Source organism: Arachis ipaensis, chromosome B8, assembly GCF_059453495.1.
Source record: "Arachis ipaensis isolate K30076 ecotype BB chromosome B8, ASM5945349v1, whole genome shotgun sequence".
Classification (NCBI taxonomy): domain Eukaryota; kingdom Viridiplantae; phylum Streptophyta; class Magnoliopsida; order Fabales; family Fabaceae; genus Arachis; species Arachis ipaensis.
Window position 1 is genome coordinate 11,049,378 of NC_142443.1, and position 72,089 is coordinate 11,121,466.

At 32.8% G+C, this 72,089-nt stretch overlaps 5 protein-coding genes and 1 pseudogene across 11 annotated transcripts; 2 read left to right on the plus strand and 4 right to left on the minus strand.

Moving 5' to 3' along the window:
• Positions 1-11,218: 11,218 nt before the first annotated feature.
• On the plus strand, positions 11,219-12,589 carry LOC148547203 (uncharacterized; annotated as a pseudogene).
• Positions 12,590-18,214: 5,625 nt separating this feature from the next.
• On the minus strand, positions 18,215-18,952 carry LOC107610476 (uncharacterized). Its single transcript, XM_016312526.1, has one exon. It carries the CDS (start codon positions 18,950-18,952, stop codon positions 18,215-18,217), a length of 738 nt encoding a protein of 245 aa, XP_016168012.1.
• A 4,262-nt stretch (positions 18,953-23,214) lies between these two features.
• On the plus strand, positions 23,215-27,053 carry LOC107614301 (uncharacterized). Its single transcript, XM_016316520.2, has 6 exons — positions 23,215-24,214; positions 24,291-24,499; positions 24,574-24,808; positions 25,327-25,412; positions 25,674-25,765; positions 26,244-27,053. The coding sequence occupies exons 1-6, from the start codon at positions 24,116-24,118 to the stop codon at positions 26,480-26,482; spliced, it is 960 nt and encodes a 319-aa protein (XP_016172006.2). The 5' UTR covers positions 23,215-24,115; the 3' UTR covers positions 26,483-27,053.
• An 8,600-nt stretch (positions 27,054-35,653) lies between these two features.
• Positions 35,654-44,474, minus strand: LOC107613017 (Tetratricopeptide repeat (TPR)-like superfamily protein). 6 transcript variants are annotated; one of them, XR_015896266.1, is made up of 24 exons: positions 44,266-44,474; positions 43,701-43,800; positions 43,526-43,600; positions 43,225-43,437; positions 42,991-43,113; positions 41,791-41,874; positions 41,661-41,711; positions 41,487-41,579; positions 41,212-41,352; positions 41,029-41,109; positions 40,633-40,880; positions 40,385-40,556; positions 40,154-40,269; positions 40,005-40,062; positions 39,692-39,757; positions 39,384-39,596; positions 39,253-39,304; positions 38,584-38,957; positions 38,386-38,480; positions 37,937-38,179; positions 37,055-37,698; positions 36,593-36,796; positions 35,854-36,137; positions 35,654-35,779 (listed from the first exon to the last, which is right to left on the minus strand). XR_015896266.1 is itself a non-coding variant. In XM_016314835.3 (23 exons), the coding sequence occupies exons 2-23, from the start codon at positions 43,719-43,721 to the stop codon at positions 35,956-35,958; spliced, it is 3,549 nt and encodes a 1,182-aa protein (XP_016170321.1). In that variant the 5' UTR covers positions 43,722-43,800; positions 44,266-44,474; the 3' UTR covers positions 35,654-35,955. The 6 variants fall into 6 exon arrangements, 4 of the variants coding, with proteins under 4 accessions (XP_016170321.1, XP_016170319.1, XP_088352701.1 ...); XR_001613903.3 differs by having other exon boundaries at positions 40,385-40,559; XM_016314835.3 differs by having other exon boundaries at positions 35,654-36,137.
• A 10,139-nt stretch (positions 44,475-54,613) lies between these two features.
• LOC110265976 (uncharacterized) lies at positions 54,614-56,124 on the minus strand. Its single transcript, XM_088496301.1, has 10 exons — positions 56,060-56,124; positions 55,908-55,973; positions 55,762-55,830; positions 55,612-55,680; positions 55,485-55,538; positions 55,317-55,402; positions 55,181-55,245; positions 55,008-55,078; positions 54,805-54,924; positions 54,614-54,683 (listed from the first exon to the last, which is right to left on the minus strand). The coding sequence occupies exons 1-10, from the start codon at positions 56,122-56,124 to the stop codon at positions 54,614-54,616; spliced, it is 735 nt and encodes a 244-aa protein (XP_088352427.1).
• A 4,910-nt stretch (positions 56,125-61,034) lies between these two features.
• On the minus strand, positions 61,035-71,674 carry LOC107612635 ((R,S)-reticuline 7-O-methyltransferase). 2 transcript variants are annotated; one of them, XM_016314329.3, is made up of 7 exons: positions 71,292-71,674; positions 71,040-71,135; positions 69,844-69,983; positions 65,559-65,888; positions 62,251-62,687; positions 61,701-62,031; positions 61,035-61,623 (listed from the first exon to the last, which is right to left on the minus strand). In XM_016314329.3, the coding sequence occupies exons 4-7, from the start codon at positions 65,601-65,603 to the stop codon at positions 61,327-61,329; spliced, it is 1,110 nt and encodes a 369-aa protein (XP_016169815.1). In that variant the 5' UTR covers positions 65,604-65,888; positions 69,844-69,983; positions 71,040-71,135; positions 71,292-71,674; the 3' UTR covers positions 61,035-61,326. The 2 variants fall into 2 exon arrangements, with proteins under 2 accessions (XP_016169815.1, XP_088352702.1); XM_088496576.1 differs by having other exon boundaries at positions 69,844-69,986; positions 71,292-71,602.
• Between the last annotated feature and the right edge of the window lie 415 nt (positions 71,675-72,089).

Here is a 72,089-nt window from a genome sequence, read left to right on the forward strand (position 1 = left end):
TATGAAAAGTGCTGGTTGACTTTCTTCCCCTTTGACCAATAGGATTGATCAAAGATTTGCACGTGTAACCTAATGGTACGGTGCCTCACTTCCATAATTAAATTGTTGCAAGGAAATTAAATGTAAGTAGTTTATTCATAGAGTGCTATTCATTGGATTTAAACTTTGGTGGATTCTATGGTGTCTTTTATTGTGGTGTTTAAATTATCTAACTTATTTTTATAAGTAAAAAATAAAATATATAAAATAAAAATAAAATATTTAAAGTTTACTAAATATTATTTCTTTATCTTTTTTAGGAAGTTAGACACCATGTCTTAGGCACCATAGCATTCATCTTAAATTTTATTCTGAATTCTGCTAGGAAGCAATGAAAAATCTTGACAATGTGTATAATAGATTAGTTATTTATTTTAATAAATAAATAATAAATTTTTTTTATAGATTATTCTAAATTCAAAAACTCTCATTCAGTTATTTCACATCAAATTTCAAATTTTAAATTTCAAATCTTCCAATGTTAAATTTCAAATTTTTAAAAAATTTAATTAATTATTTCAAAAAAATAATCATCCAAAATTCTAATTTACCAAAATATTTCACTCCAATACCCTCTTTTTTTTTAACCGGCGGCCACCCCACCTTTATCAATAATCATCCCACTTCACCTTTGCTGCTTGACTTGTCACACGCCACTCACCCTTAATAAAAATAACCATCCACTTAAGAATAAAAATAGTCATTTACATACTTAATGAATTGAACATCTAGAATATTTTAATTGTATATAACTAAACCCAATCCAGTCAAAATAATCATCTACATAAAAATTAAAATAATCATCCGCATACCTACTAAAATGGTCATCATAAATTGACCATTAAATACATTAAAATATCTCATTTACATAAAAAATAAACATCTACATGCATCTCGTCGCCAATAATATTGCAGCGGCAACAATGGCGCTCCTTCTTCTCATCACCACCATTTCCTCATCATCACAAGACCCACGTTATAATCAGATACCACTTGGCTCAGCTCTTTACCCAACTACTCAGCCCACTGCATGGCTTTCCCCTTCTGGCATCTTTGTATTTGGCTTTTACCAGTAGCAGCAGGCCAATGATAATGGCGGAAGGTGCAGCAGCAACATTACCACATGCATCTCGTCGTCGCCATCATGCCTGTCGTCGTTTCGTGCCGACGATGCATCCAGCTGAAGGTGCAGAAAATTCTACTGTCGGACATTGTTCAGCCATGTCGAAGCTGGTCCTCCATCGCCGTCGATAGAGAGAGTTAGCATCTCGGTGCCATCGCCATCCTCGGACTTGGCGTCTCCATCCTCACTAAAATCCTTCCATTTGCTGCGGCGTTTTCAGGCTTTGGTGACCCGATCCCGTGGCTCGTCTGCCTCGCCTTCTTCTTCACCAAGGGATTCATCAAGCTCGGCCTCGCGAACCGCGTCGCGTACCAGTTCATCTCACTCTTCGGAAGCTCCTCGCTGGGGTTAGGGTACAACTTGGTCTTCAGCGAAGCGCTTCTCGCGCCGGCGATTCTATCGGTTTCAGCTAGGGATGGCAAAAAGGGTTGAACCTGTCGGGTTAACCCGCTAAAAAAGGCGGGTCGGATTAGAATTTGGAGCCCAATAATCCGCCAAATTCGCACCTCCGAATTGCGCGGGTTTTGGCGGAGCGGGTGGGCCAGTCCACCGAGTCGAAGATTTTTATTTTTTATTTTTTTATTAAATAAAAGAGTGATTACTATTATAAAATTAATAATTATAGAATTTTCAAACACCTTTTTTTTATTTTTTGTTTTTATTCTTCTTTTAGTTATTAACTTTATTTATTTTATTTTACAATTTTATATATATGCTCAAATTATGTGACTTATTTTTTAAAATAAAGATGATTCTTTTGACGACTATCATTTTGAACAATTTTATTGAAGTTAAAAATTAAAAAAAAGATAGTAAAAAAATTATATTATAATTTAACTATTTTTTATTTGTATTTGATTTTAATTATTTTTTGGTCAATTTTAATGAATTTTATTTTTCAAAAAAAAAAAGAGTCAAGCGGACTAGCCCGCTGACCCACCAATCCGCCATAAAGAGGGGCGGGCTAGAATTTTGAGTCCATCTTAATTGGCGGGGCGGGCTGACCTGCCCCATTTATGGTACAGACCTAGAGACGTTAAAAATATATGAGTGCTTGATGTGGGAAAAGCTTTTCCCACGAATGAATTATTTATTTTTGTTATGAGTCCTAATTATTAGCTATTCTCCATTACGGGGTGGGGCGGGACGGGTTGGGACAGGCCGACCCGCTTTACCACCCCTAAGTTCAATGACATCGATGAGAGAGGATGGAGAAGGAGAGAGAGAGGAAGAAGGAGACCGATTCGAGGTGTTAGTAACTTGTTGAAATTTTTATTTGCTTTGTATTTAAAATTAAAAATAATTTTGTAATTAATTAATTTAATTATCATTTAATATTAATTTCAAAAATATTCTCATTATATACATTATACACTAATTACATTAGTTCCTCATACTTTCTCAAACTGTAAAGACTACTACACTAGTGTATGTGTATGTAACAATAAGTCAATAACAAATAATAAAAATAAATTCATATGGTTTCCTACACCATGATGAAATTAAAGTCTAAATTGTAGACAAATATGTAGTGGCCAAGAAGAGGAATAGTATATATATTAGTGGTGGCAAATAATGATGATCAACAACATTATTCTTTAATAAAATATTAACACTCCTCGGTCATTCCTTACTACTCTATGATTGAATTTGTCGGTGTTTTGAACCCATTATATAGTGGCCAAAGTAAGCTACCCTTTTCTTTTCTTTTCTTTCCCCCCTACACCAACTAGCTAGTACTTCCATTATTTATTTGGCACCACTAACAATATGATTATATTGTGTTATTAGCGAAATTTATAGAACAAAATTCATACGCTATCCGTATTAGGTGTCAGAAATAATCCAAGGTATAAAGATTGTAAGCAATAAAGCAGAGATTGGAAAACATAGAAAGCTTGTAGAATACTAGTAATGATTGATTAATCTGAATGAATATGTAAATACAATAGAAATTAAATATGCTTAGCTATATATACATGAGTATACTATAACTAACAGAAACAGTTACACATCAGTTACTAAGTTAGAGCAGAATTATTTTGGTTAGATATATAATCAATGAAAATAATTAATTTCATAATAATTTGTTAGATATAATTTTTTCTTCTGTCACTGCAAGGTTAATTATTTTGGTCAACATACTTTTTTTTCTCTTGGAATTTGACGCACATGTTTTATAAGATAGAATGACATATCAGTGTCATAAATGATAAATCTCATTTTTTCAATGTGTGCCAGAGAAACCAAATAATTGAAGAGACTGTCAGAGATAGGTTTATTAGTTTTTTTTTTCTTTCCACAGTATCTCTTAAAATAGGTTAAAGATTAAATCCTTATAAATTAAAATTTTATTTAAAAATTTATTATTAATCAATAAATTATTATATGTATAAAATAAAATTTAAATCTCTTAATATTTATTTAAAATGTTAATAAATTAGTGAGTTAATTATTAGATCAATTCAAAATGATTAGATAAACTTATTGTTATTGGTTACCGCCAACAGTGAGTTAATGAAAATGAAATTGATGGATCCATGGGAGTCAAGTCAACCACACACGGATTTAGATTGAATGTTGTATCTTGATTGGTCATGCGTATATTGATATATATGTACATAACATTAATATCCACGTCAATTTCTACTAACTAATAACCAATTAAGGATATGATTATTGAGCTTGTTAATTTTTTAAGCTAAAGTTCAACCCGAACTAATTCTAGCAATTCAATGTTTTTTTTTTAGGAATGATAGAGAGTCAGCAACTTTTGTAATTTGTAGCCATCAAATAGTCATTAATAATAGTTTTAATGGTGTAAGATTGGTGTAAAATTTTATCGAATGACTCACTTTTTTTTGCTAGTTATATGGTAGCTAGAATTTAACAAAATTGCTAGCCCCTAGACTTTTTCTTATTGAAGTAATACCTGAATCATATATATTATATGTAAGAACTTAATCAATACTTCAATATTAGTGATATATACAAACAATTTATTTTATACACGTTCGGATAATTAGGTATGATAAAATCATGAACATGCCACAAAATGGTCAAAATATTTCTCACTATTTTTAAACCTTCAACGCTTAAAAACGTCTTCAATATTTGATGATGATTGTGACTTTAGCAAATGTATTGGATTGTACAAATAATACAATAATGAAAAGGAATATTGTGTCTCGTTTCAAAATTTTCACGTATTTAGGGTAACTTAGGGTCAGATTTCTTATAACTATATGTTTATTCATGACCCCTAGAGGTTAAACAATATTTCAAAATAGTATAGTTATTTTAAAATAATAAAATACAAAAAATATTAAAATTAAAAATTTATATTTTATATATAAATAATTATTTTATTATATCTAGTTCAATTTTGATTAAACTTTGATTAATTTTTAAATTTTTGAACCTTGCAAAATAGAGAGGCTACTTGAATTTGTAATAATCTGCATATATAAACTAACTAATCTTTTTAATAATGTTGATGAAGCTAAGGTCTATGGAATATTGTGACCATGCAATGCAAGTCACGGCGTTTATATGTTCCAATTATAATATGGATCAGACCACTAGAAGCATCATGTGAAAAAATAGATACTAAGCAACTAAAATAATTAATAATAAATGAGTAAAATATATTTTTTTATTTTTAAAAATTTTAAAAATATCTTTAATTTTTTTTGTTTTAATTTTGTCTTTTCAAAAAAATTTTATTTATATCAAATATATTTTTAATAGTTAAATTTTTAAAAATGTTATTACTAATTTAGTAATAAGTAATAACACAGACAACTATCTTTGATTTACTTGTATTGGTATTTGTTTTTATAATATTATCGTTGAATTAGTCTTAAATTTTTTAAAAAATTAATCATTAGAGTATATTTAATGTAAGTTAAAATTTTTTAAGACAAAATTAAAATAAAATAAAATTTAAAAATATTTTTAAAATTTGTAATAAATTTTGAAAACAAAAATTATATTTTACCCGTAATAAAATTAAGATCGACTCTTTGAGGTTCTCTCTGATGTAATTTATTTTTAATAATTCCACTAATTATCATTATGAATCAACGAAGAAGTGACTATCTATATATCCGTCTGTTTCATACTTTGACGTGACAAGGTTAAAAGAGTTACTTATTCTTTTTGTTTTTTTCTTTAAAATTTTACACTATACTAATATTCTAATAAAATTTCTATAATTATCTTTGAAGTAATGTTGTATTACCAATAAATATTATTATTTTTTATTAATAATAATTTATACTCATATTTATATATTATTTTATACACAAATAATATATAATTTATATCTATATTTATTAAAATTTTATACACATAAATTAAATTAATATAATTTATATTTATATTTTTTAAAATTTATACACATAAATTAATAAAATTTATTTATTAAAAAATATTTGTATTTGTATTGACTAAATAATAACAAAAAATACTAAAAATTATTAATCTCTAAAAATCTTTCTTATTTTCATATGAGAATATATTTTTTTAACTATTAGACAATAAATTATAGAATTTAATTTTGGTATGTTATAAAACTATTATTTTTATTTAAAATATAGTTAAACAAATAAGTCATATTTTTAAATAAATATCTTTATAAAAAAATTTGACATGTTTATTAGAATAGATGCTTTACCCTATTTACATGTAGAGAAGTAGTAGAGTGCTAATCTTTCCTATCTTTTTCAAACCATTTTGGGTTATTTGACTTAAGTAATTATATTTTTTTTTTAAAAAAATGTTAGTGAGAAGCTACATATTTCTTTTATATATATATATTGAGAAGCTACGTATTTTGACTTCTCATAAAGAACAAAAACTGGTTTTTTGAAAAGTATAGAGATTACGTCCCTAAATAAGACAAAAATCTCAATAATAAACGGCGTACACAACGTATTAATAGGTTGTTCAGTTTAGAATTAATTAAACACAAAAATGTAAAAAAAAAAAAAAAAAAAAAAAAAAAAAACAAAAAACAAAAAACAAAAAACAAAAAACAAAAACTTTCCTATCCTTGAAGAGGTAGGTAAATATTAAGGAGACTTTTCAGGTGTTCAATGGCATAACATAACTAAATCTATTCACAAAAATTAATTTGATAAAAATATTACATAATCCACAACCATAGCAACAAGGAAATAAAGCAGCAAAAACTAGTTGTGTTTAATTAAGCATGATGAATTATAAATCTCATATATATATTCAATCCAATCTAACCAATAATTAAATAAATTAGATGTCATATTTCATTGAATTGTGTGATATGTAGAATTTCTTTTATAAGGTAAGATTTTTATTATATGAAATAATTTTGCAAATTACTACACACCATCCACCTAACATAATAGATAAATGGATGGGTAACTGTTTATTTTATGTTTTGGTGAAAACTCAGCTGAAGTTGACTTCACGTGAAATTGATATCTGAGAGCCGTTGGATGAAAATTTAGTCAAATCAATCAAATCATCTAACAACTCTTACGTATCAACTTTACGTGAAGTTGACTTCACCTGAGTTTCCACCTTATTTTTTTTCATATTTACATTAACATTATTAGCCAATTCTCTCTTTTTTTTTTACACTAAAATATTGGATCCTAACATTTTCCTAAATTTGATATGTATCAATATTTAAACTTAAATTTTTACGTAAGAACAACTTTAAATATCTTTACCGAGTTTATTTCCAACTTTTGTTGAACGAGTTACATGCCGTACTTGCTAGGTAATTCAGGTGTTGAATCATTATTATATCTTTCAATTATTCCAATTTTTGTTTTCTGCCATACAATAATAATGAACTTAATTTTACTTTTCTTTCCCCTAATCTCACTCTAAGCTACCTTTTCGTCTTGGTTAGTTTAACGCTTATTAGTTTTATGGCTACGTAACGAAATAATAGTAATATTAATATACTCTTGAATTAGTATTTGTATTCTTGCACCAATGCTAGAAGAAAAAAAGGTACACTACAAATTAGAGGTAACATAATCATTATTATTAATTATGTATAATATATAATTGTACTACACTAACCATTTTTATATGCTAATTGCTAACCAACAAATTTCAAAGGCAAATGAATTTAGTTGTTAATGGATGAGATATTAGTTGCATGTTTGTTTGCGGACATTGATAAATTTCGCTTTCAATTTTTATATTATTAACGCCTCCTCTCTATTTTCTATTTTTCGTAACACTATACTACTAGCTAATTAAAGAGATTAAGATCGTTGTTGAAACTTTGCCCAACACGACGAATAATTACTTATAATTTTTCCTATCCTACTATATATACCTATCAGAAGTGAAGTAGAGGCCAATTTTATTACACTTATATTAATCACTCACAGCTAATAATAATTAGAATTGTAAAAATGATTCTTGATTTAAATGTAAACTTTGAAGTTTTTTATTTATTAGAACTTGCCTTGGAGTTAGGATTCCCATAATAATATTTTCAAATAGTCTAAAATTATTTTATTTAATATTTATTAATTATCATCGTCTCATGTAAGAGAAAGGGGACAATGATCTTTCTAAATCTCAGTTTTTCTTCATAAATTATATAAAAATTTTAATTCAATCCTCCTAAAATATTTAATTTAGTTTTTTTCATATTATAAATTTAATTTTGTCTCTTTTTTAAATTTAGTCTAACTCCATCTTTATTTATCACTAAAATAATTATATAATTTTAGATGTAATAAATATATAATTATAAATGTTATATATATTATATATAAAATAACTTTAGATAAATATTATCTCCTTAGTGTTACTGTAATACTTTATATGATAATATAAGATTTCTTATGACTACGTTTGACAAAGGCCGATTCTAAAATAGAAATTCATAAATCATAATTACAAAAAAAAAAAAGGTTTTACAGGGTGTAAATTTATGTATTTTATATTTTCTAAAATTAAATATAAAAAAAATATTTATTTTCTATTTTTTGTATTTTATTTCAAAAACGGATGAAATAACAGTAGTGTTGCTTTTTATTAAATCAAAACCTGCAATTATATTCAATCATTTTACAGTTGAAAAATATTAAGAAAAATCCAGAAGAAGTTGAATGATTTTTTATTCATCTGTGCAAACGAAAAATAATAATTAATCGATCACTTTTAGATTTTAATTTCATGTATGGCATATATGTAAAAAGCTAAAATTTAGTAAAAGTGTAAAACAAATATTATTAGTCCATCATATATTTTGTTAATCGTATAACAATATGCAAAATTAAAAACAGAAGGTATTCTGTTTTTTAAATGATGAAAAAGAAAACACCCCCGCTTTTGTTTCATTAACCAATCAAGAGTGTAGCCTTAAATTTAAATCCACGATCCAATCCAACGAAAGATTCAAAGATGCTGTGGAATAGTAAGTTAGTAACACAAAATTAACAAACCTCGTTCTATATGTACCAGTAAATACAAAAAAGGAACTAATTATATATTGCATAATTAAAGTAAGGTCACAACTTGTTAATTAATAAAATTAAAAAATGTAAGATAACAACCTTGGCCGTATTTGAATTCAGTCTTACTATTTTTAATTTTGGTTGTAAATTCCGCAAAACGTTTTTATATTTCTACAACATTTCGAATTTTAGAATAATGAATGCATTATTGTTTATGCATCATATAGTCGGTTCCTTTTCTTGCAAAAAAGCCAAAAATACATTATATTCTCAAAATTTCATGCAACTGAAAATTTGATGTGTACATTAAATAACTATTATACTCATTCTTGGAAAGCTATTTCCATAGATTGTTTTCACACACACACATTGAATAACTATTATACTCATGTGTGCGTCAGACTAATGATTAAATTAATTTTTAAAAAATGGACTATTTTTTAAATTTATTTTAAAAATATTTTATCAATTAAATTAGTCTTTTAAAAATTATAAATTAATTATTTTTATTTTTTATCACGTAATTAATAATTTTTTGTCAATATTTAATAATATAAAATATTAACTAACAATATATATGATATTTAATTAGACTATATATTTAATTAGACTTTGAATAAATATATTTATAAAAATTTATCAATTTAATTTATTTTTTTAATTTTATAAATCTTAATCCTAATATAATCTAATAACACTAAATTAATTATTTTTTATAAATATATTTATTTAGCGTCTAATTAGATATGTTAGGTTTTATATGTGATGTGAGTTAATATTTTGTATCATTAATTGTTGATAAAAATTGACAATTAAATAACGGAAGAACAAAAATAATTAATTTATAATCTTTGAATCGAAGAACTAATTTAATTGATAAAACTTTTTAAAGATAAAGTTAAAAATTAGATAATTTTTTAAAGACTAATTTAATTATTAATTCTTTATATATTATCTGCTAATTACATACTAATAATTTCTATATAACGGAGGGAGTGTTAAAACTTTTATGTAAAACTAATATTTTAATTCTATTTATTAAAAAAATTTTATATTCTCTACCATTATTTATTATAGTAGAATTTTAAAGTAAAATATATTATGTTCGGTTGCCGGGTATCAAACAGGTTGAGTAAATGAAGTGGGTAAGAAAGACGAGGGGAATCTGGACTTGGTTTTTTGGCGAACAGGTGGATCTCCCAAGTTGTGGTATTGAAGAGTGGAAGGCTGGGATTACGCGACCTCTCGAGCAGTAGTGGTGTAAGGGGGGAACCACCTGTAAAAAGGACTCCGACGCTCAAGTCAGAAATCCGTACAAATGGCAGAAAAAGTGAAGAGATAGTGACATACATTGGAGAGGGGTAGGGCCCTCCCCCTATATACCTCGTGCCTAGGGCGGGTCCACAAGAACGGACCCTCCTTCCAGGACGTTTCTTTTTCCCCCAGCTGTCAGGTGTTGCGCTGGAGGGGTAGAGATATCGGGTTAATCCCCAGTTCGGGTCTCCCGTTCTCGCCGGGTCGGCCGTTCGAATCAGGGCAACGCACTAGCTAGGTTGGGCCGGAACAGTGCCCCCAATGCGCCAGCTAGGGCCGCGAGCGCCGTAGTTGGCACATTCTGTCGCCTTTGGTCGCATCGTCACTTGGCCGGCTTGACGCCACTCGTGGTAGAGACGTGCCCCCCACGCGCGAGTGGGTCTTGTCGCTTCGAGGGAACGCCTTTTGTTGCCTCGTTCTTCGCGTCAAGCATTTAATGCTCTTAATGGGTGATTTGAACCCTGCGCGAAATGTCCATCTTGACCCTGTCTTTCGCGCTTCTAGGCGTCAGTTATTACTCAGTTCCTCATCTTTACGTTTCAGTTTTCCCAAATCATAACCACTCATTTCTCATTTTCCTTCCACACTTTCTGAGGTTCTTTGCTGTGAATCGCTCGTTTCGTCCAAATCCCTTTGAGGTTTTCCAGCTCCTTTCGATCATCATCATCATCATTCTGGTAAGTTACTTCTTCCTTCTCTATTCTTTTAGTTTGATTTCACGTTTATGTTGTTTTCCTGAGTTCTGCTTCGAGCCTGTATTGTGTATTTGGGTTGCTTGTTTGTATTGTGCCAATGTTAGGTAGGCATTAGGGGGGTAACCATTTCAGGTTTTTGGTTTTTAGTCTTTTAGCCTTCGCTTGACTGTAGATTTAGCCTCTGTGTAACTGTAGATAGGCAAGCTGTAGCGTCTGGTATTAGTTCCAATTTCCCGATCTCCCGTCCTCATAGTCTGACTCTGAGTGGTGCCTCTACTGTAGATTTGGCCCAACGTCCCGTCGCGAGGGTTCCTGCGGACCGGTACGCCTGTGTGACTTCGGATGTGAAGGACACCCTCTCCCAGATAACCTTGGAAGAACTTACAGAGTTCTAACAAGCCGAATACCTATGCGGGGGAGGTCCCAAGGAAGAGAATTATGAGGTGTTCGTTCTTGCTGACCGGGAGCGAATATGCTATTTAAATTTGCATACCCCCCGAGTTGCTGATTGGATTTGGATGTACAAGGCGATGTTCACCAACTTGGGGATTCGCATTCCTTTTTCTCCCTTCCAAATGGCGCTGCTTAACCGATGTGATGTAGCGCCGTCTCAACTACATCCGAATAGCTGGGCTTCTATCCACTGTTTTGAAATGGTTTGCGAGTTTTTAGAGCTACCGGCCTCAGTGGAGGTCTTCTTATTTCTTTTTGTCTTAACAAATCCTTCAAAAGAGGGAAGAGCCAAAAAGAGATTCATGTCGTTTCGGTCAGCCCAAGGTCAGAGGATCTTTGGCCTGTTCAAGGATTCCTATCACGGCTTTAAAGATAAATACTTTAAGGTTCGTCCCGTCGCAGGTTGGCATCCCTTCTGGCTAACTCTGGAGGGGGAACGCCGCATCCCGACCTACTGGAGTTTTGGAGCGGGGGCCAACGCGTTCATGAAGGTGACGTATAAATGCCTGACCCCACAAAATAAAAAGATTGCCGACGTCCTATTGGCTGTTTTTGGTAGGAATAATGTCAACCCACACCTTCTTATGCGTGACCGCGAGATGGCAAGGGGTTATATTTGTGAGTTACCGTTTACTTGTAACCTGCTGAATTCATCTTATTTGTTTAACGTTTCCCCTACTGATCTCTTATGTGTTTCCATGTTTCAGTGTCAATGGCTGGCGAGTAGGTTGGTCTTAAAAATTTGTTTCAGATGTTCCTTAATGACAGTGAGGATAGTTCTGCCACTCATACTGATGCCGCACCAGCTTCTACTACTGCCGACGCACAATCCTAACCCCCTCAAGGGGATGCGATCGGTACAAGCACGGGTCCACCCCCCAACAAGAGGTCGAGCAAGAGGGGGCGGGGCCCGAGGTCATCGTTGTCGATAACCCGAGGAAGAGGAAGCCGTCTTCGAGTCCCGAGGGAGCCCTTACTATAATGGAAAAGAACTTTGATGGCGGGAGCTTTATTGATTGTCAACTCATGCCCAGCACAGAGGACATCTTCCATGGTGGAGACTTTGCCTCCCAGGCCAAATGGGTGTACTGCACCTTACTTCGGGCGGCCACCATAGCAAGGAAGGCGGAGCCCGTCTTGGCGGGGGCTCGATCTCTAGAGAACAACCTTTAGTCATCCGTTAGCGCCAATGAAAAGTATAAAGCCAAAGTGAAGTCTTTGCAGGCGCAGCTGGCCACTTCTGAGGAGAAGGTGAAGACTTCTGATGCGACGGTCGCCCGTCTTACCGAGCGGGAACTCACTTTAGAGGGCCAGCTCAACGCCGCTCAAGGTCGGGTGAAGGAGTTGGAGAAAGAGCATGACGATGCCGTCTCCTTGGTGAACACTGCCAAGTCTGAGGCTGCCAAGTCTGAGGCTGCCGAGTGGAAGAAAAAGCACAAGGAGACGGTGAAGCTCGCTCGGAATGCTATTGGGGATACCGAAGAGGCGATTAAGGCTCAAGTGAAGTTGTTGGTCCCCGACTTTGACACTTCGGTGGTCAGTGCCTTCAAGACCATTAAGGATGGCAATATCGTTGATCTTCCGAAGAAATGAGCTTTTTGTACTTTATCTCTGTCTTTGTTTGGTAGTTTGTAAGACATCTTTTGCCGTTCTACCGTTCTGACTTTTTGAAGCCATCTCAGGGCTTTTATGTGTAATTATTTAACTTTGAAACAATGTTATGACAAAAACGAAGCTGAGCCGTGGCTTTTTCGTTTAAGCGCTTGAAGTTTGGCCTTATTTAATAGCTGTTTGTTGTAGCGTTCGTGACTTCAGTGGTTCCTGGGGTGATCAGTCCCGAGATGTCGTGTCGTTATTGAATTGGTTACTTTACTAGGCAAAGTAATTTGATAACAATTTTGAACAGTGTATTAAAATATGAAACGAGAGAGGAACAATTAGTGTAGTCTGAATACAATTATATCATGATAAATTGCAATTCACATAGACAACCAATGGGAGATAATGTGAGCATAAAATAAAACGGGCCTTACTAAACACGGACATTGGCTGCCCGCCGGGTGTGCTTCGACTTCTAGGAGTAGAATCTTCTTAGGTTTTTTGCATTCCACATTCTTGAAACCTCTCTGCTGTCTAGTCGTTCCAGCTTATAGGCTCCGTTGCCAACTACTTCCTTTATCCTGTATGGATCTTTCCAATTTGCTGCCAACTTTCCTTCCCCTGGTGTCGGGATCCCCACGTCGTTGCGTCATAAGACTAGGTCGTTTAGCTCGAAATATCTCTTTAGCACTTTAGCATTGTAACGCAGGGCCATTCTTTGTTTCAACGCCGTTTCTGACAAGTGGGCCATCTCTCTAGTCTCATCTACTAAGTCCTTCTCCACGGCTTCCTCGACTCCTCCCAAGAGTAATCGTGGGCTCGGTTCCCCAATCTCCACGGGTATTATCGCCTCAACCCCATAAGTGAGTCGGAAGGGCGTCTCCCCGGTGGAGGATTGCTGCATTATGCAATAAGACCATAGGACCGACGCTAGCTCGTCTGCCCAGGCTCCCTTCTTCTGGTCAAGTCGCTTTTTAAGACCTTGTAGGATGACCTTGTTCGCTGCTTCAACTTGGCCGTTAGTTTGGGGGTGCTCGATAGACGAGAACTTCTGCTTTATCCCCAAATCAGCGAGGAATTTCCCGAACTTTTTGTCGGCAAACTGTGTTCCGTTGTCTGAGATGACAACCTCCGGGATTCCAAATCTGGCTATTACTTGCCTCCACATGAACTTTCGGCAGTTCGCCAAGGATGTGCTGGCCAACGGCTCAGCCTCCACCCACTTGGTGTAATAATCGATGGCAACTATTAGGTACTTGACCTGCCCAGGCCCGACCGGGAAAGGTCCTAACAGGTCGACGCCCCATTGGGAGAATGGTCGGGAGGCCATCAGCAGGCTTAGTTCAGTCGCCAGCGCTTTATGAAAGTTGGCGTTTTCCTGGCATCTCCTGCATTTCTTCACGAACTCTTGGGAATCCGCCATCATTGATGGCCAATAGTAGCCAGCCCTGACGAGCTTTCGAGCTAAGGCCTTTCCTCCTATATGGTGGCCGCAACACCCCTCGTGGACTTCGCTTAACACGTAGTCCGTCTGGTCGGGGAGTAGGCACTTCAATAAAGGTTGGTTCAGCCCTTTCTTAAATAGTTGGCCTTGTATTATTATATATTTGGCCGCTTCTCTCCTCAGTGCTTTTGCTGTCTTGTCGTCATCAGGGAGCTTACCGTTTTCCAAGAAATCGGTTATTGGATCCATCCATGAGGGGAAGTCGGCCGCCCGAGTTATATGAAAGGTCACTGTTGGTTCCTTCACTAAACCTTAAATCAAAGATCGGTTTCCTGTTCCTGGCTTCGTGCTCGCTAGCTTTGATAGGAGATCAGCTCGGGTGTTTCTTTCCCTCGAAACGTACTGTACCGTGACCTCATTGAACTCCTCACTCAGCTTTTTGACCTTCTCCAAGTATTTTTGCAGCAGTGAGTCCCTGGCTTGATACGTTCCATTAATCTACGATGTAACGACCTGATAGTCGCTGAATACTTCCATTCTGGTGGCCCCGACTTCCCTTGCCAATAGTAGGCCGCCAGGAAGGGCCTCATATTCTTCTTGGTTACTGGACACTGAAAACTCGAATTTGACTTATTGCTCATACACGACTCCAGTTGGACTCTCTAGGATGATTCCCGCTCCCCCGAATGTTTGGTTGGAGGTTCCGTCTACATGGAGTTTCCACTGTGTGGTCGGTGTCTCGGGAGGGTTTCCCGTTACTTTCACCAGGAAATCAGCCATTGCTTGGGCCTTGATTGCATGTCTGGGTTCGTACTGTAGGTCGTATTGAGATAGTTCGATTGCTCAGGTCATCATCCTACCCGCTAGGTCGGGTTTTGGTAGTACTTGGCGGATCGCTCGGTTCGTCCTAACGATTATCTGGTGTCCTTGGAAATATTGTCGCAACCTACGGGAGGAGGTCAGGAGCACATATGCCAGCTTTTTCAGCTTACTGTATCTCAACCATAGTTGTCAGAACCGGACCGGACTGGCCGGTTCGATCGAAAAACCGGTAAATCGGTAGTCTGGCCGGTTCGATTGAAACATTGGACCGAACAAGGATCTGAACCGCTAAAAATTGGGCAGTTCATCATAAATCGGACAAAACCGGCCGGTTTGATGTAATCTGTGAACCGGCCGGTCCTATGGTGCTCCCAATAAATGCAGGTCTTGGGTGCTCGAGCAGCATTTGAATATTGGATCCAATATTCAAAAAATGCATGCAATAGGTATCAAACCCATGCCTCCTTGTTAGGCTTCAATAAGGAATGCCGCCAAGCTGATGCTTTCATTTGTAAATCTATGTGCTAATTATTTTATATATTATATACATAGCCTAAAAGACTAAGAAGAGGGGCAGGTGGGGCTTTAAAGGCAGATAAGTCGTGACAACCTCAGCCACTGACCAACCAATACCATTGCTCACCAAACTATACATTATACAATACAACTCAGTAAAGGAAATTAGGATCCAACAAAACACAAACTACATAACATACTTATTATCCACCTTCCCATTTGTCACCCCTCATCATCTTATATATTACACCTTCGCCACAACTGAATTATTTTATATTTATTTAATTTAATTTTAGTTTTATAATCAATTTTTTAATTCTTTGAAATTTATAGAATTATTAAAATAAGTATAAAATATTTTAATATTTACATTTACATATTAAAATGTTAGTAAAGATATTTATTTTAAATTTTTTACAGTATTGAGTTAGTAGTTCTTCGAAGATTTCGACTTAGGACTAATTAGTAGGGACATATAAGCATTACCACTAAATTTCACATGATAAATTAATGGAGGGACATAATGTGTTCATCATTTACTATCTTGAAGGACCAAATTGGTACTTTATTTTTTTTTTCAAGGGCTAATTAATCTGAAGTCAAAAATTTTAAGGACCTAATTGTCACTTTATTCAATTTTTTACTATTTTATATTTTTTATTTACGTACGACCGGTTCTATCGGTTCAACCAGTGACCCACCGGTTGAACCAGTGACCCAGTGACCCAGTAACCTGATCGGTTCGATCACCGGTTCGGTTCTGACAACTATGATCTCAACTCTGCCCCTTGCAACGCCTTGCTCACAAACTAGACTGGCTGTTGAATCTTTCCCTCTTCCCGTACCAGGACGGTCGCCAAAGCCTCATCAGTTACTGCTAAGTACAAGAACAGCGTCTCGCCATTCTTGGGTTTGCTGAGGACAGGGGCTGTCGAAATTACGCTCTTGAAGTGATTGAATGCTTCCTCGCACGCCGGGGTCCATTCAAACACTATCCCTTTTTTCATCAAGTTGAAGAACGGAAGAGCTTTGGCAGCCGACGCGCTGAGGAACCGGGATATCGCCGTGAGTCTTCCCGTCAGTCTTTGCACGTCTTTAACACATCCCGGGCTCGTCATCCGCAAGATTGCTTCACATTTCTCTGGGTTGGCTTCCACTCCTCTTTGGGTTATCATGAAACCCAAGAACTTCCCGTCTTGCATGGCGAAGGCGCACTTGAGAGGGGTAAGCCTCATGTTGTGCCGCCGAAGAGATGCGAACATGGTCTCTAGATCGCTGATGAGGTCTTCGGCCTGGGTGGTCTTCACCAGGATGTCGTCTACGTACACGTCTACCATTTTGCTGATAAGACTACTAAATACCTTATTCATCAGCCTTTGGTATGTAGCTCCTGCGTTTTTTTGTCCAAACGGCATCACCTTATAGCAGTACGTACCCATTGGCGTTATGAACGCCGTTTTCTCCTCATCTGGACGGTGCATTGGTATCAGGTTGTAGCCAGAGTATGCGTCCATGAAACTCAGAAACCGATACCCCGATGCCGCGTCTACTAGAGCATCAATGTTAGGGAGGGGAAAGGAGTCGTTGGGGCATGCCTTGTTGAGGTCGGAATAGTCCACACACATCCTCCATTTCCCATTAGCCTTCTTGACTAAGACTACATTTGACAACCAGGTCTAGTAGTCCAGTTCTCAGATAAACCCCGCTGCTAACAAGCTGGCCGTTTGCCTGGCCACCTCGCCAGCTCTTTCCTGGGACATCTTTCTTCTTCTTTGTGCCACGGGTTTGGCCTCTGCTTTCACAGCCAGGTAGTGTGACATGAACTGGGGGTCAATTCCTGGCATGTCGGCTGGGGTCCAGGCGAACAGATCACCGTTTGCTCGAATCATCTCCACCAACGGATCTTTCAAGTAGTGAGGCAGGTTCTGGTTCACGAAGGTGAACTTGTCTTCCGATTCGCCGACCCTGAACTTCTCGAGATCTCCTTCAGGTTCAGGTCTTTGCTTGTTGTCGACCCTGGCATCTAGGTCAGCTAGGAAGACCTCGGATGCCTCTTTTGACTTCTTTCTTAGGGAGAGGCTGGCATTGTCGCAAACTTCATATTACTGCTCCGAGCTCATTGATTGTTTTCCTTCCCAAGATGAGGTTGTAGGCCGTGGAGTCTCTTAGAATAACGAACTCCGCCATTACCGACCTTTTCCCTCGACCTCCTCCTATGGAAAATGGTAGGGAGACTATTCCATCAGGCTTGATAAAGTTATCTCCTAAGCTGACCATACCGTGTTGGTGGGTTTTCAGGTCGGTGTCTCGGAGACCCAGAGCATCAAACACATTTCGGAACATGATGTTCGAATCGGCTCCGGTGTCCATGAGGATTCGCTTGACCAAACCAGTTCTCACTCTTGCTGTGATAACCATTGGAGGGTTCTACAATAAGAGGTCGAACCACTGGTCCTCTGGTCCAAATGATATTGACGGGACTCTCCTGGAGGAAGGCCGTGGACTAGACGATGACACAGCCAAGGTTTTGGCATCTTTTCTGCATGCTGACTTCGACCTAGGGGCAACATCTCTCCCGACTACAACGTTTACAATGGTTAGGCCGCATTCATTATCCTCCTCGGGCTCTTGCCTTGGTCTCACGGCGCGGCTCCTGTCGTCGCCAGATCGGTCCCGATCTCGTCTCCTGGGTTCTCATGAGGTGAGAGAACTCTGCCAGCTTACCTTCCTGGATCGCCTACTCCAGAGCATCCTTCAGGTCAAAACAATCTTGGGTTTTATGGCCGAAGCCTTTGTGGTACTCGCAGTAGAGGTTTTTGTTCCCTCCAGTTCTATCCTTGAGTTGGCGGAGCTTCGACAAGATGCCTTTGTCGGCTATTTGCTGGTACACCTCGATGATCGGGGCCGTCAGGGGATTGTAGTTAGTGAACTTTCCTACCCGGGAGAACGGCTTAAAGGTCTTAGCAGGCCCTCCGTCCCTGGAGTGCTCCTTAGGCCTTTTTCCGTTACCGGGCTGACGAGCAGGGTGATAGGCGGGCTGCCGCTTGTTGGCTGCTACGACTTGGCTAACCTCCTCGTCGTTGATGTACTCCCAAGCCACATTTTGGATTTCTTGCATCGTCCACACGGGCTTGGTGGTAAGGTACTTCCTGAAATCTTCGTTCAACAGCCCATTCGTCAAGCACAAGCTGGCCACCGAGTCGGTTAGGCCGTCAATCTCCAGGAATTCATCGTTGAACTTGTCTAGGTACTTCCTTGTCGGTTTCCCGCTTCTCTGTGTCACCCCTAGCAAGTTGATCGGGTGCTTAGCTTTAGCAATACGAGTGGTAAACTGAGCCAGGAAGGTGCAGGTTATGTCCGCAAAAGTTGTCACGGAGCCTTGGGAGAGAGCGTTGAACCAGCGGATTGCCGGCCCTGCTAAGGTTACGGGGAAGGCGTAACATCTCACTTCATCACCCACACCTTCTAGATTCATCCTGGCCTCAAAGGCCGTTAGATGTTCTAGAGGATCCTAGGTGCCATCATATCTCATGTCCGTTGGCTTATCGAAATTCTTCGGTAGCCGGACCTCGAGAATGGAGTGGTGAAAAGGGGTTGCCCCCATGATCACAAGGTGTCGTCGCCTCCGTGGTCTTTCTCTACTATCCTATCGGTTTTCCTCCTCGGTGTGTCTCGCTGGAGGTTGGGTGTAGATTATAGGGTCTTGTCGTCTCCTCGGCACCTCTCTACTTTCCCCTTGGCTTTCTGGGTCGGACCGGGGGGTCGGTGTGCGTCTGGAGCGGTCTCTTTAGGGACTTCTCCCTCTGGTTTCCTCCCTCCTTTGAGGAGATTGGGGACGATATTGGCTCGGGGCAGGCTGGTAGCGCTCTCTGCTCGCTAGCTCCGGCTCCAGGTTTTGCACCCTGTGGCGCAGCTCCTGCATTATTCGAGCGCTGTCGCTCCCCGTCCCTCCGAAGGGACGTCTTTTCTGGGAACGGGAGGGAAGCTCACGTCGCCGGGGGGGATCTTGTGCGCTCACGGGAGGAAGCCAAGGAGGCTACCCTACTGATTCGGTGAACCACTTCCTCCCCACGTGGCTCGCCTCCATCATCTCCTTCCACAGAACCTAACAGAAAATCCATTCAGGCCAGTCCCCACAGACGGCGCCAAATGTTCGGTTGCCGGGTACCAAACGGGTTGAGTAAACGAAGTGGGTAAGAGAGACGAGGGGAATCTGGACCTGGTTGTTGGCGAACGGACGGATCTCTCGAGTTGTGGTATTGAAGAGTGGAAGGCTGGGATCACACGACCTCCGATCCCAAGCAGTAGTGGTGTAAGGGAAAAGCCACCTGCAAAAAGAACTCCGACGCTCAAATCAGAAATCTGTATAGATGGCACCAGCTGTACAGCTGTCAGGTGCTGCGCTGGAGGGGTAGAGATATCGGGTTAATCCCTCGATTCGGATCTCCCGTTCTCACCGGGTCAGCCATTCGAATCAGGGCGACGCACCAGCTGGGCTGGACCAGAACATATTGTTTTATGTTTCTTTAATTTTATTTTCATTAATTACGATTGTCTTATATTTTCTCTCATTACCTTCTTGTTGACATTTGAAAACGCATTAACGATGCATTTTTCTTAAATTATTATCCCATCAAATCTTTATATATTTGAATAATAACAAAAATACTATTTCCATGATAAAAAGCAATCATTAAATTTATTATTATGTATTATATATATATTTATTTATTTAACTCTAATATATATTTTATACTTAATATATATTTTATAGAGATAACTAATAAATAAATTTTATTATACACATAATATGATTGATGTAATAATTTAAATAGTTGATAAAAAAGAGTCAAATAAGTAATGAATAATATGGCAGCATATATTTGAATGATAGTACAAAATTATAAAAAAAAAAATCTTATCTTCATAACATTTAGGGAAAATGGTTTTATAAGGTATGATTAAGGACTAATAAAACTTATAAAAGCGACTTTGAATTGAAAAATGCAAAATTTTAAAATTTCAATGCATTATCATATCATAAAGTGAAAGCTTTTTTTAACAAACAATTAACTTTCTTTGAAATTCTTATCACCACGTACAGTATTTCTTTAATTTGTTTCCATTTATCCATTACTTTGAATTTTTTTTTCATAACGTTTGTTACTCTTTATTTTCTATTCGAAGTAATATATTTTATACCTTTAATTATTCCACTATTATCTTTTTGCATTAATTAGATACTGTTGTTTAGTAATATCATCTTTTGATTATAATTGATTCCATATTTCATAACAATTTAAATAAAATAATACATAAAATATTAAGATAATTGAGTTTTTAGTTCTAAAGTGCTTATTTTATAGAAATGTGATAAAAAGTAATAGTATTATGAAAGACGTCATTTTTTTAACTTCTCTATAAACATCCAAATAGTTTTTTAGAAAACTGTAATTTGTTTATGAAAATTGTATCAGACATTAATACTACTACTTTTCATAAGTTAAAAAATCAAAAAATTACTTTTTAAATGGGTTCTTAATGGGATAAGACTTTGTTGATATTGTTTTTATTTCACACTTTCACTTTTAATTTTCTTTACAAAATTATAAAACAAAAAATACTAAGTGTTTGTTTGGTTGTCTTTAAATCGATGAAAAAAAAATTCTTTTTTCAATAAAAAAAGATTTTTCTTTTATTTTTTAGTGTGTTTGGCAAATTTCTAACAATATAAGTAATAGCACTAGAAAAATAAAAAAAAACATCTTTTTTAAGAAGTTACAATTTATATATTTTTTAAAAGATATTTTTCCTTAAAAAAAGATATTTTCACACCATAAATAAATAAAAAAGTACTTTTATCTTATTTTATCTAAACATAATTAATAAATAAATAAATAATTACATGAGATGTCCAAACATAAAATCATTTTTATTTTTATAAAAGATCATTAGAAAAATATATTTTTTTAAAAATGGCATCCAAACAAACCCTTATAGTATTTTTATACATCGAAAATCAGTAACTACTAGTATTTTTACTCGTAATAACATTACGGGAATATAAATTTTTTAAAATTATGGTCCACTTTGTTCTTATAGCATAAATTATGCATGACACACAAGATTTATAAAATCAAACTATTTTTATAAAAAAAAATCGTAGGTTGACAAAAGTCACTAAGAAGACTAAGTATCTGTAGATAAAAAATTAAATAATAAGATTTTTAGTTATTATTTTTATATGAAAAAGTATAATTTTTATTAATAATTAATTTTAGCATTTGTTATCTAAAATTTAAAATAATTTAACGTGTATACTTTTACATTTAATTAGGTATTAATTGTTAAGTCTGTTGTACAAATAGAAATAATTAATTTTTATACTTGCTATTTAAAAATAATATTTTTTGTCCCTGTGTATATAAAAATATAATTAGATATTAGCATACAAAAATTATACTGATAATTATAAAATTAACTCAAAAATAATTTTTTTAAAACAATTGAATCTTGATTCTAACTTTTAATTATAACATTAGTGTTCTCTCCAAATCATATGTAATAAATATTTGAAAGAAGAGAAATGAAAATATAGATTAAAAAGATAAGCGGCGAAAATCTAAAACTAAATAAAAAATTATGTGTATAATAATAATATAATAATAATAATATTTTTATTTAAATTATATTATTTTGTTAATTTTGTTTTTTGTAGAAGAGAAAGATAGAAAAAATAAAGAACGAGAGAAAAGAGAGAGAAAGATAAAGATGAAGAATGAGAGTGAGAGTGAGAGTTTGTTAATTTTGGAAGAAAAAAATTTATTTTAATTGTAAAAAAATATCGGATGAAGTATTTTGATTTGTCAAATTACTAATATAAAATATAAATTATATATAGAGTAAAAATAGTAGAGAGAAATAAAAAAAATGGAGAGAAGTAGATGAGAGAATTTAGGAAGGGAGATTATTAATTTTGAAAAAAAATATTTTCTCTCAATTTTAATAAGAGAGTGTCATGTGACACATTTGACTATTAAATTAGATAGAAATATATGATACATAATATAGGTATATTTCAGTTTCAATTTTAATATTTTAATTTTAATTTTAATGCAATTAAAGAATGTCATATTGTACATTTTGATTGTCAAATTAGTAATTAGTCATTAATATTGATAATGATATATAAAATAGATAGAGTGGTTGAAGGAATGAGAGAAATAGAGAAAGAAAGAGGGAGGAGGGGATAACTCTTTAATTTTAGAGGGAAAGATTTGATTTCAATTGCAATGAGGGAGTGACATGTGGCACATTTTTGTTGTAAAATTAGTAAGGAGAAGGGAAGAATTTTTTAATTTTGGATGGAGGGAAATATTTGATTTCAATTATAATTAGAGAACGATATGTGACACATTTTGGTTGTAAAATTAATAAGGAGGAGAGGAGAATTCCTTAATTTTGAAAGGAAAAATTTAATTTCAATTGCAATGAAAAAGTGACATGTGACATATTTTGGTTGTAAAATTTGAGATATATAATAGATAATAGATTATAAAATATATATTAAAATAAAAAATATAAAGATTAAAAATGTGTGAAACAAACAACACATACATATATAATTACATACAAAAATATATAATAATTAAATTTTTTTATATTTCCTTAACGTTTTCTCAAGAATAGAAATAAAAACTCAAATAGAAGACAATTATTTTATTTAATTTTTTTTTCTGATGAATTCATGAATGTATAAATTTGGCATTATGATAGCACAGTTGTTGGTGTGTTGTATCCAATTCAGTGTTTATCTTTCAATTTATGATTTCTCTTCTCACTTCATTGATTCATTCAGGATTCACAGCACATTTCCTGCTGAATTCTCTTTCATTCTTATTTCTTTCTGTGGAATTTTCCTCCTTACATTAAATCACTTTTGACTTATCCTTACACAAGTTATTAACCTCTTCCATATCAGACTCACTCCTTTGTTTTCTTTCTTCTGATACCTGCCAGAAATTCTTGCTGTTTTTCCGTTTTGATCAGAGTAAGACAATTAACACCTCCTTATATAAGGCTTCATCCTCAAGGAATCATAACATCACATCACAGCTTTGTTTTTGGTTTTCTGTTTTCCTTTTACCTCTTCCTCTGGTTCTGGTTTTTCTGGTATTCTGTGGGTGGTTCTCATTTGCTTTAAAGTGTTTTAAGGTTGTTTTGTGTGTTGGGTTAAGTTTTCTTCAAATAAAAATGGTAGCTGTTTTAGCATTGGTTTTTTAATGAGAATCTGAGTCTCCGGCGAGGTAACTAAAGAGAGAAATAGAAAAAAAGATTTGAGATTTTGAAGGAGGATGGAATTGGGTCTCTAAAAACGTCAAAAAATAGAAGTCTTTGTTTTCTCGCATTTTCAATAGCTTTTCTTTCTCTCTCAATTCAAATCCCGACAATCTCTCTCTCTCTTTCTCTCTCTGTCCCTCTCTCTCTCTCTCTATCTCTCTCTCTCTCTGTTTTGGTTTTCAACCCAATCTGGGTTGCCTCTGTTTTCGGGGTTGGGACAGAAGCTGAAACTCCCTCTCTGAATTTCTCTGTCTCTCTCTGAATTTCTTATCTCTGTCTTTCTCTCTCTCAAAAAACCATGATTTTCGAAAAAGGGTCAATGCATTCTTCTTCTTCCAACCTTGACTGCTTCCTCCGCTGCACCACCCCTGTGATTCCATCCCAGGTTCTTGCAAAGGTATGATCTTTTTCAATTTCCCATGGAATATATCGATGATGATCATTGAACGAATGATGAGTTTTTGTGTGGGCAGTCTGAGATGAAAGGCCTGAATCGTTTGTGGCATCCATGGGAGAGAGAAAGGGTGGAATACTTCAGTCTTAGGGATCTATGGAACCGCTATGATGAATGGAGTGCGTATGGTGCTGGTGTCCCTATCACCTTGCCCAATTCTGACACACTTGTTCAGTACTATGTTCCTTACCTTTCTGCAATTCAGATTTTCACTAGCAACACCTTCAGGTTTCTCTCTCTCTCAAAAATTTTTTCTTTTTTGTAGTAGGTTAGTTAATTGATGAATTGATATTGAATTTCAGGGAAGAGTTTGAGACAGGGGAGTGTGAAACAAGGGATTCATGTAGTGATACCTTGAGCGATGAGAGTGAGTGTGACAAGTTATGGAGATGGGATGGGAGTTCCTCAGAAGAAGGTGGAATGAATAATGTAGAACAAGATTCTCATCAATTGCATTTTACTGATAGATTAGGTCATCTCTATTGCCAATACTTTGAGAGATCAACTCCATATGGAAGAGTTCCTCTAATGGATAAGGTAATTTAATTTTCTTAGGCCATATCTTACTTCAACAAGTTTTATTATGTTTGTTTATTGTTACTACTACTACTTCCTTCAATGGGGTGCATCATTCATCTATATCTGTCTTCTGCTTTTTCTCACCTTAACGAGGTAGGAACCAATTGATTAGCCATAGAATTTTGGGAAAGTACTTAAAGGTGTTTTGATTTAACCAAAATTCCATGAATGATAGCTAGCCTCCGTAGAAGTTAGTAAAAGGTTTTTTTTTTTTTTTTTGCCTTTTGACTTTTCAAGTATGAATCTAGCTAAATACATACTCTTTTTTTTTCTGAATATTTTCATTTTTATTAATTATACACTTCTTTATAAATTTTCCCTTTTCTTTATTTTTTTAAGCATAAATTCTTCCAAAACTTTTTCTTCTTCTTTTAAATTAAGCAAATAGAAGTTCCTCTGACACAAGAGTTAGCATTATACTAAAAAAAAAGACCATAAAGATTCCAATAATGGTTTATGATTTTTTTTTTTTTCAGATCACAGGGTTAGCTCAAAGATATCCAGGGTTGATGTCATTAAGAAGCGTAGACCTTTCACCTGCAAGTTGGATGGCAGTTGCATGGTAATTAATTGAATAATTTCCACTTTTTTCTCCTACCCCTATCTACTTTTTCTTGACCATGACCATATCCATCTTCAATCTGCCACCAAAAAAGGCAAAACTATAAACCTAAATGGTTAAGAACATTTTATTTTGAATAGTATTTGGAATTGGCCCTAACATTTATCATTCAGTTATGTATGTCAACATTTACTATTAGTACTAGTGAAATTTATAGTAAATTTTCATTCATACTTTACATTTATTTTTGTTAAATTTCAGGTACCCGATTTATCACATTCCCATGGGAAGAACAATTAAAGATCTTTCCACATGCTTCCTCACTTACCACACACTTTCATCTTCATTTCAAGGTACTAAATATTATATTTTACTCCCATGATTCTCTATTTTCTATTCTTCTAATTTTTCCTCCAATTTTTCATGTCTCTAGCCGTGATGGAAGGGCCCATCAAAATTCACTTTCTTGAACCGTACAAATTTTAAAAGAAAACATGCCAAATTGTTCTTTTTTTTTAAAAAAAAAAAAAAAGAAAAAAAAAAAGATCTTTGACCGATATTATTGAATAAAATTATTTTACTATAATTTAATTTATATGTATTCAAAATACTTGGCTTATGGACCAATAATTTAAAAAAATTTTAATATGAAAAATTCTTTTATACTGTCAATGTAAAATAATTAATAGTTAAACCACAAATTCGAAAAAAATTTTGTCTTTTATGTAATTGTCCTTATTATTTTTTTGGCTAAATATAAAATTATGAATAAGATGGTTTGCAAGTTTGCATGATGGGGGTGTTGTGTTCACATTTTGATGTATGGTATAGGTATGGACCTTGATGATGATATTGAGGGTGGACATGAGAAGAAAAAGGAAGAAGTGGAAGGAATCTCTTTGCCACCATTTGGTTTAGCAACATACAAGATGCAAGGTGGGAATGTGTGGGTCTCAGGTAGGGACCAAGAGAGGCTTGTCTCACTATTGAGTGTGGCTGATTCATGGTTGAAGCAACTTAGGGTTCAGCATCATGACTTTAATTACTTCATGGGCATTCGCCAAGGCTAAAGAGGAAAAAAAAAAAAAACATAATCAAAAGGTCCACTATTATCCTCTCTACAAAGAATTTGCACTTGCAAATTAAAGGAACAAGAAATATTGATAGCTTAAGGGAAAGGGAAAAAAAAAAAGAAAAAAGATAAAAGATAAAAGAAAAAAGAAAAAGGAAAAGAAAAGAAAAGAAAAATCCTCCTTTTTTTTTTTTGGGTTTATTTGGTTGTTATGCATTTTCTTGGACCATACCATTAATTGGTTTTTTTTTTTTTTCTTCTTTTGGGTCTTGTGGAGTGAGGAATAATATTAACAATATTGATGGAGTTTTAGGAGTTGAGGGGGATTTGTTATTAACCCTTTTGAGAGAGAGAAAGAAAGAGCATATTTTAGGAGCAACCCCCGTATTGTGAATGTATAGAGAGAGAGAAATAGGTGAGAAGAGGAAAAGAGGGAATGAAGTGAGAGTCTATGTTTAGAAATTTGATGTTTATGTATCATCACTTCACTTGCTATTGACCGTGTTAATGGTTAATGGATTGGATGAGTGATTTCATATCAATGGAGCATCCTTGCACATGTTTTCTAATTTCCTTTCATTTTTCTTTGGTTATATATAATTGTTCTTAGTATCTAATCTTAGTACCGAATCTACATAATATGTTGTAAACTTATTGGGACTCTAGATAGAATTCGTTTTTTTTAAAAAAAAAATAGGGTTTTACCTTGAGGTTAAATTTTTTAAATAAAGTAAAAAAAAATACTTTAACTACTCTTAAATCAAAATATTTATGTATGTATATCGACCACCGAATCATTAACTCGTAAGACTTGTGGAGTCAATTACATACATAGTTATCTATATATAGATAAATCCAAAAATATATGTACTAATGTCTAATCACTGAATCATTCATTTGTAAGATTTATGGGGTTCACTGTATACATAGTTGTCTACATACATATGAATCTAAAAAAATATTTATGTATATATGTCTAACCATCGAATCATTCATTCGTAAGACTTGTGGAGTCCACTACATACATAGTTATCTATATATAGATAAATCCAAAAAATATGTACGTATGTCTAACCATCAAATCAGGTAAAATTTTGTGGAGTCCACTACCTACATAGTTATCTATATATAGATGAATCTAACAAAATATTTATGTATATCTAACCAGTGAATCATTCACTCGTAAGACTTGTGGGGTCCACTATATACATAATTATCTACATACAAATGAATCTAAAAAAATATTTACATATATCTGATCACCTAATCATTCACTCGTAAGACTTGTAGGATCTACTAATACATAGTTATTTACATACAAATATATCTAACTATTAAATCATTCAATTGTAAGACTTGTAGGATCCACTACATACATAGTTATCTATATACAAATATGTCTAACCACCGAATCATGTAAGACTTGTGGAGTCTACTACTTACATAGTTATCTACATACAGATGAATCTAACAAAATGTTTATATATATCTAACTAGCGAATTATTCATTCGTAAGACTTGTGGGCTCTACTATATACATAGTTATCTACATACAAATAAATCTAAAAAAATATTTACATATGTCTGATCATCGAATCATTCACTCGTAAGACTTGTAGGACCTATTACGTACATAGTTATCTACATACAGATATGTCTAACTGCCGAATCATTTAGTCGTAAGACTTCTAAGATTCACTATATACATAGTTATCTACATACAGATATGTTTAACCACTAAATTATTCACTCATAAGACTTGTGGGATCCACTACATACATAGTTATCTAGTTATCTACATACAGATAATCCTGAAAAAATATTTTTATTTGTTAAAGACTTAATTTAAATATTATTAAAATATGATAAATTAAAAAAAAATGATAGGAGCATGATTTAATTTTGTTTATATGTTTTATTGTAGTATCGTTTCATTTTTTTCTCCTCCAAATTAAGCAGTCTATTAATTATATATGACCTAATTAGTGTGAAACTTTAATATAAATTATAGTGTACTTGTAAATGTGAGAAAACCTTTTGTTTATAATGTGGCAACTTCATTCCTAGTTCTCATCGGCCATTGGACACAAAAGGTTTTTAATATTATGGCCAATAATATACTTCATTATTTTTCCTATTTGGTGCACACTGATTTAACTTAATAAAGAAAAGAAAATTAAAAGATAGAAAGAAGGAATCTAATAGAGGGGATTCTTGAGAAAGGGATTTTAATTTAATGGATAGCAATGCATCTTCGATTATTTCCGTGTGCATCCAAATTGAATATTATTACTCATTTTGATAATGAGTAATATTATTGGTTACACACATCAATAGGAAAAAAGCATAGAGTAAACGTATGGTGTTAATAATGTCACTAGTTTGATAAAGTAAATTTCTGAGATATATCACATACATCACTTTATTTGTATAATTTAATAAAATTTAATAGATATAATTCAGTTCCCTACTCTTTTTTTTTTAAGTTAACATGGAATTGGCGAATTGCTATTAAGCAGGTAAGGAATAACTCAAAACAAATAATTAAAGCCCAAAATATCGGCTAAGTTTGAAAAAATTAAATGTTGATATCTTTCCTATAAATGTTGTTCATCATGATCATCCTACAAAAACTGATTAATTAATTAGTTTCATTTTCTCTTCTTCAAGTATTATTTTTCTGATTTCATTATTTCAAAATTTAATACTAAAGTGTCACTTTTTTAAAATTAATTATTCAAATGTCACTCTTTCTATATTTTAATAAGTAATCATAATTAAAAAAGAAATAATAAATTAGTTATTACCTTAGCAAAAATGTGATATTTGAATAATTAATTTCAAAAGGATAATATTTCAATAATAATAAATTTTGTAAAAATAACACATTATTAGTTAAAATTTATAGAAAGAATTTAAAATATTCTTAGAATATTGATTTTTTATTATTTTTTACCGTTAATTTTAATTATAAAAAGTATATAATATATATCGATAAAAATCAACGATTAAAATTACTGAATACCAATGTTTTAGAAATATTTAAAAAGTATGTTGTTAAAATATATAAATATATAATAATTAATATAATAATTACTTTTTGGTATTTATAGAAATTGCTTTAAATATATTAACCACTAATTTATATATTTAGAACTATTGCGACAACTAATAAAAGGCAATGATGTATCTCTATCAGAATGAATGATGTTGTTGTTAATTGGTTTAGGGTTATGATGTGATGTGATGAACCTAAAAACGCAGAGTGGAAAACGTGGCCACCAACAACGATGGCCGCAACATTAATATCCCTTCTTTTCTTTAAGCATTGAAGCCTCTAATAATTCTTTTTTCTCAATGAAATTAAAGTCAAATAATATATATTCTGTTTGAGGAAACTTACAATTCATAAATTATTTGCATGTGTCCATCAAATCATCGTCAAACATACACAAATTGTCAAGCATACAACAGTGGCGCTGAAAACAATATTTTCAAGTATGTGCATTTTTTTAGAAGATGTTTATTTTTATTAAAACAGGGTAAATTTTATTTTATAATTAGACCATTGTTTTTAATCAGAAGTAGTAGTACTTCTTTTTTTATTTCTTAACCTGTCCTCAAGTTGGTTACTGTTACCGACCAATGAATTATTGTACGAAAAAGTATGAGGAGACAATGATTTTAATATATAATATGAACAATAGAATTAAAAAAGAAAAAATAAAAATAAAATTAAAAATTAAATTATTAATTAATTATTTAATTTCAAATTTTAAAATTTAAAAAATTAGGATTAATATTTAAATTCATTCACACTATGTACAGTTATTCCTAATCTCAATATAACCTCCAATACACGTTTAAAACTCGCCGTCATCTTCTCTAGTCCTCACATCGTGCCGCTGCACTCCCCATTGGCCATATTGACGCCGCCGCAGCCTCCCACCGACACCGCCTCCACCTCTGCCGGTCAGCCGACGCGCTTCGCCCTTTTGCCACTGTTTTCGCGCTACTTTTCCAACAGCCATAATCGCGGACGGTAAGTCCTACCTCCCCGTCGCGCTTTTATTGTGTCAAGAAAAATATCGGAAAAATAGTGTCAAGAACGGCTGAAAACTGTATTTGTGAAATCACAACTAAGCATATTATAGGATGGTCATTTTAGTAGGTATGCAGATGGTTATTTTAATTGTTATGTGGGTGATTATTTTGATTGAATTGGATTTAGTTATATATAATTAAAATATGTTGGATGTTCAATTTATTAAGTATGCGAATGATTATTTTTATCTTTATGTGGATGGTTATTTTCATTATGGGTGAGCGACGCCGGTGGTGACGTGTGGCAAGTCAAGCAACAACAGTGAAGTGGGATGATTATTGATGAAGGTAGGCCGGGGATGGCAGCCGATTGCGAGAGAAAAGGGTATTGGAGTAAAATGTTTTGATAAATTAAGATTTGAGATGGTTATTTTTTTAGAATAATTGAGTGGGTTTTTTTATTTAAGTAATTTTTGAATATTTTTTTATTTTTTATATGTATTTGGGCCAAATTTAAAACCTATTGTACACATTGTCAATATTTTTCATTGTCTCCCTAGCAAAATTCTGTTTGTATACATAAAATAGAATTTAAACTTTGAAAATTTAATTAAACGAATAAATGAACTAAATATTCTATGAACTCTAATTTATTACAATAATATTTAAAAAATAAAAAAATCAGTTACAATAGTTTAAACTTATCTTATTTAATATTTATTAGTTGTCACGAAAATTAATAAATATTAAATAAGACGAATTTAAATTTTTTTTGTCTCTTTAATATTATCGAATTTATTAGGTATTACTATGTGCTTCTTTTAATTAAAGAAATTATAGATAACATGTCATCATCATAAATTTCCAGATATAAATATTTACGATTATTTTTTCCCTCAAGAAGTGCATTTTTCATCATTTTTATTTATTCAGGTGTAAATGTCATCAAATAAGAAATTGACGAGAGAACCGGCCCTACCAAGATTGCTATATAATTATATATAAACAATTCATTTTGATAATCATATCAATAACTAACTATACCAAATTAAAAGTAAAGAGATGTGTGTTTAGTGGAATCCATGACAAATTTAAAATACAAATTCCTTTAACTTTTAGGATATATCTAGTTGTCAAAACGAATGGTTTATTTAAATAATTTATTTATTTAAACAGTACGTGAATTTCTACCTATTTATTTACATACTATACTACTACATCAAAATCTTGAGGTAATAACCTGGATAATTAAATAACTATAGTTACAAACTAATTAAGTGAAATTAAAACGTGTGTTTGATTTGACAGAATAGAATTTAAAACGTGTGTTTGTCTTATATTTTCTTAGAATAAGCATAAATAAGTTGCCAAAATTACCATTTTTATTAAAATAATTAAGAGGGAGAGAGATAGAGGAAGGACAATTTAGAAATATGACGTTGTGAGAATATTTTGGTTTGAAGAATTTCATTAAGTTCGTGTCTTTGTAATCAAATATATTTTCCGTAATATTTTAGAATACAAACCAAATGCATCTAAAGTTATTAATTGATTTTCACATTTGTATAGCGTAAATAAATTGTGATTGATGAATATGATTCAAACTTTTCCCACTATTATTATATTGTTAACCCCATAATGCTATGAAATTAAAACTTAGAGTACGTTAGTATATATAAAACCAAATGAATAATAACTGGTCGTCTTTAATTTACGTTAGTTACTAATCAATCAATCTTTTAAATAACTAATTTAAATTGGTCGACTGGTCAGATCTTTACAAAAAATTATTAAAATTTGTTAGAGTTATAAAATTAAAAAAGTAAATTATAAACTTACTCTTATAGTAGAAATAATTACTCTATGATTTTATTCTTTCTCCTCCATTAATTCAAGGATATCCAAAGTGAACATTTGATCATAAAAAAAATTATAAGTGAATTTTTTCTTTAAAAAAGAAACTGAAGAAGTACTAGTATTATTATGAGTTTATTATGACAAGTAGGCATCCATTAAATAATAAAATATACATCGTGGCAAACAAGTATTTTGGATGAAAAGAAAAAGAAGTAACAATACTCGATTCCCCCCTTCCCCTAAATGTTTTAGAATTTTATCTAGAGGAGTGCTACACATACAAGTCTTTTTGACTTACAAGTCTTACAAGTTACTAGGCCTTTTAATGCATTATTTAACATTTTCTATTTTCAAAGCGCTACACTTAGAACGGTTCTTCTTTTTCTTCCTCTTCCTCTTCCTCTTTCTCTTCTTCTTCTTCTTCTTCTCTTCCTCTTCCTCTTCCTCTTCCTCTTTGTTTTTTTTTTCGATTTTCATAGTTTCTGAAATCAAGTTTTAAAATCGTTTTGAAGAAGAAGAAGCAGCAGAAGATGAGGAGAAAGAGAAAGAGATCTGAATTATGCAACGAATTTTGGGTGTATTTCTTAAATACTTTGGGTGTATTTTTCGTAATCCTTTTGGTGTATTTCTGTAATCCTTTTGAAGATAATGGAACTTCAGAAATACACCCAAACGATTACAGAAGTACACCCAAAATGATTACAGAAATACACCCAAACGGTTACAGGAATTTACCCAAACGATTATAGAAATACACCCAAAGGATTACAGAAAATACACCCAAAGAATTTAAAGAAATACACCCAAAATTTGTTAAAATACATCTTATGCATAATTCAGAACTCTTTCTCTTTCTCCTCCTCATTTTCTACTGCTTCTTCTTCTTCAAAAACGATTTCACCATGAAAAATCGAAAAAAAAAAAAAAGATAAAACAGAGAGAAAGAACGTAAATGAAGAAGAAGAGGAAGACGATGAAGAAGAACGTGCAGAAACGAAAAAGGAGAAGAAAGAAGAGTAAGAGGAAGAAGAACGTGCAGCAAGAAGAAGAAGAAGAAGGAGAAAGAGAAGGCAAGAAACGAAAGAAAAGAAGAAGGAGAAGACGAAGAGGAAGAAGAATGGTTCGAAGCGTGTTTTGAGCGTTAGTTTTAATTAAACTTGTAAGGCTTACGAGACTTAATCGCTTGTATGCCAAGAATTACTCTTTTATCTATAAGTAGGTGATGATCACAAATTACAATTTAATAAGGTAATCTGAAATTGATAGCAACAACAAACCATAAATGTTAGTGAGAGAATGTAAGGGAAAGAAGCAAAGTGATAAGGTTACGAAAGTGAGTACTGAGTAGTAAGTAGAGTGTAGTGTTTGCAACTACCAACAATTCCATAACCTTTGCGGTCAAATACACATGGTAGCTACGCTTGACGCTTATGCTTCTTCAAAGTCAATGCAATGCATCAACATCACCTTACCTGTTTCCACTTTGCCTTGTCTATTTTAACCTAACTTAGGTTACAAATTTTTATGTCATTTTTCTTCTCACATCAATTTATTGTCATAATATAAAAAGGAAAAAGATATAGTAACAATAAGTCAATAATAACAAGATAAATATTGTTATTAAAAAATTGCAAAAAAATTTCCTATTGGTCCTTCATGCTTTTCACTAGCTGCAAAAAACTACTGCTATCACAGACACGTAAATCCCTTCAATGACTAATATTAGTGCATTACACCAATTTAATTTATGTGGATTTCACATTGAATTTAATGAAAAGGGAGAATAAGTAAATTTATTTTTTTAAAAAAAGTAAAAGAAAAGAGAATGAATATAAATAACACATGTTGCAAAAAGCTACTGCCACCACAGACACGTAAATCTCTTCAATGACCAATATTAGTGTATTACATCAATTTTCTTTCTTATAGAAAATTAATTTATGTGAATTTCACATTGAATTTAATGAAAAGAAAATGCATATAAATAACACAATTTATCCCCAATTTTTTTTTTTTTTGGTTATCCTTTTCCCCTTTCTAGTTCCCCACTTACTCAATGTGGCATTGATAGCAATGATGAGTGCAGGTCTCAATCTCATGACTTAAAGCTATACGAGACTTCCATGCCCAAAAAGTGCAAAGTGCACACTTGTTCTTCACCAAATCATACATCCATTTTACATAACATAATGCCAAGCTCAGCTGTACCATACAGTGTTGCCATTCACAGTTTCACGCGCAAATATATGGACTTGTTTGCCAACTCTCATGCTAAGAATACACTTTATTGTACACAGTTTATCCATTCAAAAAAATCAACAAACAGTATTAGACTTCATAAAATATAAATACTTGCCGTATAAAATCGTATATCTCTGTATGTGATCATTTTTGTTATTATTTTTTTTACCTAATAATTAAGACTATGTATCACTTCTGAGAAATATCGCGTACTTAATTTTGTGCATAATGCGTATTCATCATTACCTCCAAGAGATGTGTTTAACGTAGTGTATAAGATTAGATGAATATAAATAGCCACACATTTCACTTTCTTTTGTCAATAGAGGCTAACCTCCAAATATCCACCGGTCAATAGCCAACAATAAATATTTAATCCTGTCGAAATTCACTTTTCAATGATTACAAAACTGACTACAAAATCAATATACACATTGTCACCAATAATTGAACCCAGAACATACTATTTAAACACCTTAAAAACAATACCATTTGTACTAGATTTCTTGGTTACAACTTACAAGCAACACTCTCTACTTAAAGTGCTACTATCATCACACTCAAAACTCGAGCTAAACTCCGAAGTCTTCAGTGTACTTTTTTCTAGGGTCAGAAAAGTCTTTAGAAAATTGACGATCTTTTTTGTAAAATGGATAATTTCCAAAACCGGCTGATGCATAGGCCATAGGGCCCATCGAAACATAAGACCTATAGATGGCCCATCACACTTTGCTGGCTGGTTCGATTACGCTGGATGAGAAAAGCTCAAAGCCCATAGAATTTATTATTTTTTGTCATCAATTTTGTTATTCTAGAAATACAACATACTTTTAGCTCGTACTTTTAAAAATTATTAATTAGCTGCTATCCAAAAACAACAAATTTTGCTAGCCTTCTAGCATTCCTCATGTTGAAATCCTCAACCGAAATGATCGTATCTATAGTAAAAGAATTACTTTTTTTTTTTAATAGTAAAACATAATCTTCAGATGTATAACATGAACCCTAAATTTAATTTGGAGCTCTCTTTCGGCAGTTAATAATAATAATAAACGAACACAATTACACAAAGTAAAAGCCATCATAAGTTAATTAAGAAAATCTTCAAGGCCCAATGCAATCAATTTCCTCATCAGAATATAGCATGTAGAACCTATTTACAATATCCAAACAAATTAGGAAATATACAAACAGTACAAAAATGGCCACCGGAAAAGTAATGCGTACCTAAACAGTGAAAGTGGCTATAGTTAAGAACTGGATTGATGAAAATGGCGTGTAGCAGATCACGCTAGCACCGGATGGTGAAACGACTTCAATTCTACATTTCTACTCCATAAGCTTCTGTAAGACCTTCCAATATCTCATGCAAGAAGGGTTCATGTGAATTGCCCGAATTACCCATCTCCAAGCACTATGAGAGGACTCTAATCTACCTGTGACGTTGGGTCCATCTTTTAACTGCCTTACAACCAAATGCATTTGAAAGTAGAGCTCTGCAGGCCTCATTACTGAGGAAAACCGTAGCAGAAATTAGATACTTCTTCTATGAAAAATGTAGCGTTAAATTAATGTAGATGATATTGAGATTCTATTAATTGGCAAGGAATCAAGCATTATATACATCCTAACTCAACCTCTCAATATTAGGCATTTGTTCTATAACTGCCTTGTGATAGAAATACAAACGCATTGGAAAACACAAACATGTTTGGAAAGAGACAAAAAAGTGTCTCTTGCACAAGGATAAAATTGTCGAATTTTTTGTCCACCCAAATCCGAAAGATAGTGTCTCACGTCACTGTATTCTATTTTAAGACTTTTACCAAAATATAAGCAATTTGACCTATTTGAACAAGTTGAGCCAATCAATGGTGCAAATTTTGGACACAAGCAACCAAATGTTTATTTCTCCATAATTCAATCCTCAAAACTTTAGTTTTCACATAAAGTGCAGAAAGCAAACCTGATGGCCAGGAATACCATTCAAGGCGAATGCTTCTGTCCCATTTGTCTTTTGCACCGAGGCTTCCTTCTGCTTGAGCAACCAATAAGGAGGCAAGAGGCAAAGAGATTGGCAAAAGCTCATGAAATCTGTTAAGACTATCAACAGCCCATGATAGGAGCATCGAACCGCCACACTGCCTGGCAAGCTCCATGCAGATAGCACCTATAGAAAACCAAGATGATCAGATGTCATCATGGACATCAATTGAAAAGGTCCTCTTGAACCCACTTAGACCCTATTTGGTGCCAACCTCTAGGTCTGATATTCAAATTAAATTATTCAAGAAACTGCCTAGTGTTTTAATGATAACAACATACAGTGTACAAAAGATGCTAAAAGCTTTTTTTTTTTTTTTTTTTGAGATAAAAAAAAGAATTAAAAAAGAAAAGTGACACACCCAAAGAAATAACAAAGACGTACCATGACATAGAAAAAGGCAGCTTTCAAAACCTGCCATTGAACAAGCCTCTCGCATGAGCTCTTCGGCTGAGACTAAATCCTTCTGATGAAAGGAAATCAAACCCCTCACCAGGTTATACACAGCTATCCACATATTCCATGAATTTGCACCCTTTTTAAGGCATTCTTCAAAGTTCGAATCAATGAGATTTGAATCAATTTGCAATTGATAATGGCATTCCATAAGTTTGAGAGACATCCAACCAATATGGCAATCTGTCCTCAACTCCAAGCATCGCATATACTCTTTCTTACAATTCAAAAGATCACCTTTTATGGCATATACACGGCACAATAGTAGGTGGGCAAAGAACAAATAATTATCAGGAAGCATGAGTACAGAGGCCTTTTGGGCATGGGATATAGAGGTGATGTGATTCCCGCATTGTAAACTGATCTCAGAAGCACAAAGTAGAAGTTGAAATTGTCTATATTCATAGCACATTTCTTTCTTTCCACAAAATTCATTTGAAAGAGCAACACATATTAGACGATTTAGAATAACACACAGCTGATGAGGAAATCTCTCTTCACGTGCCCTCTGGAAATAGGTAAGAATAAGCAAGTACCGAGCATCATGATTCCATGGTTTCTGATGAAAGTATCTGCAAGTTTGGAGGCGTAAGAAGATTACTCCTTTTTACAATTTACAATTTACAAATAACTATGTGGTTATTTTGAACACCAAAACAGTGGTGATTTAAGATTTTTCCCAAGAATGGAAAAGTTAGAAGTGCTTGTACTCAAATTTGATTCAAAACTATTTTAAAACTCGAAAACATGATAGGACCAGAGTTTCGGGAATATATGAGGCATAAAGCAAAAGATAAATAAAGTTACTACCTCTGCAGGTATCGGATTGTTGCAGGACCTCTAGAATACTGATTTGTACAAGTTTGAAAAGTAGACTTTGGGTTGCTGTTCCCATTGGCATAGCAGGCAACTACTGCAGCACCATGAATATCAGAAGCTGATTTTAAACCTTCTTTATCAGAAAGGTCAAGATGGTCCAGTTTACAACACCTTGTAGCCAGATGGCAACTGTTCGACTCTTTACCAGATAGTGAGAGATAGCCAACAAGGTTCCTTTCACATAGAAATGTTCAATAAAAGAATTTTAGCAAGCCTCAGAAAGAGCTAGCAAAAATGGCAAAGAACTATAAACAAGACTCATTAGATTGTAAATTGTCCATCTAACAAATTGAGCACAACTACAAGGACAACTATTAACACTGAGTAACCTATCAGATCAAAATAATGTTAGGCAACGTCTTGTAATAAAAAATGACTACCTTATCAAACTACAGTTAGGGAACATGTGCAGAATCCTTCTGAGGTAGGCAATTCCACTCTGAACTGCAAGGAAGCCATCATGCCCATTTTTCACCTGTCAAAACCATACCAAACCATTGTCCCTTTCATCTTTATGCAGCAAATTGATTTGGGAATGGGGGTTGAGGAAAGAGGGAAGTCTGAGGGTTGGAAGATACCAGTTTACCAAGTGCTATTAAAAAGTGCACCCTGTCAATTTCATCATGATCTTTGAGAAAATATAGGTTACTTGAGACAAGAAATCCAAGACGATTGTGTCCATCAAGAGCATCGATAGCAGACATAACAAAATTAACTTTTGAACTTTGAATAAGCTCCTTTGGCATTTTCATAATGTTGGTTATGACTGCATCTAGTCCACTGATGTAGTATAATAATCTAAAGATGAAACTAACGGAGATTTCCATGGCTGTCTTTTCCATAGAAGAAACATTTGCTGCAAGACTTCTGACTATTGAGAGTGCTAAATCATTTTTACCAAGTTGCCACAACGAGATTGCATATACTTGAAAAACTTCGAAGTCAAGCATTCCTTAAACAAGATAAAATGCAACAGTGTAAACAGAAAAGAAAAATTGAAATATCTTTCCAAGCAAGACCAGTCACAATATCGTTTCACAAAGATTGCAGGAAAAATGTCTCTTTACATGAGGCAATTCACATAAGTTTAAAGCTTCCATTTATAAATAGAAGGAAGTTTTGATAACTTATAGCAAACAAGAATCAGTTAATATTCAAGCACAATAATAAATTCTTAATACTTTAAAATTAAAAAAAATTTTTTGAAGAACTCTAAAAAGTGATAAATTGTGAAATACGAAGTGAACCTTCTTTCCTCAAATTTTCACATTCCTGTATAGCATCAACAGCATTCCCAGCCTGTATCAAATAGTATGAGTTAGCAAACATCGCAACATTATTTGGAAAAGATAATACTGGAGATCTGTAGTGTAGGTACCTTACAAAGTGATCTCGCCAAATTAATTGATACATCTTTTATCTGTGAGTTTTGATTATCTAACGAGGCAATGCTAATGGCATGGAGGGCTATCCTGTAAGAAATAGCAGCAGATCTGTAATCTTTTCGAGACTCGCAGACCAGACCATGTAAATTATGTGATTCGGGATAGTGAGGAGATCGCTGCACAGCTTGCTGAATAGCTCCAAAAACCTGCAACAATTACATTCATCATTTACATGAACAAATCACAGAAAAAAAAAATGAGTGATCACCATAGAAAACTACCCATCTACCATATATCTAACCTGTGTAGATGAAAGATGGCCACTCAGCATAGCAAGCTTAGTGAGCCCAATTTGGAATTCAGCTAACTGCAAAATAATAATAACCATTATTTTAAAGAAAATAATAAAAATTTAAACACAACAAAGAAATTTTTTTGACTAGATTAATGTCCAATAAAACTGCAAAACAAGTATTGACAGGAAAACCCCCCCCCCCCCCCGATGTAAGACCAGATACCAAAATGATGAAAATAAACACCGAATCGCAACAGTGACCAAGTATAAACTAAAATCCCAACACACTCAATGTCAATGGCGGAGATTAGTAAATTACAGGCATCATCTGCACTGCTTGGGAACAGCTCTCAAACGCCTCATCGGGAGCAGACTCCCTACATTAGAAAGGAGCATATAGCTTAGAAAGCCAGTAAATTAATAGACATAGGTAAAACTACCATTTACAGCTAAATGAAAGTATTTTACCTCACACAACAATCAGCTGACATGCTTGCCCATGGCAAAGCAAGGCTAGGATCAATACTTCTAGCACGATCAAACATTTGCCGTGCCAATTTCTTTTTGCTCATTTTACTATAAAGCTGCCAAAAAAAAAAGTAGAAGTAAATTATGGACTATCTCTTAATAGTAAATGCATACAGTGAACAGTTACCACGCTGGACTATCTCTTATTTAGTAAATGACAGATGAGAGTACCTTCCCAAGATATCCCCAAGCAACAGCTAGAGATACATTCAACTGCAATCCTCTGATTAGAGCATGTTGATTTAGTGCATTTTGATCAGACAAACATCCCAATGTCACCCAAAACTCATAATTGTCACCTTCAAGCAGCAAAGCTCCCACACACATTTTCTCTGGCAGCTGCCTACTATAACAATAAAGTTGAGAGCAGTAGAACAATAAAAAATACTGTTAAAGTAATCATACTAAATAGATTATACCATGCATCTAAGTCTCGTTCATAATCCTTGTCCAATGAGGTAATAAGATCTGAAGTTACAGCAATATCTGCATAAATGTTTGCTTGCCATGGACACAAGTGCAAGGCTCGTTGATACGAAAACCTAGCAAGTCTTGCCGCCGAAAGACAGGTTCTCCTCCAAGAAATGATGGAAGCACTGAAAGCTTCCTTATTAGCTTCCAATTCTTGGACCTCCTCAATCCAAGGATAACATCTTGCATATGCAAGCTACCACAAACAAAAAATAGAACATCATTGAATAATAATATTACCAGAGAAGAAGATCCACGTCCATGCCATGATACCAACATATGCCTAAAAATATAAAATCTTGAAAACAAAGAAATCCTTTTAATACTAACAAAACAAATGATACCTGAACGTCAGCATATAGTTTCCAAATACATGAGACATTCCTAACAGAATAAGCACTTGCTCTTGCAACCTCAGATGCTTCCTGCAGTCAATTCAACGGTTACTAAAAGTTGTTGAAATGGAAGATTTTATTTGAACTTAAAAACGAATGCCATAGCATCCAAACAATTTCTATAAAACAAACCTCTAATAAAGAAACCCCCCACTTAAATGCTCCCAGGTTCATGCAATCTTTTGCTAAACAAAGCAGCCCCAAAGCAAGCCCATATTGTGCAGGCACACAATGTGATGAAATCTCCAAAGCTTGTCGAAATTGTTCAACTCCCTTTCATGTAGAAAAACCCAAAGACAATTTCACAGATAGTTATAGAATATAAACAATTGGATGTGGTCGAACAGCTTCCAAAAATTCATGAAAGGATTTGCAAGAAAATAGAATTCAATATTAACGAAGAGTACCTTCCTAAATGAACCAAGTGTCAATGAGATATTTCCGCTTTCAACCAAAGCAAAGACCATCTTATCATCCAACTCGATGGCACGGCCATAAGACTGATGGAGAATTCAAAAGTAAGTTGGTGGTTGAGGAATTAATCATCCAGAAGATTTAAGATGAACCCAAACAGAAGGTACCTTTATGGCTGCAGTATACCTGCCCAGTCGCTGATAAGCAAGGCCCAAAGCCTGAAAAAGTTTTAGATATCTATTAAGGAAAGAACAATGAAAATGGTAGTCCAAAAGAAGAGAAGGGATGTGAAATTACTTCCCACAGTTCAGCACATGTAGGATAGCCTCGTATGGCATGTTGAAGATTCTGAACAGCTTCAGACCATTTCTTCTGATGAACCTGTTAAATTATGAAAAAATATTCATAATGGCAGGTGTCAACACTTGAAGAAATTTCAATATTAAACTAGATGATCCACATTGAAATGAAATTGCAGAATGTAGTCTATACTCTCTACTTCAGCTTAAGCTCTTTGATGTCTTAAATGTTCTTATACATAGAAGAAAAAAAAGCATTAAGATGGAGAGAAGAATAATAAAAGAAAAGATGGGAGGATAAGACGTGGCATATAGTGCACATTGCCACAGATTTCGAGTCTTTTCCTATTCCCAAAACCAGCAAACCTAGTCAAGAAAAACTAATCTGAAATTGCAAGACACACCCAATACTGACTAAAGATGCCAAATATAGTTTTCCATTTTAGAACAATAAAACAAAAGCCATAGGACAATGCAAAAACAGATGTGATAATTTGCTCCACACATAACATAACCTTAGGCGGCCTTCAAAACTGCAAAGTGTCATAAGTAATTCTGTTGAGCACAGTTGCCAAATAAGGGATTTGACTTTAGAAGGAGTTTCAAACTTCTACATAGGCTTATCAATATTTAATGTGGCAAATGTTAATGAAGGAGGATGTTTGGATGGGTACAGTATGCAATAGAGTACTAGAGTAATAGGGGAAGAAAATGTACTATTTCCTCAAGAAATGAAGTTCAAGGAGCTAGAATGAATAACATGGGCTGCAGAAATAGTGTCCTAACTCCTAACCATTCTTGTCCAAGCCATATTTAAACTTGACAATGTGATGGCACGATAAATGAAGCTCTACAGAAAATCACCGCAAGCCATGTTCTTAGACACCAGATTTCTGAGACCCAAGCATTCTTACTGTTCAGCCAACAACAAACTTCCCAACCCATGATATGATCCTGGTCTGTATCCAATCGCCAAACCATGAATAGAGAGAATTTTCTTTCATTTTCTATCACTACACTATGTCCTTTGCAAAACTCTCAATCGTAGTTTAACTAGGAAAATGTAACAATTTTTCAGCACAATGACAGGGTTTAAGTGTGTTCCATAAGGGTGTAATGAATGCAAGAATATATAGAAGAGTGATTCTGCCTTGATAAACAATACATTAGAAGAGCAAACAAAATCAAGAGAGCAAACCTGCAGGAAACCCAATCTACGGAATGCCCAAAAGGCCCTTGGTGACTTTTCAGAAGCTTCACGACATACTGCTGCCTCCAAACTATCCTTTCCTCCTTGGTATAGTAAATTGCAAAGAGCTTCCTGAAGCAAAAAACGAAATTACAAAATGGCGTCATTGTTATGCCATTCAAAAGCTAAATTATTACTTTCAGTATCGCTAAAAAGGAACACATGAGGAACTACTAAGCTTACCCCAGAATCAGAATCATCAGGATTGAGAGCAACAGCTCGCTGATAACACTTAAGGGCTCTCTGAGTATCAATGGAAATGCGGCCATAATAATGACCAAGATATTTGAAAGGTTCTCCATTCTTGGGGTTCAATTTGGCTGATTCAATGAAATGTTCAGCCGCTTTTTCTGCGGATCCATTCGCTTCTCCTCCTTTTTCCCATAAGAATAAGCCCTAAATCATCGCATCACATATTGATGAATGACTTGAAAATGAACAAATGAATAATAGGTAGGGTGGGAAATCAAGAAAGAATGCATACAATATCAAAATGCAGCGACGCATCATCTGGGAAATCCTGCAAGCGTCTGAAGAGATGTTCTACACCTTGTTCCTCCTATGGGAAGATAAGGAAAATGGTCAGAAAAAAAAAATGAATAAACAGGGACAAAGAGATTAATGAAAGAATCACAGAAACAGAAAAGCAAGGAACCCACATTATGTGTTTGAGATTCCATAGGAGCTTGCCAGAAGACTCGAAAATTGTCACTTGGTTTGGTTTGTCAATATCTGGTTCACCAACAATGTCCTCATGTCCTGAATTAGAAATTAAGACTCTAAAACATATTGAACCAGCAAAAACTACAATGTTTTAAGGGGTTTTCTTTCTACTGTTGAATGATTTCCCCCCATTTCATTGTTTGAATTTGAATAGCAGCACTTCACTCAAGTCCAATCATTTCAATTTTTTCCTTATTTATTTAAAAACAAACAAATCCTAGACTAAAACTTAAATTCTGAACAATTCAATTCATCTTATAAAACCAGCAAAAATAAAATAGTCTTTTTTTTTCAAAGCAATTATTTTGCACAGACCAAACCAAAAATTTAGCAGGCATGGCAACAGAAATTACTAGCAAAATGAATGTACTCGAAAAGCTTTAATAAAGCCATGTTACTCGAAAGTACGCTCAAAATGAGAGCCTTCTCTTTTCTTTTTCTTTTTTTTCCTTTAATTTTTTTCTTACAGAAGCAGAAGAGAGGGACAAAGCTCTTAGTTACCAGTATTCAGGGGAAAGATGAGACGTTGTCTAGTTACCACAACTAGAGCTGAGCCCGTGGCGATGGTCGACGGCGATATGGTGGCCGTTGGCCGGTGATATTGCAGTTATGGAAGCTGAGGTGGTGGCAGAACCGCAGAAGGTGTTTGTTACAGCTGAACCCTAACACGGATTTTTTTTTATATAAATAAAATAAATATTTTATAGAACAATATACGTAATAACAAATGAGAAAGGTTATTGGTGCCATTAGAATTTATTTTTTTTGTTATCACTTGGTTATTTAATAATTAATGATATATTTTATTTGATATTTTTAAATATTAGTAGCTAACGAATAATTAAAAATAATAAATTATAATAATTTTTTAAAATAATAAAAATATTAAAAAATATTTTTATTTAGCTGTCAATAATATTTAAAAGTGTAAATTAAAAATATATTATCAAATTTAAAAATAGACCAATAATAAAAAATATTGATTAAAAATAATAAATTTTATTGATTTTTAAATATATTTTAATAAATAAATTTAGTAAAAAAGATAAATCAATCCTTAATTTTTTGGTTCTGAGAATTTAAAAATATATTTAAATTTATGATTTCTTTAAAATTTAAACACATCGATTTTTAGTCTTATTTGTCGCATTTTAAAAATTCTTTTTCGTATGCATCATATCAAGTTATCAACCAAGTCATTATAACAAGAGTCACATTTAATTTTTTTACATAAATTTAAGTATTTAAACATCTAATACTTTATATAAAAAAGATTAAAACATATCTGAAATACAAATGCTATGATGAAAATGAAAATTTTTTTTCGTTAATCAAATTAATCTCTTAAAGTTTACTAAATCAAATTCTTCTTTTAAATTTATCAAAATCAATTAGTTTTCAAAGAACTCTACGTGAAAACAAAAAATTTAGATCATCTAAAATAAAAATAATAATAATAAAATAATAAGATAAATGATTAATCATCGTTAATTTGTAATTTTTATAAAATGTGAGTTTTATTATTTTAATTTAAAAAAGATTAATTTTTATTTTATTATTTTAATAATTTTTTTATTTTAGAGAATTTTGATCCAAAAACAAATATGATGGCAAATTTGATAAACTAATTTGATTTAGTGAAAATTTTAAAAGATTATTCTAACTAATAAATACGATTTGGAAAACTAATTTAACTGTTTATTAATTTTTTAAAAATTTAATTATTCTATTAGATCAATCTATGAGTATTTATAATTGCATCAAATTTATAATTAAGTTTTTATATTTAAAAAATTTTTAATTATTTTTTTATATTATTTTTAATTTTATAATTAAATTTTTTTGTGTAAAAAATATTAAAATTAATAGAATTTTTTTACAAATTAAAAATACTCATAATTAAATATCTAATTAGATCTTTAACTATATATTTTAAAAAAAATATTCTGTTAACTTTAATTAATTTTACATGATAAAAATCAAATTACAAAATTAAAAATAGTATAAGAACTTAATTGAAAGTTTTTTTAAGTATAAGAATTTAATAATAAATTTATCAAAAATATAAATACTAATAACAGAATTATTAAATCTTTTTTAAATAAACAGGAGAATTCTTATCATGTACCACATGTAACATATGTATGATGTACCATCCTATGTGTCATCTTTTTGTTGCCTATACAACAAATTTCTTCAAGAGGGGAAGAGGTATCTCTCTTTAACCATTCTCCAAGGAAGGAAAGGCCAACAACAATATTTCATTGGGAAAGAAAGAAGAACGAATCATATATTAATGTAAATATAAACAAATTGATATGGTTGTAATAAATCTAAAATCATAACTCGACATTATACGTTATAGTTTGGTATTATGAGTTATAATTTGATTTAATGGATTATAGCCTAAAATAAAAACGTACAATTAGATATTGTAACATGCTAATTTTTAATAACTTCTTCGATATAGATGATCAATAGAAACATAGTCGACCTATTCTACCTCACCTATAAAGATATGATATTTTATTCTCATATGACACATTAAATTTCACAATACAAATTTAAGTATCAGAGTGCCTTTTGCAGGTACACTCCTCTTTATTCACACTCTCCACGATGTGATATCTCTCTGAACGAAAAGCTCAGACTCCTCAAGTCCATAGCTCGACATTGGAAACGACAGTGCGGCATCGACTCTCAAGAGTCGAATTACGTCCAAATTACTCATCCGAGAACACAAACAAAAAATTGTGTCAACTTAAATAGATCATACTGTATTTAATCTAAACCCTACAAAATAGACCTCGTAGAATGAATTAGAGTTACTGAAAAGATACAGGCTATACCAAAAAAATAATATGTTTTGAGAATTGAGATAGAGGTCATTCAATTTAAAAGTAGTGATATTGACTATTGAGTAATATTTCACGCCACTTTTTCTTGCTCATTGAGATAAAGTATCATTGTACAATAAATTTATAGGTAACGAGTTAATATCGTGTTAGTAGGATCGTTAAAATGAACTAGATTTATCTGCATATTTCATTTATATGTTTAAAGGGGTAGATTTTAGTCTTTAAAAATAAATTTGTTTAAATTTTAAGTGAAACCAATTAATTTATTAGCTAAACGGACAGCTTGTTAAAATTTGTGTTGTATTTTTTAAAAAGAATTAACACTTTTGCCAATATTTTTGCTTGTTCAGATTCGAAAATCTAATTCATTAAAAAAAATTATTTGTTTAAATTTTTTTATCCGAAAATAATATTTTTTATCAAAATATTTTTTAAAAAATAAAATAAAAAAATAACCTATTACTATTCATAAACAATTCAAACTAAAAAAAGTTATAATTTACAAATAAAATGAATTTAAATGAACTAATCACTTAACTCATAAACTTAGGTGGAATCTAATCAAATTAAATTGATCCGTTTGACAATCCTATGTCTTTGTTAGTGACACTTGTCATATTAACTTAGATAATAATATCAAGCGGTAAAATACAATTTATTTATGGATTTTGCTAGGTAAACAATGGCTTTTATGAACAATAGACTCTAAAATTAGTCTAATAAAATAAAATTTATTTATGAATTTTGCTAGGTAGATAATGACTTTTGTGAACAATGGGCTCTAAAATTAGTCCAATAAAATAAAAATATATTACACCCTCAAATTATCCACCTAAATCTTAATATTAGAATAACCATTCGTATACTAGTAAATTGAACATTTAATATATCCATTATTCACATTATTTAATATTTTCATTGTGTATATATATATTTTTTAATTTATACGTCATTTTGGTCCCATTTTCATCTTAGCTCACTATTGAGTCATTTATTCATTTAAAATACCAATTTGCTCATATTTGAAGTTTTTCTTGTAGACTTTAACCTTAGTAGCACAGAATTCCTCTGACATAAATAGAATAGGAGATAAAAGAAAAAAGTTGCACACCAATTAATTGTTATTCTTCACATAAATTCACACCCCACAAAGCTGGCTGACTTAATGGATCTGATGATGATCAATCAGTCCATAAAATCCAAGCTCAAGCAAAGGTAGATGGATGTGTTCTTATTCAAATGGGGCTTAGTTAGGATTAATTTTGTTCATTTGGAGTTAATTTTAAATAATACTTGTGTAGTCAAATGAGTTTTAGAGTCTAGTTCAAGAAGAGTTGATAGGAGTTGGCTAGATTCCCTCTTAATTTTTTAGTGAAATTAATTGAATTAAAGCATAATATTTCATGTCATTTTTTCTTGCTAATTGAGATAAAGTATTATTGTATAATAAATTCATGGATAACGAATTACTATCGTGTTAGTAGAATTGTTAAAATGAATTAAATTTGTCTAAACATTTTATTTATCTGTTTAAACGGATCGGATTTTAATATTTAAAATTGAATTTGTTTAAATTTCAAGCGAAATGTGTTAGTTTATTGGCTAAACGGACAACCCGTTAAAATTTGTGTTGTATTTTTCAAAAAAAAAATACTTTTTGCTAATATTTTTGCTTGTTCTGACTCAAAAATATAATCCATCAACTAAAAAAATTATTTGTTTAAAATTTTTATCTAAAAATAATATTTTTTGTCAAAAAATAAAATAAAAAAGTAAACCATTTAACTGATTATAAATAATTCAAACTGAAAAAGTTATAACTCATAAATAAAGAGCGTTTAAATCGACCAATCATTTAACCCACAAATTTAGGTGGAGTCTAATCAAGCTAAGTGTGTGTTTGTGTGTGTTTGAATTACAGTTTGTAAACGGAAGTTTGTATAAAATTGATTTTGCAAACTTGAATTTGATAAAAAGTAAACAGAAAAGCTCTGCATACAAACCATTAGGGCTTGTATGCTTTACAAGTTAATTAACGAATAAACCCCAAAAACGCGCTGCAAGGTCTACGTCCAATATACGCGCTATATAAATATCCCGCATATATATAACTACTAAATTTAAAAGATTTGTTTCCTTCTTCGTTCTCCTTATTTCTAGATTTGCTCGTTCTCCTTATTTCGTTTTTCGTTCTTCTTCTCGTTCTTCTTCTTCTCGTTCTTCTTCTTCTCGTTCTTCTTTCTTTGTAACTCCAGCTTCGTTTTCTATTCGATTTTTTGTTTTCTGAAATCAAAGTTTGAACTTGTTTTGAAGATAATGGATGATTCAACCTCAGATTGTCAGCTGAATCAGGGCGAAGTGGATTATGAATTTGAATCTAACGAAGTTTCTGAGGTTTGATTTACATACGATTAATCTGAATTTTGTTGCAGTAATTTGTATAGCATTGTGTAGCTGAATAATTCGTGAACATTGACTGTGAGACTAACACGTCATCATAAATCTGTGGATTGAATGTAATGTATTAGTTTTGATTAATTATCTTGAATTTATAGCAGACGCTCGGGTGTAGATCAGAACTTTTTTGGGTGTATTTTTTCGGAAAGTGTGGGTGCATTTACAGTTTATGGCTTTTTCTGTTATTTTAGCTGAGTTGTTGTCATTCGGGTGTATTATATCAGACATGATTAGGTGCGTTTTTAGTTTTTGACATGGTGTATTCTGCAGCCTGTTTATTTACAGTTTATTGTTTTTTGTGTTATTTTAGGTGAGTTGTTGTCGTTCGGGTGTATTATATCAGACATGATAGGGTGTATTTTTATTTTTTGTCATGGTGTATTCTGCAGCCTGTGTATTTACAGCTTATGACTTTTATTGTCATTTTAGTTGAGTTGTTGCCGTTCGGGTGTATTATATTAGCAATGATTGGGTGTATTTATAAATTTTGACATGGTGTATTCTGCAGCCTCTCTCTGTTGTTGATGACCAGTTTGTTCCGAAGGTTGGAATGACCTTTACCACCCTTGAAGATGCTGGAAAATTTTACAGGAACTACGCCAAGGCTGCAGATTTTTCTACAAGAGTTCGGAGCACAAATAGGAAGGGAAACGAGATTAAGAATCAATTGATTATATCTAGCAGAGAGGGAAAATGGAAATCTAAAATATCTCCGACCGAGAAGACGAATCCGACAGCCGGTTTAAACTGTCCTGCAAGAATTTATATACACACATTGAAGGATGTCGGTGCTTGGATCATTTCAAAGGTTGTGCTGGATCATTCAGACCCTTGTTGTCCAAATAAAGCAGAGATGCTCAAACAGCACAGGGAACTAAGCATGTCCATTCGTCGTACAATAGAGAATAACGAGGAGGCTGGTATAAGACCAAGAAAAACTTACCAATCATTTGTTGCGGCTGCCAGGGGTCACCGCGAGTTAAATTTTATTGAAAAGGATGTGAGAAATTACATTACCAGGGAAGTGCGGAATGTTTCCGAACAAGAAGATGCAAAGGAATTCGGGAAATATTTGTTAAGAATGAAAGAGAAGAATCAGAATTTCTTTTTTGAGCTTGAACTCGAGGAGGATCAATCGATTAAGTTGGATTTTTGGGCTGATGCAAGAAGTAGAGCTGCCTTTGAGTATTTCGGAGATGTTATTTTATTTGACACCACCTACAATACAAACAGGTAACAAACTGTCCCTGTTTATGATGCTAAATTAATGTATTTTTATGAATCCACAGCAGAGGTGTATATTGGTTGTTTTTGGGTGTATATAAAGCATTTGTTGGGTGTACCTACTGATTTTCCATTCTGCACTATGGTAATTTATTTCAGGTATAATTTGGTTTGTGGTTCTTTTGTCGGGGTGAATCACCACGGTCAGTCAACACTTCTCGGATGCTCTTTGATGAAAAACGAAGAAATTGAATCATTCAAATGGTTATTTCAATGTTGGCTTCATTGCATGGGAGAAAATGCTCCGAAAGGGTTTCTCACCGATCAATGCACATCAATGAAAATGGCTTTAGAGGCCTGTATGCCAACAATAATTCACCGTTGGTGTATTTGGCACATCATGAAGAAGATTCCAAGCAAATTAAACGGGTACAAGGGACATACAGATATTGAACAAGAAATGAGCCAAGTTGTTTGGAACTCTCATAGCAAAGAATCATTTGATAGGAATTGGAATGATTTTCTGCTAAATTTTGGTCTTGTGGACAACAAGTGGCTTTCAGGTAGTGTTTGGTTAAAATCTGCAGCAGAGGTATAAATTTAATTTTTATTGGGTGTATTTATAGTCTGTGTTTGGGTGTATTATGCAGATCTCTATGAAGACCGTCATATATGGGTTCCAATCTATCTGGATCACCACTTCTGGGCAGGGATGAGAAGCACACAAAGGAGCGAGAGCATGCATTCATTTTTTTAACAAGTTTATTACCCGGAATAGCTCGCTTATTCAATTCGTCAAACAATACGATAATTGCCTCGGAAGCAGGGAGCAAGCAGAGAGAGAATCAGATGCTGCAGGTTTTCATACGGTCATACCGTGTGCAACCAAATCCTCCATTGAAGCTCAGTTTCAAAATGTGTATACTCATCAAAGTTTAGGAAAGTCCAAGCGCAATTCAGAGGAAAGGCGAATTGCATCACTAGATTAACGAATTCCGCTCTAGGCTATTCAGTATACGATGTTGGAGAACAAGTTTCCAGCTCAATATTCAACAAGTTTGTGGTTACTTATGACTCAGTAGCAGTCAAGGTAAAATGCCAATGCTTATTATTCGAGTCGAGAGGGATATTGTGTCGTCACGCACTAAGCGTGTTAAGCTTTGAACAAGTAAGCCAAGTGTCACCTAGATATATACTGGAACGATGGAGTAAGAAGGTAAAGAGGCGACACACACACATCAAGAGCAGCCACGACGAGCCACTGTTGGAGCCAAGAAGCAAGAGGTTTGACCAATTAGTTTTTCGTTCGCAAAATATTTGCGAATTTGCATCCGAATCAGAGGAGCTGACTGCAATTCTGCACCGTACGTACGATAACATCATGGCTGAGATGGAATCATCGAAAGCCAAAAGGAAGGGGACATCTTCTTTATCTCACGAAGACGCCAACTTGGAATCCGTTAACGAGCTTCAAAGCCCTCCAAGGATTTGAACAAGAGGACGTCCAAAAAATAGGCTAGGTTCAAAGTTGGACAAACAGATTGCAAATGCCACAAAGAAGAAGAAAACAAAAGGTTTAAGCGAGGTAAAAGTGATGTTCTTTAAATTTGTGGTGATTGAGTTTATTTTTCTCGTTAATAGTTTAGCTAATATGTGAGTTTGTTATATTCAGATAAACCTGTTTGATGCTGCATCAGTGGTGCATTCAAATTCCAGCCAATATCAAGGACATGTTATGAATTATCAGTTCAAGGTACCAGCAGTAGGGGATAACTCTTTGGGTGTATAGTTACAGAATATGGGTGTAAAAGCACTGTTCTTTTGGATGTATTTTTGTGAATTTTCTTGTGATTCACATTTTACATATAGATACATATATATACTTCAGAATCTTGTTTTTTATGTTATAAAATATTGTTTGTCTTTTTTTTTTTACAACGGTTTAAGGGTTTTAGGTATTAGGGTTTAGGGTTTTAGGGTTTACAGGTTAGAGGGTAAGGGTTTAGGTTTTAAGTGTTTAGGGTTCAGGGTTTTAGGGATAAAGCATCAGGGGGGATAGATTTCAAGGTGTATATTCAACTTTCTTTGGGTGTAAAAAATGGCAGGTTATGGGTGTATATTTGAATTGATGTTTTCCTTCATATTATAGTACCTGTAATTCATACATTTTGAATACAGCAAACAGAGTTTAATTATTGAAAGAAATTTCACAATAAACTGCATTATAATTATCAAATATTTACAACATGTCTTCCATTTGTTACAAGACTATATAACATTTACATTAAGCAGTGTCAACATCCTGAGAATCTATCTGACAATATGGACTCAATAATAACGAGGATGGCTTGGAGAGTCTGATTGCATTACTTCCCCTAATGGCTTCATCTTTGTCTAGATTCATGTCATGAAATAGAATCCGGGAATCATATTCTACTCTAAAGTGGTCCACCTCGTTCTACAGTAAAAAAGAATATTCTGTTTAATCAATAATGTTAATTGAGTAATGTAATACATAGTTATTTAGTTTTAAACATATTTACCTGGGTCCAATTATCCCATTCATACTTCCGCCTCTTAATGTTTGCGGGCTCAAATATCTCAAGCCACTTCATTACGTAGATAGCACAGTCATAGCTGAAAACAAAAAAATAAATTATAAATTACATATAGGAAAGTTTAATTTTCAGAGTGAAAGATTTATACCTTGTTTTTTGGCCCGAGATGTGAAGGTATGGTGCTACAATTTCCCTGTCCTTGTCCTTTGATTTCAGAGGTGCCCCCAGCATATACTTTAATTCGTGAAATTATGTATCCCTTAAAACACAAAACAAATCAGTAATACATGAATAATTTCAATAAAAGGATACACCCAAAGGAGTTAATAGTTACACCTTATATTAAACAGAAATACACCCAACTATATATATATATATATATATATATATATATATATATATATATATATATATATATATATATATATATATATATATATATATATATACAGAACTAACTTACAACAAATGTATTCAGCACAGTTCTCGCATCAGAAGGAGATTTGTTGTGTAATGGGTCGACTATATAAAAATTCCTCTTTGTTGTATCAGCGAACCATAACCACCAATGATGTGAATGGCAAACAGGTGCAAATATCTTAAATATGTTCAGATTGAACACTGTTTTAGTTTATTTGGCACATAAGTAAAAAATGGTAATAAGTAGTTTTAGAAATGAAAACTTACATAACGATGTTATTTTAACTTTTGAAGGTCCAAGAAGGGTATGAACATTGGGTAGTCTTCCACCCTGAATGGCTTATTGTTTTTAGGCTGTAAGAATACCCCCTGTGGATGATTTGCAAGGGCCATGTTCTGCAAAAATTGAGAACAACCAAATGAATCCAGAAAATACACCCAAATGAATAAACAACTGACACCCAATTGAATACAGAAAATACACTCAAATGAGTAAACAGATTACACCCAATGTAAGAAAAAAAATACATCCTAAGGAATGCAGAAAATACACCCAAAATTCGTTAAAGCAACCCTTACCACAATATTAGGGGGGAGACAATATACTTCTTCTTGAAACCTTTGAATATTTTGTTGGTTTACGATGAAGCACATGGCAGAGACAATCTAGAAAAAGATGCCGAAATCAATTTTACATCATTCAGGATTGTAGTTAATTTTGGTGATAAAAACATTAATGTTGTTGTAATATTACCTCAGCTTCTATATGTGTTTTAGGCGCGAGTGATGCAAGACGGAGTTTTGACAGAGTGTATCTATCTTGGGCTTGGAGTCTGCAGACGTTGTCAAACTCATCAGTTAGTCCATCTGCGTAGGTCTTCACTCGTATAGCCCAGTGGTAGCATTTATGTTTCATGTCAGTAGTATTTAAATTCAGCCTGACAGGAGTTTCAAACTTCTCGAAACTCTCTGCCCCACTCTCCTTTGGAATCTGCAGACTTTTTTCCTTTTTTGTCACCCCACCACTTGCAATTTTATGTACCAGATCCTCTAATTGTTCTAGCAGTTTTGGAGTTTCTGGAGTTTTTGCCCTGTGTTCATCTTGCGTTGACGCTCCCTCCTGCGTTGTTGTTTCTTCTTGGCTGAAATCAGTGAAGCCAAGGCTGAATGATGGCATCGGATCAGTTTTAGGAACATACGATGCTGTCCGTGCCATCATCATCAGTGCAGCAGCGTCTTCTGGGGCTGGATTACTGCGTGATCATGTATAACATATTATAAGAATAAGAATATACGGATGATAACCAAAACATTGATTTTACTCTGATGAACTTACATTTTAGATGGAGCTGGGGGAAGCGTGTGTGTGCTTTCTTCAAGTTGTTGGGGGGGTTCCAGGGTGCTGCACGGCACATAAAATTAATCATGACATAAAAAAACTATTTAGGGGCAATATACACCCAAACTGTAACCCAATATACACCCAAAGTGTAAACAAATATACACCCAATACTATTTCTTACGTTTTTGTAGTTCCTTCAATTTGTAGCAGAGGGGTTGGTTCATATTCTGTCTCAGGTGTTTCTTCAAATTTCGGCACAGTGGTTGTTTGGGACACTGGTAGAAAAACTTGAATCGGAACTCTAAACAAGAAGAAAAATAAAAGGTTAACAATGCCTTTGAAAATAAAAAGGTTATAAGGTTGAAATATTCTTGAAAAACTCACATTGCAAGCCCTTCAAACGGTGTCTCTTCCCTCACAACCATCATATTCGAATCAGCCGGCTCACTGGCTGACTCTTCAACCAGACTCAACCTAAAATACACCCAAAGAAAGTCAAAAATACACCCGAACAATTCAAAAGAAAGACAGGCTTTGTTTTTTGAGAACTTACATACTTGCAGTTTTTGCTTTTTTTCCTCCATTTTTTTTCTCGAATAAAACAATAAAGGGCTTTTTTCTAAATATATATAGAATTAGAAGTAGAAGGTAATAAAAGAACAAAAGTAATGGTTATTTAAAAGAGAAGTTACATGCTCTCTGCTGGTTTGTTTACGCTACTTTGTTCTGTGTGTCCTTGAGAGGAAGGATTATCACTTCCCAAGTTTACGTCCGGTATTCTAAATAGAGTTCATGTTATTCAGAAAAAATATCATACAGTTAAATCATGATAACAAGATTTTATCAAATAAAGCTTCTTACGTTTCAGATGAGACATAGTGACCTTCCGTCAATCGCAGGTCAGCTTCATTTTCCCTGCGAAACAAGAAACAATTATTAGCAAAGAAAACACGCTAAAATATGAAATATACACCCCAACAAGACATACCCATGTGCAGCAGAATTTTCATTATTTTCCCTTAACAATTCATCTAGATCTTCACTTCCTATTTCAGATCTGACAGTACATTCATAAAAGAACATGTTAACAAATATAATCTTGATGATAAACGGTAATATAGCTTACAAAGTACTGTACCCATGATAGGATTGAGGTTGCTCAGGAGATGAATCCTCAACAACAACCTTTTTCTTTTTGGATTGTGTCCTGGGTGGAAAAAACAAGTATGAATCAGAAATAAAAAATTAATTTTATCACAAAATACTATCTAAAGAAGTGCTTACTTTTTTGGTGTTCTCTGTGTCTTTTTCTTTGTTATTTGCTTCTTCACTAGTGATGATTGTTCGCTTCTATAAGTTAACAAGAGACACTCTGTTAATACATGAAATCTTGATAATAAACCCAAAGAAAAGGAATAATAATTTCAGAACATTACTCATCAGTTGATTCGGATTCTGAATCAGAATCCTCCTGATTCTTCTTTCTTTTTTTAAACTCCATTCTAGAAGGCAAATAATCATTATTTAAAAACACACTAAAAGGAATAAAATACACCCAAATCAATGCAAAAGATACACCCAATATAATAAACAAAATACACCCAGCTTAATAAACAAAATACACCCAACTGGATAAAGAAAATACACCCAATTTGATAAAGAAAATACACCTAAGTATGGTACTTACTTTTTTTCTTTTTTGCTGGGTTCTTTTCTTGGTGAATCCTCTGAGTCTTCTTGAGTCTTAGACTCAGAGGTAGAATTGTCACTGTCAATTGTTTCTGCCTCCGAAGACGATGTTAAACTTGCCTTCCTTTTTTATTTTTTTATTTATTTCTTGTTTTTTTTTCTCTATTTTTTTCATTTTTTCTCTTGTTTCCGCCATCTTTACAATCCCCTGAAACATTAGAAATTTTAGTTAGCAGCATTCAGGTAAATAAAATACACCCAAAACATAATATTAAGTGATCATAATATGTTCGGTGTATTATGTTTTATGGTGTAATATGATCATAATAAGTGATCATAACATGCCCTCCCCAGTTTCGCTCTGTTATGGTGTTCCATCTCAAAAATTGGGGCCAGGTGCACAGGTGAGATTTTGTTTATTGTCGTTGGTAAAAGGAATGCCATCTGTATATAGAGGATGAAAATCCTCTTGAACATTAGGCATTCCTGTTTGTTACCAACGCCAATATCCATCATCTCATCTGTAAGATTTTTGAGGGTCTTACCCTGAAATCTTCTAAAAATTTCTTTATCATTCTCAGAAAGATCCTTATAATTGACTTTTTGAGGAAATAGATCTCCTACAAAAAGGAAAACAATATAGTATGAAAATCAGTTCAAATACACCCAAGCATCAATTTAAATACACCCAATTATCAGTTAATATACACCTATAATTTTTAGCGAGTTACCTGATGCGTTGATGCCAAGTGCATCACCTATTGTTTTTGGTCTTATTTTAAAAGAACCGTAGCCGGTTTCCAGTCTGTTCTCCCCTAATTTGAAGTTGTTAGCCAACTCCCTTAATAGTTGGTGATGCACCCTTAGTGGCGGGATGTGCATCAAGCCACCAAATCCCAAATTTCTAACGATCGTTTTCTTCTCCTCACTCATGTTTCTGAATTTCTCACTTAACAAATGTGTTGCACACTTAAGGTCTTTGGTTTGCTGTAAACAAAACAAAATTATAGTCAGATATATTTCTATTATATAAAACTGATTTCATCTAAGACATATATTTGTTCTTACATTTTTCTAGCTTGGTTTCTCGCTGCCATTTTTTCTGAAATGAAAAATACACCCATAGATATGAGTCAGATACACCCATAGATATCAGTAAGATACACCCATAGATATGATTCAGATACACCCATATATATCAGTCAGATATCACTCAAACATGCAATAATATACAAGGTCAAGCAACATTACAAGGTCAAGCAATATACACCCATGGACAAGCAAATATAAGAACAGTTGCAACTGCTGACTATTACAGTATATCAGTTCAGAAATATACATCCAACAAATTATGCCATATACACCCAACAAATTACTCCATATACACCCACCAAACTACGGAATATATCCCCAAAAATCAGTTATCAGAAAAACTAGAACAACAAGAACAGTAACACCTAGAAGAACTAAGAAGAACAATGTAACATAGAACCAAGAATAACAGTAAAATCTAGAACAAGTAGAACATTATAAACTGTAAAATGAGACGTAGAACAAGAAGAACAGTAAAACGTACAACAACGTAGAAGAACAGTAAAACCTAGTTCTTCGATTTTGAAATATGGAAAATATACAGGATGACTAAAATAGTAACGTAACGTACCTTGAGTATTATAACTTTGTTTTTTCTGGAGATTCTTGATCGAGAGTTCTATGTTGTGTTGATGGAATGTTCCAATCTTCGCGATGAGTTCTATATCTTCAGTTTCGAATGTTGCTCGAAAATGGAACGGTTGTGTTTTCTTCGAATGGCTTGGAGAAGTGGAAGAGTGCGCCATTAAGGAGCGGTTTACGCGAAGTGCAACCGTTTTAGTGGAGCGCGTGTAAATGACGCACTATTCAATGTAATTCAGTGCGCGTGTGCAATGATTATGGGCTGGGAGCTTGTATGACTTGTAGGCCTTTTTGCTTGTATGTGTAGCAGGCCCGAAAAGTAAATTTGTGTTAAAGTAATTTATATTTGGCAATCTTTATATTATTTTAATAAAATAAATGTTGTTTGGATTACACTACTCAAAATCACTTCTAGATAAAAAATTACTAAAATAGACCTCGACTTAGATAATTTTCTTATATTATTCTATCATTTTAATTTATATATTTTAAATAGATCTTATTAATTAATTATATAATAGAATTAATATTTATTTACTAAAAAAGATAACATATCAAAATTAATAAAATATATTTTTAATTAAAATTAAAAAATATAAATTTTAAATATATATATTATATTTTTCTTAAATTTTAAGTATTAACATCAAAATGTTAATTTAGTATTTTTTTTTACATCGTACTCTTATTCTAGTACTCTCAATAATCTTATTCTTAATATTATTTTGAAATTCAACATTTATGATTTTATTATTACCTATGATTAATTTTTTATTTAATTTGTCTTTTTCAATGAGATCATAATCTATATTATAAAAAAATTACACTAAAATATAGTACAAGAATTACAATTAGAAAAGTGAATACTAAAAATAATAAAAATTAAATATTTATCTTGATAGTGATGGAAATAAATCTAAAAAATTTTTTTATGATGTTTTTATATAGAATTTTGTAGTACTCTTAGTACTCTTTTTTAGTACGCTATACTTTTACTATTATTATTTCATACAAAAAAATAATAAGAATTCTATAAAGAATAATAATATCCATAAGAGAGTACTAGAAAGAAAATATTATAAAAGAGTGCGCGTGCACCAATCAAATCCATCAACAAGGCACGTCCATTTTATCGGTTGATCGGCAGCGGAGGAGGTCAACGTGTTGGAAGCAGAGGCTGAAACCGCCGCCTAAAACGGGTAAAACAAACCGTGAGAACAATAACGCCGACTAACAATCCCAACAAGAACTCAGGGAAGTCCTTCTCTCCAATAACTGTAAACATGATGTTAAAGAAGCCGAGCGGTATGCTGATTCCGGCGCGCATGATCTTTGTAAATGATATCAGCAACGTGCAGAAGCTGACGCAAGCCGTTTCGGCTCGAGACAGGGATACAAAAACACAAAATCGTGTTTGATAGAGGAGATATGAATAGAGGTAATGTATTCAGAGACATTAAATTAATGTATTTTGAGTTCATCTTAACATGTAGGACACAAAAATACTAACAAGGGACAAATTATTTTTTATTTTTTCTTTTATTATTCTTGTTAATTTTTTATAATTATATTTTTTTGTCTCAAATTTTTTAAATGAAAAAAATAAGAATAAATTGGATTTTCATAATTTATTCTAATTTATCACCAAACAGAATACAAGAACACCAAATTTTGTGTTTCTATCCTTTAGGCAGCGTTTGTTTTTGGTATACATATCCATACAAACATAAACACGGGAGTACACAGGAGTACATGTATGGATGTCAAGCACCCATTAAAAACATGTATTTTGTGTCTCTATACAATATTGAGACACTAATTTTTAACTTGAAACACTAATTTTTTTATAATTTTTTGTCATGTCTAACTTACCAAACAGAATATGAAATTAGTGTCTTCTTATGTCTATGTACTCTTGTGTATCTATGTCTATGTCTCGTTTATGTTGAGACAACAACCAAACACAGCCTTATATCTTGTTTTCAGAATCTTATCTTATTCTATTAGTGACATTTATCATATTAACTTAGACAATAATATCAGGTGACAAAATACAATTTATTTATGAATCCCGCTAGGGAGCCAATGGAGGAAGTATACAATGTGTACAATAGGCTGAATCTTTAGCCCAATACAAGAAGTAACCATCCGCTATCGTACAGATTCGAACATCCATGGTAAAATATTACTAATTTATCAAATACAATACACTCATACTATCTAGAATAACCATCCGAGTACCACGGATAATAAACATTTGATATTAATTTAATTTTAATTTAATTAATTAATTGTCCATAATTTAATTTTAATTTAAAGAGTAAAGTATCATTTTTGTCCCCAACGTTTGGGGTAAGTCTTATTTGTGTCCCTAACGTTTAAATCGTCGTCCTATTTGTATCCTTAACGTTTATAAAAGTGATTCAATGTTATCCTACTATCAATTATACTAACAAATCAGATTATATTTTTCAATTATTCTCACTTGGATGTATTCATTCTGAATTAGGTCTCACTTGGATATATTCGATTTTAATATTATACCCACTATTTGCATTTTGATTCAATTATATCCCTAGAAAAGTGAATTATGTAAATGTTGTAGGAATTAGTTTCAACATTTGATGAGCTATTTTTCGGAGTAGATCATCGATTCTATCTCAAACATTTGTATTTTAATTTCAAGAAGATATTTTTAAAACTCAAACTAAAGCGTTCATGATGTATAATTGATAGCAGGATAATATTGAATCACTTTTATAAACCTTAAGAATACAAATAGGATGATTTAAACGTTAAGGACATAAATAGGATTTACCCAAACGTTGGGGACAAAATTGATACTTTACTCTAATTTAAAATTAACCCCATTATATACATTGTACTACACATATATTGGCTCCTTGTACTTCCTCTTTATTTATATGTCATTTTGGTCCCAATTTCTTAGCTCATCATGGAGTCATTTAAAAGGCCAATCTGCTCATATTTGAAGTTTTTCTTGTAGACTTCCTCTGACATAAACAGAATAGGAGATAAAAGAAAAAGTTGCACACCAATTAATTGTTATTCAATAATTAACAGCAATAGATTCTTCACATAAATTCACACCCCACAAAGCTGGCTAACTTAATGGATCTGATGATGATCAATCAGTCCATAAAATCCAAGCTCAAGCAAAAGTGGATGGATGTGTTCTTATTCAAACTTGTGATACAAGATAACAGAGTTGCATTGCACAGATAATAATAACATAGTGCAAACTGCAAAGCTCATTGCCGTTAATCAAAACCACACCAAATGAAAAGATAGTAAGTAGCACACAAGCAAGCAACCATGATTAATTTGGGAAGGCCTCAATGATGGATGGAAGGGCCTTGATCTTGATGATGTTGTAACGAGGGAATCCAGTTTCAGCAAACAGCCATTTCCAATTCTCCTCAGTCCTTTCCTTTCCTCCGGCATTGTGTGCAAGAAGCATCATGTCGAAAGCGAAGCCGGTGTCGTCGAATAGATCGTTTCCTTCTGGCTGCAGAACATGGTCCACAATTATCACCTTCCCGTTCTCTGGTATTGCCTTCCTACAGTTCTTCAAGATCTTTATGCAGTGTTGGTCACTCCAATCATGCAGAATCCACTGTTTCCAAAATACATATTCTCAGTTATCATTATCATTTTCACATGAAAATAGTAACCACATATATATCTATATACCTTCATGTAAATGGCATCGGCTTTGGGAACAGAGACGAACATGTCACCTCCAACGTGAGTGATCCCGTCGTACTGAGGGGCGGTGGCAACAACATGCGGCAAGTCGAAGTTGATACCCTTGATGTGAGGGTAAGCCCTCACAATTTCAGAGAGTGAACCACCAAGTCCACCACCCACATCAACTAGTGACTCAATCTTGTTGAATCCTTCTTTGTACCCTTCGATCACAGCCTTTATCACCATCCTTGCCGTGCACACCATACCTTCGTTGAACAACTTGTTGTACTCTGGGTCCAATCCGGTCAAGTCGAATTGCTCGTGTCCATGGCACCTTAACCAATCACAGATTCAGAAAATATTAGCAATTAAAATTTTCATCGCAGATGTTTTCTATTAGCCACAATCATAGCTAATCAAAACTTTCCGTTAAATAATTTCACAAGTTTGACTAAATTGTTATTTAACTCACTCTCACCTATAAACAAATTATGGCTAAAAAATCTGCTAATCTTGTTCACAAAAAAGAAGAAGAAAGTTTTGGATCCCTGACCTGAAGAAGGCGGTTCCCTTGTCAGTTCCTTCCCTGATGATATCACTGATGAAGTGTGCAGGGTTGAGGTGAAGAGGGTGATTCTCTAAGAGCAACATTGGTGCGAGGGTCATCTTGGTGTCTTGTAGGATCCACTTGGAAGCGCGTGTCAGGCCGTAGAGGATCTCTCCGTTGTCGGACTTGGCGGCGGAGAAGATCTTCTTGCGGACAAGGACTCTCATGATGCGGAGGAGGAGAGAGGCGTCCGGGGACGGGGCGTCCTCGATGTTGTCGATGATCTTGGAGAGGGAGAGGGGCTTGCCGTAGCGGTCTATGATGTCGGCGATGCGGAGTTCAACGGCGCATTTTAGGGCAAAGGAGTCGGTAAAGCATGTCATGTACTTCCATATCTCCGCTTGTCCAAGCAATGATTCCTCCTCCTCTTTGTCCTTCACACTCTGTAATTTCAACAACACCTTCAACTTAACATTCTTGTTACGTAAATGCACATTTGCATGCATGCCTTAATTTCTATTCTATATATACCATACTGCTAACTCATATATTTTTCAAATTTTTAATTAAGGTGTCTCCTTGGTTATAATGCATGAATTTGTGAATACTATAATAACATTTGCTACAGACGCTGACAGTTGAAATAGAGAGCGAACAATTTTACAAGGTCGTCCAGTTAAATTCATATATTTAGATAACCTTTTAAGTAGTAAGTTTGAAAATTATTTACTTTTGCTGATGTAGTAATTCATGATTAGATGATTGTATAACTTAAGGGAAAAAAAATTGTAAGTCGATTATATTTTGTTATTTACTGATCAATTTTTGTAGAGAAAGAAGATATTAAAAGAAGATAATTGTTATGGTATTTAAAGAGTAGTGTCTAACTTACTAAAAAGAAATAAAATTAATATTTAATTTAAAAAGTATAAAAATAAATTAAGCAAAATTTAGATATCAATTCGTAGACACTATAGAAGACTTAAAAAAAAATGCAGTCTAGACTTCAAATTGAAGGGAGTTTGTGAAACCTATTAGTAATTAAGTATAACTCAGCAGGAAAAGCGACACCAGAAAAACAGAGTAATGCCAATAATTTATATCTAAGTTCACCTTCGATAATTAACTTATATATAATACACCATAAATGAGAGGAAGAAAATAGTATTTTCCAATGTCTAGTGTCCACCATATCATCAAGCACAGCATTAAGGGAAACTCAAACTTAGTTTGTTTCCGTGTTACCAATTAATGTTCTATGTTCTATCTTTAATTTTGCTGTGTATCTAGTTTGCCGCCTTTGCCTTTCTCTCCAACTATCCTTTGTTAAGAGGGAAAATGGCATTTAATTTCATAAAGGAGGTTTTACAATAAGATGATATATTTATTATAGGTAAAAACTCATAAAACTACTAGTTGAAAATGATTAGATAATTTAATATATTTAACTAAATTTTTATTTAACAATTTTCAACTATCAATTTTATATAAAGATAATTGCATATGAATGTTCAGATGTGTTATAATTATTTTTTTAATGTAAAACGATTAAATAACCACAAGTTTTATTCTCCCTAACATATCATTATGGTACACAGGTGAACATAAAATAAAAAATTAAGGCAAAAAGAAATACCACAAGTAATAATTATGACATCCCATATTGAAATTCGAAGAGTGCTAGGGGTCAGCACTTTTGCTAAATTTTGGCCAACACTTAATCATCAAAAGAAAATTGAATCTCATTGAAATTTAATTAAAAACTATAATAAGCTCTAAAGCTACCTTTGGAAAGTGTGGCTTTTACTTAAAAGAATAACTTTTTAACCATAAATCACACTTTTCAGTAATAGACCAAACTGTTTAAATGATGGTCTATGCCAGAAACCATATTTATACTGCATTTCAATATACTATTAAATATCTTATTTTTATAATATAAAAAACATTTTTTTATCTTCTTTTAATTTTTAATTATCATTTTTTATATCAAAAGAAAAGATGTATAAAAAATTAAAAAATATATATTTTCTTGTGCATGGCTACCTTTTTTAAGAGCAAAACCATGCTGTGTTGAAAAATACTTTTTTTTTTAATTATAAAAAATATAACCCTTGAAGTATTTTTATTATGAGTAACAGTATATGAATTACTAATTAAACAGGTGTAAATGTCCAAAGGAACAAAAAAAGATCTTATTTTGTTGAAAATCAAACTCATGAGTTATATTACTATCAACATTTTTAAGCAGCAAAATAATTTATTATTCCTACTACAAACACAATATTTTCATAAAATCCTTAACATCGAAAAACCATAACACTACTACTCTTTTGGTTGGTTTTAGAAAACAAAATTTTAATCCTCTCAATCCAGTAATTCCACATCAGATTCAAAGTAAAACCAAGAAATTCTAAACGTATATTCCAAGAAATGATGAATAAATCAAACGTGAGAGTGGTTTTCACATAAACTAAAAGTTACTTGACAGAGTTACATAATATAAAGCTGTCAAAATTATTATAACTAACTACATACATCAACTAAGAAGAAAGAACTTTAACCCTTTAGCCCCCAAAACAATGAATTAAATATAATTTACAGTTCAATGAAACCCTGTTTGCATTACAATTATTTACAAATGTTGAGTAATAATAACATGAAAAGGTAGCTACTAGCTACTGAAGTCGAACAGAGAAGGCATGGTAGTAGCATCACTGTAAATGTTTTAGTCCATCCAGTGGCCACAAAATCTTACTGGAATATGATGAGTAATTATATAATGTAACAGCATGAGAAGAGGATGGTATATACGATGATTATTCAAAATTTATTTAAAAAAAAAAGGAGAGAATTTCATGAAATCTATCAAAACTTGTCAACTAGGATATAGGAAAACAACATGGCTCCTTTATGTGTATCAAAATGGCTCTATCTTTTAAAAATAATAATAATAAATAATTTTTGGCTTTCAAAACATGCTATTAGTCTTTTCCTGAGAATGCTTTATATAGACCAAAAAACTTAATTTCAACTTCAAATAGTAGAACTCCCCAAAAGAGTTGTTACTGACAAATTTGGTACCAATTGGAATATCATATCATATTTTAATGTCTCAATTATTAGAAATTAAATCCATATGTATTGCAATCTTAGCTTAAAACAGATCATATATATTATCATAAAAGTAAAGCTATATATTCTCTGCAAAAACATAAAACCATATAAAATTAATTGATAAGCAGAATATATAATAATGTATTGGAAGTTAGTTAAGTATATGTTGATGGGGCTCTGACTCTGTATATAGATACCTTGAGGATAGTTGGTGGGGATTGGTTGGAAATAACAGTCTCCATGTATGTATGTGTTTCTGCAAAAAGAAAAAAAAAACACAAGGGCCTAAACCAAAATAGCTGCTATTTCAGCTTCCTTCTCAGTTCTCAAATCTCAGAGCAAGCAACTATAGTTACTACTACACTAACACACTGGTTCTTGGTGTTGGTGTTGGATTGGTTAGAGGGAAATAAGTGGGCAATAAATAAAGGTGATGAGGTAGCACCAAGACATGTGAAGCTGAATTGATGTTTTGGAACGTTGCATTCTCTGATTGGTTGAATGTCACAGCACCAGAGATCCCACACCTGCATTATTGAGCAGATATGATCAAGTGTTAGAACAACATTTGTGTGGTGGAGATGGGAAACACCTTTAATTTAATTACTGCTTGCTTTGCATGTTAATAATTTTGCAACTCCTCATGTTGCTACTACTATAATAGGGCATGTGAATAATTATCTTTTTTAATAAAGATAGGAGAGATGTGAATAATGTATATATATGAAGGGAAGCTTTCATGAATTTGAACCACACTTCTTGGTATACTTTATTAGTGTGTTATATTATTGAAATCAACTATGCATTTATGACTTTGTAACAGTCGTAATCGTAGTTGTGTAAAATATATGTTAAAATATAAAATAATACATTTATTTATAATTCGGTAATTGATTTTTGATATACACGAAATATTCTTATATTGAATAGAGTTTTAATTTGATGCCTGAATAAAATATTTTTACTTATTAAAATTGGTGGAAATCAAAATGATTCACCATTTGAGTGATATTAGATACATTAGAATTAAAAAAAAAAAAAAGTAAAAATAATAAGTGGAAAGTGATGGGCACATCCAATGCCAACAAAAATGGGTATGTCACCATGCAACAATAATGTCTAATCCCCATTGGCTAATAGCTAGCTTGGACTATTCTACTTCGTTTGTTTCTGTGACATGGTACTATTTAAGTTCATCTTTCCTTTCATGATTTCCTATAAAATTGATGATGATATCATTACTAACTGAATGTAAGGGGAATATATATATGGGGACACTCTACTATACAGATTGAAGTGGTATAGAGAGAGAAAATAAATTCCTTTTATAGTTATTTTTTATTATTTTATTGTTATTCAAAGTGTGAGTCCTACCTTTTTCAATTTTTCTTTCGTCCCATAAAAAGAAAGATCTGTAAACTTACATCTTTACCATATAATTTACCTATATATATATATATATATATGAAAAATTTTAAGTGTACTGAGAACACCGGTGTTCCAATGTTTTTAACCGTTGATTTCAATTAATATATATTATATATATTTCTTATAACTCAGATCAACGGTTAAAACAATTGGAACACCGGTGTTTCCGATACACTTGAAACTCTTCTATATATATATATATATATATATATTTCTTATTTTTTATAATGTCTAACTTTACACATGATTTTTTTCATTGTATTTTTATATAAATTTATATAAAGAAAAGAGTAACGACATTATTAAAATAGAAGTGATAATATTTATTTTCTGAAAAGAACAAAAGGACCATATAGTAATTTAACTAGATGCAACCACCAACCATGGACCACTAAATAGAACAAAATTTGGGTTAAATTATAAATGGTACTTGTTAATTATAATAAAAATATATAGCCCCCCCCCCCCCTCCCTCTTCTCTCTCTCCCCTCCCCTTTCTCTCTTTTTATTTTCCTTTTTTCTTTCCTTAAGATGTTCTATTCAATCATTTGGAACTTGTAATGTGAGGTGGAACAAGGGAAGTTTTCTTTTTGTTTTTTGGGAAGTTTCATCGGCTAATTTGGTGCTTGATTTCTAATTTTTCATCATTAATTTTAATTCTGTTAATTCAAATAGAGTTGATTTTGAAGTGATTTAACATTTGATAACTTCTTTAATAATTATTTTAACATATAAAATAAGAAATTTTCAGTTCTAGAAGCCATAATTAAGTATGCTCTCTGCAAATGAAACATCTATCAAACATGCATCATCTAAAATATTTGTACTTCTCCCAGAATCAATTTAAAAGTAAAGGTAGTCAATATTTTACATCTAACATGCACATTTGTTTTTGAAACACACTAAAATTTCGATTTAGTAAAATTTTTATTTTTTAAAAATAATTTATTAATTTTTTTTAGAAATAACTATTAAAAAATTATAGCAACTTTAATCAATAAAAAATAATTTTTAATAAGCATAAATTACAAAAATCATCATCGATAAAATTATTTTTAACATTTAAAATGATTTCAACAGAGATAAATTAAGAGTAAATATAAATATTTATTAATATATAAAATTATATTAGACTTTTTAATTTTAAAATATACAAACTAATTTTAAACAATATCTTACAAATATTTTTAAAAACACTCTTAACTTTTAAAAGTACAAAATATATAACTTTTTTAATTTACCAAAAATAAAATGAAATACTTTTAATACAAATACCTCTTATTACTAATCAGGGCTGAGAGTGAAAAGTGAGTAACCAATCAACTTTTGGATCAAACTTTGAAAATAAATGCGTTTTAAAAATTATTACTTAGACCAAACTTTGAAAATAAATGTGTTTTAAAAATTCCAACCTTTTTTTCTCTTCCATGGCTAGAAAAAGTTGAAGCTGCACTACAAAATATCACAGGAATAACGACTAATTTATCGATTGATTTTGGTGGTCGCTAAAACCTTGATCACTAAATTAGAAATAGCAATCAACTTCGGTCGCTCACGGTTAGCAACTAATTTTAGCAACTAACTTTATTCAAGTCATAGAGAAGACCTATCAGTCCCCAAATCGGTTATCATTAGTGGCCAATTTTGTTAGTCGTTGAACGAAATTAATTAATGACTAACTTTTTTTATTATTATAAATTTTATATCGGTCACCAAATCAGTCGCTATTAGCCACCAATTTTGTTGGTCGTTAAAATCGGTCGCTCTTGTTTAGATTCAACCTTACAAGACAACTGGTGACCTCTTTCTCTCCTTTTTTTTTCCCTCCTCTTTTCTCAGGCACTCTAGCTTTCCCTTTTTCCTTCATCCTACTTTACCTTTCGTACTTTTTCTGGTTACTGGTTTTTGGTTTTCTGAAATGTAGATCTCAGTAATTCTCTTTGTAGTTTGTTTCTTCTCTTTTGTGGAGTACTTGTTCTATTTTATGAATATTTTGGATATATTGACATAGATCTAAGAAAGATATATTGAAAAAAAAAATTTCTCCATAAAAATATGTTCAGATTAGAAAAAATGTGTTTAGATCTATTTGGAGGGAAGAAAAACATTATGTTACAACACATTTGGTGTAGATCTAAAAACAAAAAGAGCTCATCAAATTTGTCTCCGTTTTTATTTATTAATATTCTTTTGTAATCGAATATTGTGTTTAGACTCGGTATATAATTCAACATATAGAATAATATTCATGTCCTCTTCTAGATTTAAATTTAAAATTTTCTCTATCGTTGATTATTTTTATGAATGAAATTATTTTTTAATTAAAAAAACTTTTGGATCAATGGCTTCTATTATTGTGTCTTATATGGTCCTATCAAACAGTCACAACTATTCATACTTTAAGTTGTCATTATCAGTAAAATATTAAACTTTTTCCAAATGACTCTAAAAGATTATTGGACATTTAACAAAGTAATCTTGGTTGGATATTATAACCTTATAAGAGGCTACAAAAGGATTTTTGTTCTTTTGAGATCTGTTTTGTTAATGATAAAAAATTTTCATATGAAGTTGATAATTAAAAATAAATAAATAACAATTTAGTTAAACCTGTCAAATGATCTAACTGTTCTTAATTATCAATTTCACATTTACATAACTACATGTGAATATTAACATTTGTTAATACCGTTTACTCTAAAATCAGCTCATCTTATTTATATACAAAAAATTACACATTAATCGTCGTGTGTGTTCCTAAATCCTTAAGTCTCTGAACCTAACACATGTCTTATTTGTTTTGTTGGTTTGTTTGGTACAACATCAATAATGAAAAGCAGCTTTAATGCTCTTGAATTTGAGCCACAATTTCTTGTGATATTATTGAACTCAGTGGAAAGTGACACAATCCAAACTCATAATTTCATATCTCACAAACTAGCTTTCGTTCTGCTTCTATCTAACGCGTGTTCGTTCTCCCCAAAGAAAACAACAAGACAAAAATTGAAAATAAATAACTAAATAAATAAATAAATAAATAAATAAAAACCTTACCTAAAAGAAGTTGGGTCTAGATCCTCTCAGCCCATTCTAAGCCCAGACGAGCCCAATTGAGCCCATTTGTGTGGTTGCAATGATACCCAATCCATTCTGATGAAGCATTTTCAGACGGCACAGTAACCGGGCCTTAGGACCTGCTTTGGTACACAAAATAGCATTAGTCGTGACCAAAATTAAAGCAATACAAAAAATGTTAAATTCGAAATGGAAGAAATAAGATTTTTTTTTGTTTGGGGGTGACTATAAGAGTTTTCAGCAAGTCGAAAATATCAACATACTTATTACCCAAAGGAATATCACTTTCAGCATTCATCAGACTTAAGAAAATTAAAGTATTAAACAATTAGATTATAAAATCTGTGTATAACAAAAAAGAATCAAAAGGTTAAGAAAGTGGCTCATTTCAAGTTATAAGTTTTGCTATTATAAGCTATAAAGTTTTTTTTTTTTTCCCACTTTCTCACGTTATTTTCCAAACCATATCAAGAATTAATTTATCGTAGATCTAAACTCCATTTAATGGTTTACTATTGATCAATGAGTTATTCCATATACAAAGTAGGATTCAAATCTCCAACACTTACTTAAACGAACTAATAAACTACTCACTAAACCAATCTAAGTTGGTTAGCTTTTGTGAATCAGTATATCATGGTGTCTATATACATATTGTCTATTCTTTTTTGGGATTTTGGACCGTTTCACACAGATAAATCAGCGTCATATCGAAATAAAAAAAAAAAAAAAACGAAAAAATGGTAAAAAGTATATAGAGAGGCAGGCCATACATGGTCTTTCCATTGTTTTTCTTCTTTGAAAAAACGAAAAAACAAGAAACCAAATAAGATTGAAAATTGAAAAGGCTTTCTCAGGTGCTGAAGCTAATTAAGGTTCGCAAAAGAACACGAATATGGTATGATATCACAAGTTAGAGTGAATTTTGTAGCTTTTTAATCGATAATATTATTCTTATATTACATATTATCTCTAAATTACCCTCAATTGTTATTATGAGTTTGTTTATTACCAAGAAACATAAAATAACGGGGATAAATTTATCAAGTAGTTCAACAATAATCATAATGTTATACACACTTACACTTCACTTAACAAAGAAGAGAAAGCAAATTAAAGAAAACAAAGCATGAATGAGCTAAATAATTAACCTACTGGAAAGCATCACTAATTACCTTAATTAGCAGAACTTATGACTGGTAACTTGCTGTTAATTATATTCATCATCTTAGTTCACAAGCCGGAGATTACAGATTACCTCCTCAGCCATACTAAAGAACAATGGATACACCATGTTAGAACACCAACAATTGCAAGGAAACATGAAATGGAACTCTTTTTATTTTCTTTTTTTAATTAGCCATAGAAAATTATACCAACATGGTGTAATAATAATAATTTATCAAGAATAAATAATAATAGCTTACCGGAATTAGATAATGATGGAGATCTGGGCTTGAAGACTTGTCTAGTAGGTGCCATGCCGAACCTTGTGAACCATTGAGATGCTGCAAGCAGGTGCTAGAAAGTCCCATATATTCTCTTACACTTAATTACTCACAATTGCACCTTTGCATATATTATATTATATTAAAATAAGGTACGACACAAAACACAGAACAGGTATTCAGGTAATGCACGAAATGGAACAGTTTCGAAACAAAGCATATCACAACACAATTGATGATATGAATTGATTTTTATCATTAGTGCGGTCCATAAAATTAATTTTTAAATTAAAAAGAAAATCTGATTATGTGTCTATCTATATGACAAGTTGAGACCAATAGCATTAGGAAGATAGCGGCGCAGGTAGTTGCAATACAGCTGTAACGTACTAATGTACATGCATAAATATTAAATTAATAAATAAAATGATGATTTTCATCCTAAGATCCACGCAAGCATGCGTTGTCAAGTTGCAAATAGAATCCTACGTGTCCACTGTGTATGAGAGGATAAGATATGAATCATGCTCTTCACATTTCACATTCACCCCTAGGTAGGACTAGGAATAAGATCATGGCCACATCTTATTATAAGTTTATAACCTTAATTAGTTCCCTCTCTTTCGAGTGAACTTCTTTCCTTCGCTAATTAACACTAACATCTGATATAGCTTTGATGTACATTTTTTGTTATTATTTTTATAATGGTTATCTATTTACTTTGAGTTAAGCCCTATAAGCCACGAGGTAAGATTGATGTCCGTGTGCCAAAATTAT

Bases quoted from the DNA above. Each gene is read 5' to 3' on its own strand.
- LOC107610476 (XM_016312526.1), bottom strand. From the start codon at position 18,952: ATGAATCTAGAAGGTGTGGGTGATGAAGTGAGATGTTACGCCTTCCCC.
- LOC107614301 (XM_016316520.2), top strand. From the start codon at position 24,116: ATGATTTTCGAAAAAGGGTCAATGCATTCTTCTTCTTCCAACCTTGAC. The intron at 24,809-25,326 runs GTAATTTAATTT...TTTTTTTTTCAG, and splicing joins GAGTTCCTCTAATGGATAAG to ATCACAGGGTTAGCTCAAAG. The intron at 25,766-26,243 runs GTACTAAATATT...TGTATGGTATAG, and splicing joins ACTTTCATCTTCATTTCAAG to GTATGGACCTTGATGATGAT.
- LOC107613017 (XM_016314833.3), bottom strand. From the start codon at position 43,721: ATGGAATCTCAAACACATAAT. The intron at 38,481-38,583 runs GTATCTTCCAAC...TGGTTTTGACAG, and splicing joins TAATAGCACTTGGTAAACTG to GTGAAAAATGGGCATGATGG. The intron at 36,138-36,592 runs GTTTGCTTTCTG...GGTTTTCCTCAG, and splicing joins ATGGTATTCCTGGCCATCAG to TAATGAGGCCTGCAGAGCTC.
- LOC110265976 (XM_088496301.1), bottom strand. From the start codon at position 56,124: ATGGAGTTTAAAAAAAGAAAGAAGAATCAGGAGGATTCTGATTCAGAA. The intron at 55,831-55,907 runs GTAAGCACTTCT...TTTTCCACCCAG, and splicing joins ACACAGAGAACACCAAAAAA to GACACAATCCAAAAAGAAAA. The intron at 55,403-55,484 runs GTAAGAAGCTTT...AACTCTATTTAG, and splicing joins CACTATGTCTCATCTGAAAC to AATACCGGACGTAAACTTGG.
- LOC107612635 (XM_016314329.3), bottom strand. From the start codon at position 65,603: ATGGAGACTGTTATTTCCAACCAATCCCCACCAACTATCCTCAAG. The intron at 62,688-65,558 runs GTATCTATATAC...TTGAAATTACAG, and splicing joins CCCCACCAACTATCCTCAAG to AGTGTGAAGGACAAAGAGGA. The intron at 62,032-62,250 runs GTCAGGGATCCA...TGATTGGTTAAG, and splicing joins AAGGGAACCGCCTTCTTCAG to GTGCCATGGACACGAGCAAT.